At 41.3% G+C, this 72,089-nt stretch overlaps 2 protein-coding genes across 2 annotated transcripts; one reads left to right on the top strand and one right to left on the bottom strand.

The window, feature by feature from the left end:
* The first annotated feature begins 12,201 nt into the window (after positions 1–12,201).
* Positions 12,202–13,610, top strand: asip1 (agouti signaling protein 1). The gene is made up of 3 exons (XM_076096380.1): positions 12,202–12,364; positions 13,132–13,181; positions 13,446–13,610. Exons 1-3 carry the CDS (start codon positions 12,202–12,204, stop codon positions 13,608–13,610), a joined length of 378 nt encoding a protein of 125 aa, XP_075952495.1.
* A 16,835-nt stretch (positions 13,611–30,445) lies between these two features.
* Positions 30,446–54,475, bottom strand: raly (RALY heterogeneous nuclear ribonucleoprotein). The gene is made up of 7 exons (XM_076096168.1): positions 54,220–54,475; positions 47,114–47,186; positions 45,903–45,950; positions 43,348–43,511; positions 37,268–37,387; positions 33,676–33,857; positions 30,446–30,490 (listed from the first exon to the last, which is right to left on the bottom strand). Exons 1-7 carry the CDS (start codon positions 54,473–54,475, stop codon positions 30,446–30,448), a joined length of 888 nt encoding a protein of 295 aa, XP_075952283.1.
* Positions 54,476–72,089: the final 17,614 nt, after the last annotated feature.

Raw genomic sequence — 72,089 nt, 5'->3', positions numbered from 1 at the left:
TCTGACCAACGTGCAAGCAAACAGCACATCCAGCAGACCTCGAGCAACGTCAGCATTCATTTGGATTCATGGTTGAACCCCCTGATTAATAGCACTGGTTTGTTGTCTGCCATTTGGCACTGACACTAGATTTACCTCAGCTTTGTTGCTGGAAACAGCTTCCTGCTGTCACTGGAGATGGGATTGATGAGACTGGAGTTAGCGGACTGTAAAACCAAAACAATGAGGTAAAACACTCCATAAAGCTGAAGGGGAAACAGTAAAGATGGGTAGTAATTCTCTGTGCATTGCCGCGACCAACAACATACATCAAACCAAGTCATTTGATCCATCGTTGGTATAAAAATGATTGGTTAGTGCATCTTTAAAGAGATATTGCCCACTGTGTGAGCAGTTATGAAATGTAATTGTAATAGTAAACATGTTGTGGTCGGGTTTCTTTACTGTCCCATGTGAAGATCAGAAGTCAGCTGCACTACTGATCCTCACACTCAGTGGACTTCCCAACTACAGAGCAAAGGTCACCTTCCAGATCTCCTATTTTAAGATCCAAGAAGTCCTCTGTAGAAAGGTCAGAGGTCAAACCGGGATAGCGCTCCTGTGTGTCTCGACAATTTCTCTCTTGTTGAGACAGACCTGAAAACATCCAGCCGAGGAATCTGGGAGCTGCGGACGTCTTCTCCGTCGTGTATATCGCTCAGTCAATGAGGTAGCTTTAAAAGACGAGACACAGATTTGGGAGGGAAACGATTTCAGGAGGATAAATCAGCCCGACGGTAGCTTTTACGTCTGTGTGTCACGTCTACCGTCTGACATCCGGGGCTGCTTCACACTGCCTTTTATCTGTTTATGGTTCCACAAGTGGACATAAATTATTCTAATCGGCAAAGTATTTGGAAGGAGGACTTTGATTCCATGATTTAAAAAGAAAAACATAAGAAACAAGTCTTACATTTTGGAAAGAAGTAGAAATCTCTTACATCCTCCAAATGGTTGCTGTGTTACGAGGAGACCCGCTGGGATAATCTCCTGCGAATAATAACAAAGTGAGTTTTGCTCTCACGCAAGCAGGAAAATCAAAAATAGACGTCCCACTTTCTAAAATGTTTGTATTTCATTTCGAGATTTACATCAAACGCCATATGGTGGTTCTGAGTCGGGGGGGCAACAACCGAAGGCCACGTGGGATAATTCGCTGGAGAGGAAAAAGATTTTACGGCACTCTGCTTCATTATAGTATATAATATATATATATATAGTTTGTAGTCACAATGTTAACTCAACACAATGCGAGACCAACGTGAATGCACACGATGATTCACCATCCATCCATGACTGAGACACAGAGACACAGACATCATGAGATGCAGAGTTTGAGGGGGATGTTGTTGTTTTGTTAGAAAACATTTTTCTTCCGTTTTTTGGTTCTCAGAGATTCCAGCTATAAAACAATTAATTTTCATATGCTCCACATGTGTGATTGGTGTTGACAGTACTCTACAGTACCCTCCTCCCCAAGGCGGCAAATCATTACAAACATCTTGATTTTTCTTAGAAACACTCAAAGACGTTTAATCATCTCAGCTCTGAGATGCTTGGCGGAGACAGTAAATCATTTGGTCAGTAAGTGCACCAATAAGCCTCTGAGTTCCCCGAGGGAACCTGGAAAACTAACAGGAAACAGTAATCAGGTTTTCTGAGACTGATTCCGATTAGTGATCCGGTCGTGCGGTAATTGACCTTAGAACCTTTCACTTGTTGCTCAGCCAGACCTGATCTTAACAGTGTGTGTGTGTGTGTTCCTGATTTAGGCTACCTTCTGGCACACAGTTGAGACTAAAGACCAGTTGATTGTGGACGGCTTGTGCAATTGGTGTGTGTGTCTCGTTTTAGATATACAGCAAGATAGTAAACAATAAATGAACCCATTTTCACATCACTCTTTGCATTTTCAAGAGTCCTTCTATGCGACTATAGGGCTCACTCATTTTAATATTTTATTTAAAAAGTACATTTTATGTTTTTACGATTGGATAATGAATTAATTTAATTTTGATGGACTGACTGGCGGATCTGATAAAGTTTGGTGCCATTCTCACCAACTAAGTGTTTACTGATGAACAGCAGGTCATTTCCATGACGTCTGGAATGAATTAAAAGCATTTAAGCAGATAGACACCTCATCACTCACTGCCCGTCTCGCTGTCACTTTGAGGGAAGAATATTCTGTTGTTTAAGAAATAACAATTTGATTGCGATACATTTTTCATCAACCCGCAATAGAACAAGTGAGAGCTAAACACTAATTCAACTAATTTAACAGAAACTTGTAAAAATCATCTCCAAACATACGGCTTGATTCATTCTGTCAACGATGATCCCGTTGCTTTTCCTCCAGTGCCACCAGCAGGTTGACATTTTAAGCTGTTGGTGAAATGTCTTGATGTCTTGAAGTATTGGAAAAATAATAATTGATAATGACCTCAAACTTTTCATTTAGCGCCATCTTCGGGTCCAAATTCCAATTTGCCTAATACTTTGTTTTTCTGCTTAATATTGGCATTCCCATCTTCCTCAACTGTACTCTGTGTTGACTGCTGATTAGCAAATGTTAGCATGCTAACATGCTAAGCTAAGATTGTTTTATTGCTACTATGTTGCCATTTAGCTCAAACGTCTCTGTGTCTAAGCAGCTTCAGCCTCACAGAGCAGCTCGTGGGGCTGTTGTCTCTCCGTCCTGTTCAAGAACACCATTTCTTGTCATTTTTCTGTTGTGATCACACTGAAGTCGCATGAACACCTGCTTAGAGTTAAGACTTGTCCAGAATGGTGTCCTGGGAAATGTAGGAAATCCCAAACAGAACTGGAAGTACCCGCGGCAGGCTGAGGGAAAGTGGGTTTACAGAAAAGGACAGCAGTCACAAAATAACTGAACATCACCGACTGATCTAACAGGGCAAAGGGAGGATTCCCCTCAAAGCCTGATGTCGGCTTCCGATGTGGGCCACAGAGATAACACCTACCAGAAACAACACTTCACAGGAGGGTCTGGTTCACATTTATCTGTCCATCTTCTGCATCATTGTGACCTTTCCCCATCCCCAACCCACTGCACTGCAGGTCCCGCCTCCAGTACAAACCTCCCAGTATGTCTTCATCATTGACAGCAGGGCAAGGTACTGCTACTTAAGGATAAAAAAGAAGAAACGGAGGAGAGGGGGATAAACAGAGGATTGGAGAAAGAAAACCTCATAGAGAGAGAGAGAGAGAACCAGAGACAACGGAAACAGAGACGGGCGAGAGACGAGAAGTGAAACAGGGCGAGAGAGAAGACAAAACCTACACAGTTAGAGGTGAAGTGTGGAAAAAGGGAGAGAGGACAGAAAAAAGGAGAGTGGTGGACTTGTGGACCAAAGAGGCAGAGAAATAAAAGCGCGAAAGAAAGAGGGGGGTGGAGGGTCCAAGAGAGAGAGAGAGAGAGTGGCACACTATCGAAACGAGAGAAAGCGACAAACTGAGAGCGTGACAGACTGACGGACAGCTGACCCCGGGAACCACAGGTAAGGCCAACGCACATGTTGATCCTGTCTTGTCATGTTGTAAAAGTTCCAGGAAAGCGATTGGGCGACGGGAAATGCACGGCGAGGAATCAGAGGCGTCCAAGGCTTCAAAGCGTTTCTTAATCTTTTATTATTGTAGTCGTGCTTTAATCTCGGATGTCAGAGAAAGAAAAAGAAAAAGTGTAAATCATCTTCTGTGAGGTTGTTTAAAAAGAACTAAAAACTCAGCAATTTTTCCCAGTGTGTCGGCTGCTTGGAAAGGATTTGCCCAGCTGGGGCCTGTAGCGTGCACGTGGCACATCAAACACATCTATCAAAGGAACAAATCGTTCACTGATGAGCTGAAATGAAGTATTTTTGTTGCGTCTAATCTTTAGATCGCTCCCATGAAGAGACCTTTTTATGCCACTGAGAAAAAAGCCGGAACGAGGTCAATCAGAGCCGTAAACTGTTGCTGAGAGCCGTAACCGTTTACATCAACTTCTGCAGTAAATCCCAGTTGAGGTAAATTCATTTCTTCACGTTTACAACAACGTGTGCAGAAAATATGAGTTTCCGTTCCCGTCTGATTCCGTTTGGATCGAAGAAACCAGGCCGTCAGGGCTCCGTCTATCCACAACAGCATCTCTGTTATCAGCAATCTTAAGGGAGATTGCCGACAGCCTTCTCAAAACGAATGGATGAAAGGGGGAAAGGAAAGCGGTTGCACTTGTTAAAAGTCAATCTAAAGCAGGAAGCGTAGTTTTAACAGCAACAGCTAACGGATAATAACCTGCTTAACGTTGCGTACAGGAGTTCATATGAAACACATTACATTCATGGCCCAATTTTTTACATCTTATTCAGTCTTTAATATTGAATTAAAAGTGTACTTTTAATTCCACAAAGTGTGGTAATATTTTAATATTATACAGGTTTTTTTATACAGCCAAACGTTGTGCATAAAAGTCAATAAGTTATGTTTTATTTTAACAATACACTAAATACAGCTCCATCTCTTCTTACGTGTTTCATATCTAATAAAGGTTTTTGTCATGAAAGCTTTTGCAAAAATAATTTTAAAGTGCTAAAGTAAAAAGAAAATGTTTTGATGCATTGAAGGAAATTCTGCACACAAAAGATTCTCTGCCGTCTTGCTCACGACATTAAAAAGTGACAAAAAAAAAGATTTTTTTAAAAGTGGAAATCAATAGATAAATGTGCATTAACATAAACACGCCAGTGCTGTGATTTAGTAGAGCTCATGTCCTGAGTTCTGCGTCTTTATTTGGCTCTTGGATTAAAAAAGAAAAATGCTTTTCAGTTCAAAGGAAACAGCGCAGTGTCATATTTAAAAAGCAAGAGGAACACATCTGCACTTAAATATTCCCTTTCAGTAAGAGATCACTTCAGATGGTTCACAGATCTAATTCATTAGATAATAAATAATATTTAAACCGCACATTTTTATGTATAATTAATAATGTAATGGTCGCTGTGCATTGTTCTTATAACTTGTATCGTCTCTGACCGTAATTATAGAATCATATTTTAACTGTTAAGGATTTAGCTGTAAAATATCAGCAACTTGACGGTTGATTAAACTCGTCTCTTAGAAACCTGACCCGTGAATTTGACCCGCGCTTCTCCTGCTGACGCACTTCTGAGATACGAATAACACGATAGAAAATAAAAACCGCACACATCTGCTATCACACACTGTTATTAGCTGGTTCTGCTACTAAAGAAAGTGCAACTTAAAACGTTTTGATTTCAGAATCGGCCTCTAACGAAGAGGGTCGAGAGGATCAGAAGATGATCTTCCTCTGACCTCTCAACAACTACGTCCAGATGTGAAGCTCGTACTTCTCAGAAAGTACTGCTGGTGTGTACAGTAATACACACCGTGTACACACTTTACAATCCTTTTGCTGGGATAATAATTATCATCCGGGAAATGAACGTCCTGCAATTGGTAGTGCCTGAGATTTCCAGTGTTTTTTAACTTTGTCTCTGCTCTGTTTTCTGTCTGGACTCTCACAGTGATTGCTGGAACAAATACTAGAAAAATATATTTATGGTACCAAACGTAAAACAGTAGAGAATACTTATACTGGTGTGTGTGTGTGTGTGTGTGTGTGTGTGTGTGTGTGTGTTTGTGGGGGAAGTGAATTCTCCTCTCTTTTAGTTTTTTGTCTTGTTCTCTTGTTAAACGATATCATTTAAAGCGAATGCGTCCAAAAGTAAATAGAACACAGAGAATGAATTAATGCATTAATGTTTAGATTGAAACCTTCCGAATACTTTTCTTCTGTATCGGTATGTTTACGTGCGCTGAAGAAACCACATTAATCCGACTAATCAGGTTAAGCAGAAAAAATTGCGTGCATGTGTTTTCATGCGCTGCAGGTAACTGTGAAATCAGTGGATACGAGCAGCAGCTTTTGTAATCATTTGGGAATCAGAATTTTTTTAGTAATACAAGACCCTGCTCCCTGACTTCGTGTGTGTGTGTGTGTGTGTGTGTGAGTGTGAGTGCTTTGTACTGAAAGTGTGTCTGAATTGACTTTTCTTCTTCTTGTATGCAGACACTGTCTTGCTGCAACATGTACTGAAGCAGTAAATGTGGATTAATCCACCGTTGAAAATAGTCCCTTACAAATGCACTATTATTCCCTCCTGTTTGAGTGATTATACAAACTACAGTGCACAACTGTTTGACAATTATAGAGCACTTTATGAAAGTGCAACAGACAAAGGAGGGACGTTGGAAAATATCGAGAGGGTCTAACACATTTAAAAAAAAAATTTAAAGTAAAAAAGCAGCAACAAATGTGTCACTCCAGTTACACTCAGTTCTGTATAATCTTCCTCTTTTTGAGCTCCACTGTGGCTTTTATGCATTTATTCTCACACTCCAAACACGAAGCACATTTCTCAAGGAAACTCCCTTTTGTTACCCGTTGGCACCGACCGTATTATCTTGTCATGTCTGAAAGATAAAACTCATTCAGTTGTTGTCCTAACTTCCTAAATTGTGTCCGACTCAGACGCAGCCTGTGGAGTAGGTTTGAAATCCAGATGTGTGAAAAATAAGGGTAATAAGTATGTTGATATCGTCCAATGTCTAGTGACGATCATGTGACGAGACGATACAACACAGCCTGTGGCTAGTCGAGGCTCAAAATCTGTCAAGACAGACAAGAAAGACAACATCTGCATGACGGGCGAGCAGTCACGCCCGGACGCTTTTAGAGAATAAACTTTCATATATCTGGGGGGTCTGCCGAGGTAAATCATTTTTGGTGTTGGTGCTTCTTTTGTTCAAACTAGTTCAGTGCCCATTAAAGACGGGCCGGATGCTCGGCCTGTGGTGCTGCCGCCTGCAGCTTTCTCGAGGACGGCTCGTGCAAGCAGCTTCACACTCAACACTGCGCTTCCCTGGGTCCTCGTCGACACACCCGCCATGACTTAGTTGCTTCACACACCAAAAGTCTCAGGGAACTCACGGTCAGAGTCAGCAGTGAAACACACTCTGGTTCGTGGTGAAAAAAACCCATCACGGGCAGACTTTAGCATCTGGTAAGTCAACTGTTTAGAGATGAGAAATAATGAATTATTTATTACTATTCTAACTGATTGTACCTCAAAATAACTTACAGAAAGCCCCGAACGCACTTTGAAATATGCAACTACACAGTATTGTACTAACTGTGTACTTCTTCTACAGAGGAAAACATTGTAGTACGACATGTTACCAAATGTTACTGGTTATGTTGCCGATAAAGATTTTATTACTCACAAAATATAACAATTAAAATATGATGCATTATCATTCATTAAACTACATCATGGATGTTAATCAAAGCATATTGTGCTGACAATGCCTCTCTTTCCCTTTTCACTTAAGGTAAACATTTGAATGCAGGACTTGTATTAATAGTTTTGAGTAGGCTTCCCTCTTCTACCAACGTTCCCAGTTAGAGGAAGGATAAAAAGTGATGCAAGATGACGTTTGCCCGAGGCCTCTAAATCAATAGATCTGCTCCTGGAAACTCGCGGTCGGAAACATTGGTGAAATACACTTAGCGAAGGCAATTTCCAAACAGGCGTATTGGTCCCTTGCTTTGACATAATCAAATAAAGTAAAGCATGGATGTGTTTAGCCGGGGTGTTTTAGCGTTAACGGTAACGTCATTAGTGTCTTAAGTTACTATAAACTCTTACAGCGCGTAAATACAGTCTTACTCACAGCGGTGAAATACACTCTTCAATTCTGCTTCCAGCCGACGATCCGCTCGTGTTGAATCCAGGGAAGTGAAGAAGACTTCTGTTGTGAAGTGAACTGCGGTCAAAGAGCCGCAGTCTGCGGACGACATCCTGGAAGCCCCGCCGTCATCTGCAGCTAGTATATTCAAAGATTAACAACATTGAATGATTCTAAATTGCAACTAATTCAATAAAAGCACTCCCTTGTTCCCGTAGTCGCCCCTTCTAGATTTACACGACACAAGCAGAGTCCTTAATGTAAAGCAACTGGACTTAGTCAATCGGTTCCAAACTGATGAAGCCTCTTGTATGCGTGAGAAAATTCAGGACTACAAGATATCCAGTGACCTCGACGAAATAGAAGATGATACGAACACAAAGAACCGTGTCCACAGGTTCACGGATCACGGATTCATACAGAGAAGTGGGGTACTGCGTCGGAGGCAGGGCCCCACTCACTCCTGTGACAGTTGCTCAGTGGTGCATGAAGCCAACATGGTTGGACGGCAGGTTGTAGAATAGAGCACAGAACTAGATCTACAAATGGAAAAAAGCACGTTAGCCCTGCCTCCGAGTCGCTCTGCCCCTGGCTCATTTACGTGAACAATTATTTCACATGCTAGCAATCTATCGTATTAATCTCTGTAAAAAGGTTCTCACATGTCCAGGTCACTGGAAGTCCTGTAGTCCTGGATTTGGTCACACATTCAAGAGAGTACTCTTTTGTTGTGATTAAGCTATGTGCTGAATTTATTACATTATTCAACTTTGTTTTGCTTGGTTGATGTTGTCATAGTTTTCGCATACTGGTCATCATGGTTTTGAGCTTTTAGTACATTTAAATCACGACAGTAAGCGCAGTTATTTCATTATAAGTTACAGAAAGATGCATCGATAGATGTTAACATGTAGTTAGGGCCGACTTCATACTGAAAATGGCCGAACGAATGCTGTTGAAATCTAAAAATGATGTGGTTTAAGGTTTCTACTGAGAAAATACTGTAATGATCTGCGTTTTTTTCTGGTCCCTGAACTGTTTTACAGTCTGCATCTCATATCTGGAAAGCAGAGCAACGAGACCATACATACATATCTGCACATGTTTTTGTTGCTTGTTAACTTCCCCTGTCATTGTTGCACCTCTTTAAATCATCCCGCTTTGAAATGGATCAATGCACTAAAGTGTGGTTTCCAAACCCTCATGAAAAACAGCCACTCTGATCCCGTGTTGACGCTTTAAAGTCGAAACAGACGCTGGGCAGGAGATGTGTAAAGGTGGTTTGAGGTGCTAACACAACGTGTTTGATGTTCTTGCTTTATGCTTCCACTGCTTTCAAAGCAACTGCTTAATGCTTAGAAATCTGCTTCATAAATCTATTTTGTTGACTATCAAACATTTAAAGCCCAGGTGGCTGTAAAGCGCTCTGTTGCTTCCTGCTGCACGAAGAGCAGTGACTGTGGTCAGCTCAGAGTCGTGTCTGTTAACAATTGCTTCCAAAGCTGTCATGGATGAAAAATGAATCGACGTGTTCCCCTGAAGGCACAATGAGATTTGTCCATTGCGGTTTGCAAACACAACATTCAAAGGTGGCGCCTCCTCCCCCTGCTCAACGACACCGGCAGCACACGCCCCCACCCCCCCCCCCCCCCGGCAGTGGTTCCGGATGCTCGCCAGCATGTGAAGGCCAAACCCACGTTCACCCTTGTTTTGGATTCACAAGCTTTGGAAGCTTTGTGTTTCACCTCGCTATATTTTCTTTTGGCGAAGTCTCCGTCATTTTTGTAGCTTCCCGTTGGCGTGCGATCTGGCCCAGAAACAGCACGAAGAAAGTAAAATAAGGAAATACAGACACACTTCTAGTGGGTCATAAGTGATGATTGAGAGGGATTATCTGTTCTTTTGCTATTTGGATTCTATAAATTGATTCTATAAATTGATTTAAAGAAAATCCTCCTCAATCAGCCATTAATTGGATCAGGTCCAGGGGCGAAAGTAGGTTGACGTTCTTCCCGGTACTCCTACTCCAACACTTCATAATGTTCTCCTCCCACCCCCAACTGAAGCCTATCCAGTTTTAATATGTAAAATTGAACAGATACAACAAAAGAGAAACATACCGTAATGCATGTACAGGCAAACAGACAAACCGAGCCGAAAATAAAGCCTCCTTTGCTAACTAACTGTATGTCGACCTAACATTAGCAGATGTGTTTACTTGTTGGAAATGCGATTGTGACGGGTTGTTGTTCGTGGGTTTTCAGCAGGCAGCTGCTGTTCCCTCTTCCCGGTACTGCATGTGTACCGGCACTGAATCTTTTAGTGGTGCGGAGTACCGGACCATACCGGCTACTTTCACATTTGTCATGTCTTTTGTATTTTGCCAGATTAGCAATCTGAACTCCTCATGTTGCTGTCAGTTATTTACTGACTCTTGTTTTATCACAAGTTACAAATTGTGTTATTTTTCAGTGTTTTTGGAAGATATCCCACTGATACTGATACTAATTGTCGGACTAGTGCATTCCTGAGAGGGGCGTGTCATCATGAGTGACAAAGAAGCATAACAAAGAAGGCTGAGGACCTTCCTCAACCACGTTGACTTCAGGCAACGTAGGCACCGCGAGAATTATGATTCAGCACTTTCTATACACCATATTCACGTGAATGCAGTGGGAAAAAAACTGTGAGCGCCGGCTATCCTGAAGGAAACTTCATAGGGAACCAGCTACTGGTTCCATTAGTCTTTGGCCCCTATACCCAGGTCGGACGACCGATTCGCACGTCAGGACCGCTACGGGCCTCCACCAGAGTTTCCTCTGGCTTTGCCCTGCCCAGGCGTAGTTCACCATCTTTCGGGTCCTATCGCACAAACTCACGGTCCACCTCCCCGACGGTGCGGGCGAGACGGGGCCGGTGGTGTGCCGGACCCCGCGGGGCCGGGATCCCACCTCACCGGGGCTTCACCCTCGCCGCAGACCCCTGACGCCTTTTACTTGAGCCGATCCCCGCCCTGGTGACGCGGTTGGGGCGCACTGAAGGACAGTCCGACCCGGTCGACAGTCGCGCTGGGAGCAGGGGGCCCCGTCCCTCAACGCAGGGAGAGAGGGCGCTGCGAGGTCCGGGCGGGGAGTGCTGTAAAGCACATAGTCACATAGAATAAATGTTGAAATATGTTATTTGTATGTTGATGACTCCTGTTTACGTCTATGCAATAAGTGTACCGTTTATTACACAAAGCGGAAACCATTGTTCTACTAGCTGCCAATTTCCAGCAGCTTAGTATTCATTTGTAAAATGTCTGGGGGCCGCCAAGACCTGCTGTCCGCCAACCAGAGCTGCAGTGTTTAGCCTGCAGGCAGCAACGGTGATTTGTGGCCTGTAGCAGCCTCTGACAGCAATGTCATCAGATAGCAAATGAGGAGGAAAAGGACAACTTTATAGCAAACCTGACCACATTGTTAGACCAGAATTGACCACTATTGTGTCACATTTGCACGAGGGACTTGTTACTGCTTCAACACCACCTGGCTTTTATCAAGTGGGTTTTGCGGTGGGCAAAACACGTTGGAACAATTCAGAAAGCAGCAGAGGTCAGACTGTTGCCGTGAACCTGCTTCAAAAAGTCCAAGCAAGCAAATTATATATAATAGTTAATATAAGGCGTTTTCGGACCGGGGGAAACTTTTCAAATGTTCAAGGAAGCCCTATTTTTTTGGGGTCTGCACCACAAGAGCAAAGACCGATCGTAGTTCCTAGAACACCATTTTGAGGGTTTAGGTACTCCAAGCACAAGCGGAACCGTGAATGATGCAAGTGTAGGGTGATTGTACAAAAACATGAGCCAATGCAGCACTGGCATCCGGCATTTTTAAAAACCCACTAGCCGTGTAAACGACAGATAACATAAAACACAGACAACAGCTCGCAACAGATTAAATGGAAGAAAACACAGACAAATAGGCCGACAGTGAAGTCCAGACGTCACCTTGTTCATGAGCACACAGCCATTGAGCCAAAGGACGAGTGACAGCCGCTGCTCAGAGAGCTAACTAGCAGCACAAAAGCTAACACAGCAACATTAGCAGAAAGGCTAATCCAGTACCACAAAGCATACCCCGAAGAATGATAGCCGTTTGTAAATTAAATCAAGAAAGGTACTTTAGTGACATCTATTTTGCTTGTGCTTATATGAATGTGCCATGTAATTGTCTATTTATTCTTAAACTACTTTTAAAAAAGCTAAGAGAGCTTCTGGAGCGTAACGAACTAGCCGCTCGCCGATTTCCCAGCTGGAGATGTGTGCGTGTGTCATGTTTTTAAATCAAGCTTTTTACTTGCCAAAATAACATTAATTCTAAATATATACTGTTGTTACTTTTGTTACAGAGAAAGATGCATGCCTTCATGCTGCTTGGCTGCTTTGTCCTCGTTTGGACAGAGTACTTCCTCGCCTCAGCCCACATCCCTGAGGAGAGACTCTCCACCAATAGGGTCGCTGTATCTAACCCTCTGTCTCAGAGCCTTTACAAAGGCTCACCTCCTGTTGTTATTGTTGGTAAGTTTGAAAGTTTAAACTCAAGTGATTTCACTTAGTTTGTTAAGTCACGGTCCAGATTGAAAGGAACTGTTAAAATGTCTCAAACTTTTGATCATTTATGTCATTTATGGTGTTTGCTGATGAGGCACAAATGTACAAGCCTGCAAGTCAGACAAGCTGACAGTTGTGAAATTAAATAAGTGGAAGCTTTTTTGAAAGACTATTGGTACGAAACTAACTTTCTCCAAAGGTAAATAATGTACAGAACATGCAAGATGGCCGGTGAGCTAACAAGAGAAACTAAACTGTTTGCAATGTAAATTCTGGCACGTTCACAGCCGCCACAAATGTGTCTGGCGTTGATTTGAACAGCCACTGAGGCCACATAGCTAACTAGCTACACTTGAGAAGTGTAAAAAAAAAAAAATTCTGTTAATTATGAAATTGTGGGAAACATTCCCTCAGACAAAGTCAGACGGAATTGCCTTGTCACTGTTTACCTCCAGCTCTGCTGTGAGCAAGACTTTACTCAGAAAAGGAGGCAGGGTGGAGCAATGAGGTTTTGCCAAAAACACACAAACTTTTAAGTGTTTGCATATTTGTAAAACTCAGAGACAGATGTAAAGGTTGACCAAAATAATTGATTTATGAAAAAATCAAATAAAGTGCCATGTGGATGATCTCTATCAATTCAGTACCATTCATTGTCTTATCTGCTGATAATGCATTTCTTTCTGCTGTGAAACATTCTAGAAGCATCATGTTATTCTAATGTTCTCCTACAGAGTTGCCAAAATCAGGGCGGAAGAACAAGAAAGCAAAGAAACAAAAAACGGTAATACAAAATAGAAGAGAAATTATTTTGGAATTGGAAGATTAAAAAAAAGCTTTTAAGTGGACTGTTTGAACAAATATCATCTTGTTACACACGTACTGCTGCCAAAGTCAAGAATGAGTCTCCTATTCTCTCACAATCTGGCCAGACCAGCATTTTCTCTCAAAACACATTCATGCCTCCTTCTTTTCTGTACTCATATATTCTATATTGTCACACAGCGTAGTTATTTATTTGTCGTTACTGCCTCTCTCTCTCTCTCAGAACAAATATGCTGTGAAGAAGCGCCCTCCTCCTCCTGCTAACTGCATTCCCTTGTGGGGAAGCTGTAAATCTTCAGGCAATGTGTGCTGTGATTTCTGCGCTTTCTGCAAGTGTCGGATCTTCAGAACTGTCTGTTTCTGTCGAATGGGCAACCGTCGCTGTTGAGCAGCCAGCTGCAGCCGGACCCAGCTTCGAGCTAACAGAACAAAAATACATTCTATAGCAAACCACTTGAAGTGAACACTGGTAGAGGTGAATCACGTCTGGTCCTTGGTTTGTAACTTTGCCGAAAATTCTATGCATGAAAGCACTTTATCACCGAGGACTGTCCCACAGTGAGCCTCCCTGAAGTCTTCCAGGGTGTAGGTCTGCTGCTTATACGACTGCGATGACACTCACAGATACGTTTTTATCTTACTTTGAGCTTTGAGCACACATTTATTGAATTTTTGTCAAACTATTTTATATATGGCTTTTTTTCCCCACAAAAATACATGAATGTGCAATAACACGTATTATATTGAAGCTTTAGCGTAATTTCGGGAGCAGGACCACACCTCTAACACGCCTCTTCCGGTATTCCTATAAATACCTCCCTAACCCACTCTTCCCGTCCCGTTTACGCATTCCAAACCCCACCCTCCCAACTGCTTTTTTCCTCTTCCTCTCTCCCTCCTCTCTCTCTATGTTTTTCGTAGGGTCCTAAAGGGGTCCGTCACCACGGCGGACCCTCCGACGTAGCTCCCCACAACCCATCCGACCGACTAGATGGAATCAACGAACAATCCTCTATCATTCATGTCTCACAAATAAAATCGTTAAACGCATTGAGTTGATGGTGTGCTCCTTGCTAGTGAATGAAGCCTTAAAGACTAAAGACCATATACTTTGTTTTAGATAACAGTGTTTTTGTTTTATTTAAGACAAAGGAGATATGAACTCACACATATTTCATGGATAAGGTGTCAACAAATCCCAGGAAAAGACAGGAGCCAATCACATATTAGTCCGTCTCACAGTATTATACGACTTCCTCAACTTGTCTGTGGGTCTCAGGTCTAAGCCCATCTAAAGCAACGCTCAAAATATATAGGAGGACATATTTCATTTCTTTGGAACTATACTTTCAATGGCTGATTAATACACAGTTGGTGTGCAAGTGAGGAGCTGCAGGCCGGTGTGTGTGTGATTGAGTAAAAATAAACACGTGTGTGTGATCATGGTAATGAAGGAGCATATCACCCACTGCAGCAGTGCTCTATTTCATAGAGGAAGAAGATGTACAAATAATACTATCTTGTCTGAAAGAGAAGATCCGACTTCAGTAGCTTGTCAGTTGTCAGTCCTATGAAAGAACAGGAAGGATCAGCTGGATGATAATGCTGAGAAATGCATTTATATCCATGAAAACTGAATTTAGACAAAGCAAGGGGCTGTAGAGGGTCTGAAGTTTCTCTGGAAGCATTTTCTTCCCATCATCCCGTCATGGATTACCCTTCGCTTTGATTCTCATCTCACCTCATCATCTGTGTTTTGTTACTGAGGAAAATTCAGCCCAGGAGTCGGCTCCTTGTGTTGTTGAGACTGATTTACAGTAAGCAATTGCTACGTTATGATAAACACATGCATTGTCACATTCCCTTTGGTGCTAAATAATGAGGGATAACGAAACGTTGGTGAAAACGGCGGCCTTTTGATTATTGCTGACGGTTGAGTGTCTGTTGGATTGGAAGGAAACTCTGACCTGAAAAAGGAAAAAGTCAACAACCACCAACTAAGCAACCTTGACCAGCCGAATCTAACATTTCTAACATACATGTTCTTTTCACTGAACACAAGCCCACTTTCACTCAGCCTTAAATATGGCCGTAAGAGTTTATAAATTGTTTAACGTAAGCCTATCACTTATACCTTGTGGCCATAACATACAAATTACACAAATGTAATGTGTTCATCTATGTCTTTTTACCAAATATATGTATATACAATCTGAATTAAAGAAGCTATATATACGACAATCAGAGCATTAATATAGCAGCAAACAACTATTTGAGATGTAAAAATATAGTGGAGTGATGTCTACCTGAAGTCACGCTCCCTCTGCTCGGTAGATAACCTTACTGGCGGAGATATAACTGTAGTGAAATGCTCGGTATGTAATGTTTGATTCACTAGATGCATGTAGGCTCTTGAATAAATCTATGCATTGAAAGAAGAATGTGTCACTTCTATCTTTTTTGTTTTGATTGTTGTTATTTATTGCCAACAATTAGAATATCTTCCTTCCTAGTTTTTATTTTAAATGGTTACTTTTTACTTACTTTTTGACTTTGTTATGGAAAAAACAAACAGAAGCTATTTAACACAACATTCCTTAACAGACCTGGTTCATGACCTTTCTTATAGAGTGACAGGATCACTCTCTAAAGGAATGAATCCTATCTCCGGGTTCTTGACGTCAACCAGCTCGGTAGTAAATTCTTAAGAGTATCCTACTGGTTTAAAAGAAAACAAAAATGAAAGCCTGCTTTGATCCCGCGCAGGGTAATCATGAAGCTGGGAAGGAAACGGGCGCCTCGACCTGACGGATTGGGGAAGCTCCCAGCAGCAGAACACATGGGTTAACAGCAGTAGTGCTGTCTGGGCAGAGATTTGATAATTGTGTTTATTTTTTATTTGTGAGTGAAGAAAGGACAGCTACTGTGAATCTCTGCAGCAGTTAGGATTGCTTTGCTTGGATGTTTTCCTCTCTCTCTCTTTTATTAACCCCCCCACACACACGCCTGCACACTTCCACATGCATCCACACAATGATGTACTTCAATGTGGGGTTTTTTCTACCATTATGTGTGTGCAAAGTTTTATCCTCTAGTGGCTAAATTGTAAAAAATTATAACCAAGGAGGGTTTGCCCGATAATTACATGACTCAGTTTGACTTTATTGCTTTAAGGCAATATTGCCGCATTGCTTCAGTCCTTCATCGAGTATTACGTTTAAAGGCATCTAGTTTGGAAAGAAGTGGGGCAGAAGGAAGAGGAAGACGGATTATTGCAGACAACGGGAAGATGCTGGAATACTGACATCACACCGAACACATCTGGGTCTGCCATTTTTATTTAAAACTGTCAATAATAATAACAATGATAATAAAGATTATTAAGACTATTCTACTTTCAATATGGGATTAAAAAAAGAGCAGTTTCTGAGTATGGAATGGGCGCTTTGTTGCCTCTTTTCAGGGTAAAATACCCACAACAACTGTGGCTCTCACTAATGGCATGCGCATGTAGGCCTCAAGGGATCAGTAATGAGCCCATTACGGCATGGTGCACCACAATGAGGTGAAGGAGACGCTAGAAAACTATATGTGACAAGCAACGCACATTTGAGATTCATGCTTTGTAGAAAGTATATTTCAGAGTGTATCTTTCAGTTTTATAAGAGAAAATACTTCTAGATGAAGGCTGTCTGAAAGTCACCCGGGGACTCTGAGATGGAGAGGCCTTTAAGGATTTGTAGGTTAGTCATTTTAACACTATTACAGTTTTTAGGGTATAAAGAGTATCTGATGACGCAGAAGACATTCAAGACACTTTAGCACATATAAGCACATCACCACTGCACTGAATCAAAACAAGAGAGCAAAACAGGAAGGACTTCAGTCTTTATCTTTTCTTAATGTTTAGGAAGTATCCCTACTCACTGAACATTTGCTGAAATCTGCTGAATATGTGATACTTGAAGATGGAGGTTATTCTGACCACGAGGATGACCACGACGGCTTGGTTGCACACCTACAATAATTACTGTATATTTGCAGTACTCAAGACTAATAAGACTAAACTACAGATGCTCATTGGAAGGTTGCAGAAGTCTACACTACCGTGAAGGAACAGAATAGATTTCTGCCTTTAGATTGCAGCACATTACATCATCATTCTCAGTAATTTGTACAGAGGAAGACACTAATGCAGAGTTTAGGTTTTAAATTTCCAACCTGTTTATTACCACCCATGGAGTCATGTTAAACTACCTTCACTTGCTTGAATTCTGAACATCTGCTCCCCCAAAGCAGTAATAAAAGCAGCCTGTTTCTCTAGGAAGACGACCCTGTGACAGGCAGAGTCAAAGAGGAGGTCTAGGAGGTCTAATCATGAGGTAGTTCAGCGGTGACGATGTGTTCAAGTGCTGTGAGACACAAACGGTGTAGTCGTGTTCTTACTGGAGCAGAGGGCTAGTTAGCCGGCGCCCCATGACCTTTGACCTGAAAGGCAAAGCTCTACATCCCATCTGGGGTTTTAATCAAACTTCGCAGCAGTAAAACTGCACATGATAGTTATGACACATGATAAACCGAACTGATATGTGAAAAAATCTGTTATATCTTCCGCAATCACATGAAATTGTGGTTATGATCAATATTTTCTGTGTTTTATGTATTGGCTAAAGAGTATGACCGAAAACCAAATAAGTTGTGAAGAATAAAATAACTGTGAAATCATATAAATGTTGTAAATGTATTCATGAAATGTGTGCTATTATTATTCTTCACACGCTTTCTCTTCATCAGGACCTTGCTTTGACAGTTTTTGGAGAAACGTTTCTAGCTGTAACACATCTGTTTCTTTCCCTCACCAGTTACATTAGTTTAACCAGGAACTATGTGTTCACGGATCAAAACGTCGCTGAATATGTGGATGAAGAGTAACATACGTATGATAGTCTGTCATTCTTTTGGTTTAACATGTGGTACTTGAAGATAGAGGCTCATCTGTCCATGGGGACAACCAGGAAGTCTTGGATTCACACCTACAATAATGACTGTACATGTTTGGGGATAATGTATTTACAGTAGATTTAATTGACCACATTAACTAGGATTGCAGCACATTACATGATCACTGCAACGGGCCCTGACTTCCACCATCATTCTGCGAGTGAAGGACAGCTCTGTAGCTGTTTGCGTTTTAAAAAAACGCAACAGGTTTGGGCAAGAAAAGCACTTGGTTATATTTAGAGGATAAAAGTACTTGCTTCACAAACAGCCGTCTCCTGGGTGAATGTTGTGTTGTTTTTTCACCCATCCAGAGCCTCAACCTCCTCCCTACACACACCTGAGCGTGATCCACCACAAAATATGTTTACCTCTACATTTTATTCACCATGCAGTTTCATCGTATGGGGATGTGTTTTGTTTTAAGGGATCAGGGCTGGTCTGTCAGATGTTTCTTGACAACCGTGCATCCAATCGCACTTGACTGGTGTTTTGCCGACACTGACATAAAAGGGGCTGAAACCCAGCCTGCGATGGAGAGGCCTTCACGATACGATACCGCTGGCAAGTGACAACGGCCCGGGAAATGTGAGCATAATAGCTGCCAATGGTATAAACTGTGTGGTTATAACGTAAGCATGCAGCATGGTCAGAACATTTTCTATTTCTTTCTCCTGGCTTTGTGTTGCTGTGGAATTGTAAACGACACCAACCACTGCTTGCGAAGTGCCTCTGTACAGAAGCTGTCCTGATGCTGGCCTAGAGGGCTGAATGTAGCTGACATTTGCTACAAACGCCTGTTGTGAAATCACCGTTAGCCTTGGCCTCTCGTGGCTTGCTTGATTTACTGGGCTGCAAACAACCGATATCCCTCCCAGCTCGTCAAATAAAGATTGGTTCGTAGGAGCCCATCTGCGCGTGATATACCCTTGCATCACACTTTCAATTAACTCAAATGCAAACCCACTCGGGTCACTATTAGACAGTAAGAGCAACTGACGTAGTATAAAGAGCCAGAAGGACGAGTAAGAGTTGAGGTGGAGCGGTCAATCAAACACCAAAGCTTCGTGCCGGAGACGGGAGCTGTTCGTTTACCCAACAAAACTCAACGTAAACGTTGACAATTTGCCACGAGACTCGATTGTGCAGTTAATCACGTGAGTCGTTAGCGTCATTAGTCACGTGAGTGGCTTGAGTTGTTAGGTCAGGTTAACGTCATACGCACTCTTTCCTTAAACCTAACTAAGTGGTTTTGTTGCCGAAACATAACTTCCTGTAGATTTTGAAAGACACAATGCATGTGACGAGCAGTAACTGACACGTCCAGGAGTACTTTTGTTGGAAAAGTAACATTTGAAACATGGTTTCGATAATAACGTGTATCTACTGCGCAGTGCTGTCAAGAAAAAATGCATTCCTGTTGCGGTGAGTGAGACGAGATGTGGAGAAGACATTTTCAAAAGCTCAAAAGTAAAAAAAGAAAGAAAGAAAAAGAAACTTGAGATTGAAAACTTCACCAGATATTTCAGTTCACGGTCAGTAATCACGAAAGTTCCAGCCTTTTATTTGGATTATTTACATGTGTTGTAAAGGCCTCTGGCACCCTCTCAGTGCAGACAGAGAAGAGTCAGCATAATCACTTTTATCACACAGTATACACAAGTCATTAAAAATAACAGCAAAGCCTATTTAACATCAGCATGTAGAAATCAGACAAGAACAACAGGCGAAAGACAGGGACACGGTGGAGATAAGAAACAGGAAGAAGAGAGGAGAGAGAAAGTCGACATCTTCCTCTGAAGGTAAACAACAGCTCACATCGATTGTGTTCTTTTAAGCAAATTCCACTGAACTTCGTATTTTGGAGCGAGAAGTAAAGTCAAAGATACATTGTGAACCAAATGTAATGGTCTGCCATATCGCGGTCGATCTGTTAAACACACCATCGTATTTCATTTCTTATTGTAGGACGGAGCTCACCTTTACATGAACCGATGTCTACAAAAATGCATTGATGGGTGATGATTATTCATGGCATTATAACAAGTATATACAAGGATGTACAGTGTTTAGGCTGTGCAAAGGTGAACTTCATTCAGATCTCATTTTGGGTTCGACTAACTTCTTCGTTAGAAGGAACATTCATAGAAGTGAGCACAATGAGCCTCCCATTCCAACACGTCCTCCAACCCGTACGACCACATACGTTGTTCCTACCCTCTTATACATTTCCAAAATAAGCAGCCGCACCTGTGTCAAGGATTCCTCCTCTTATCGAAACGTAACGGTCGTAGTTTTGAACACGTGGTTAATATCGTGAAACAACCACTTGGTTAGGTTTAGCAAAAGATCACGGTTTGGGTTCAATAAGTATGTTGATGAAGTCACCTGTATGCTACGTGAGTTGATCGGCGTTATGTGATGCAAGTTTACACATACTTTGTAGCTCTTTAAACTACGTCAACTGCCTTCCTCCTTTGCTCGATCATAGTTACTAGAGCCAGTAGAGCTGCTGGTAAAGACGATATATGGTGTCGTTTTTTGGGGGGAGGACATTCTCTCGTTCTGTCACTGACGAAAGGGTGGAAAAGGAACAATAGTGGTGAGAGCAGAAGAGAGAAGAAGAAGAAGAAGAAGAAGAAGAAGGGACCTGTGTGAATCCCTTCTGATGTTACTTCTTTCTTTCATCTTGAACAGGAGAGGTTCACGTAGAGGAAGAACAAGAAAGAAAACAAAAGGAAGGAAGACAGGAAACAAAACAAAGACAAAATAAAAGATCACATGAAATAAAAGTGAAAGACAAAGTGGAGCAAGGAAGAGGCGGGGCTGAAAGGGAAACGAGATATATGAAAGAAGGGGACAAACAGCAAGTAAAGAAAGTAAAAAGGTAAAACCAGATAAACACAAGAACAAAGTAAATATGTCAGAAATGTAAGGAAGCCGGTAAATACGTCTGAAGAAGAGAAACAGAAGAACTGGGGAGAGGGAGTGAAGACCGAAGGAAGGAAGATGAGATCAAAAGGGAACAAGGAAATGCAGTGAGAGGGATTCACATTTTCAACAGCATTAAAGCTCCGTCCATCTGTTCCTTTATTAGGACTGAACTTACAACACGGTGGCAACAGACTGACAACTTCCAATACTGCCTTTACCTCCAACTAATAGTAATGAGCTTTCGCAGTCATGCACTGTCACCCAGTACCTTTTGGGTCAAAACGTTGTCATGTTTTGGTTTGTTCACTCAAAGGCCTTGAAAAAAAACACCTTCTGTTGTTTTTTCAGGGCCTTTAGCAGAGTCGAGTAATGCGTAACTGAAAAAGGAATTGTCTTGAAAAAAACATCATAATTTAAAGAAATTTCTTAGAATTATGACAAACAAATATGAACCAATGAGTGGAAACTCTCCATATATGGTGCGCTGGATTATATGATTGCCTGAAGACAAACTTCACAGTTTAACTTGAGTTGCTGCTTTGACTATTACTTTTATTGGAAGTTCCAAAACCCAGGAAATTTCTCGGAAACTATCCCATGTAACCAAAAAGCAAAGGGTTTCCCATCAAAGACTTGTTTGATTACTTTATGTGATTCAGCCTAAATTTGCAATATTGCGTATCAACGAATATCATGAAGCCCAGCCCGTCACTTTTTTGTTCAGGATTTGTTTTTTCCTTTTGTATTTCAAAAGGATTCGCACCAACAAGGTCTCCAGTCGACAGCCGGCTCTGCCTCCGCACGTCAGCCGCTCAGTCGCGTTGTCCTGCAGGATGTTCTGATGAGCTCCAGCTTTCCCAATCGGCTGTCAACTGTAGAGCTCTTCTGTGTGTGTGTGTGTGTGTGTGTGTGTGTGTGTGTGTAAAACTTGTTGCTTTAAGATGTTTCGCGAACGGCCTGCTGTTTTAATATCTCCCTGTGGCTCTGACAAAGCGTTGAGTCTGTCTCTGTCACTGTGTTTTCTCTCCTATTTGTATGCTACTGTGTGTAACTCATCAGTTTATGGTGTGCTCTGGCAGTACCCTGCTGTTTTAGTATTTTCCTGTGGCTCTGACAAAGTGTCAAGTCTGTCTCACTACTGTGTGTTTCTACAGTGTGTGTGTGTGTGTGTGTGTGTCTGGCTCCCTGCTGTTTGATGGCCTCCTGTGCTGTTATCCAGTTCCCTGTCTGTCCATGGCGCTCTCTCTCTGTCTCTCCCCCTCTCTTTGTCCCTTCCTCCTCAGTCCACACTACCTGAAACACAAGAGGACAAATCATGAACAACAGAAGTAGAGAAACAAGTGCGAATAAACGTTTGCAGCCACAATCGCAAATCAAGATTACAGACACAGATGTGTAAAGCACAAGACTGTCTTTAGTGAATCTGTGAGGCCGCACTAACACACGGTGGTGCTTTGACCTGGATGTCAGAATGCTAACACGCTCACAAGGACGATGTAAACATGCCGGTGTTTAGAAGGCATGAAGTCATATTCACCACCTGAATCCGATGGGAATGCTATTGGCTTTGCAAGTATTTGGTCATAAACAAAAGTATTGGACAAAATGGATATTTTACAACTAATATCATTACAATTCCTCATTTAAAGTAACTTGAATGCGTGCACCAGATTTCATGGCAATCCATCCAATAGGCCTAGTCGTGGAGACATTTCACTCTGTGCACAAATGTAAACCTCATGTTGGCGCTGGAGGAAAATCATCAGAACCTTGCGTGACTGTACCACATGTCATGGCAGTAGTTGTTGAGATATTTCAACCTGGACAGAAGTGTTGGAATGACCAACTGACAGACCACCTTTGCCTTGCATGGCTCAAAAAAACCATTGAAAAAAGAAACACGATGGAGTGAAATATTAAGATTCATATGTGTGCATAAAATACAAAGAAGTGCTTATTGGCTTCAATGAATAAAGACATCATCAAACTCATGCTATTTGTTTGGACACAAATTCTCTAATTATTAGCTATTTAGTTTTGTGCCAAAACTGTAAAACCAAAAACCACAATACAGCACGAGGCCGTGTTTCATTTCCAAGTGGGTAAAGAGCGGCATCGGCACCATGACAGCTCCAGGCTTACCGTGGGTCGACATGTTTCAGCTAATTTAATTGAAACAAAGTGTCTGCAAATATGTATCACTACAGCACAACATTAACTTTAGATCTAGGGGCCCTGTCCTGACGGAGAGGGACAGGGGCCCGGCATCTCAGTTTTGTCATCACAACCAGCTGGAGAAAAATCTGGGTGGACTTCTTGAAACTTTGTTAGAACAAAAATAATAAATGATAAACGTGTTGCGTGTTTACCTGTCTGTTGTCAGATCTGTATTTGTAGATATATTCCAGCTTGAAATGTTTCTGTCTGTATTTATGTTAGACTTTATAGGTGCTGGTAGGTGTATTTCTTTGACTTTGGCGGCTGCTTCCAGTCTTTGCGATGCAAATCTAGACTAACCATGTCCTCATTCAGCACCGTACTTCAGTCAGATACATGAGATCTCTTCTACTCGCTCTCTGAAGGAAAGAAAATAAGTGTATTTACTAAAATGTTGAACTGTCCCTTTAACATGTCACACTTTAGGGGAGGGGAAAAAAGAGACGTTGTGGAGGATCCTGGAAAGCTTGAAAAAGCAGAGCTGAACCATTTTCAAATATTTGAAGTTTAGGATTTACATATTTACTGTTGTAACTTCTGGAGATGATAAATCGTGGAAACGTGATTGTAAATGAAGCCTGCTGGGATTCAAATATTTTAATCACTTTCTGATGGATTCACTCACTTCCACTTATTTCTCCAGAGACTGTAAAATGAAAAAAGATTGTTCATGCTTGGATCCACAGCTTCAAATCAAACCAAAGCACTCTTTAAAGAGTCCGTTTACCGAGACACAAACGGAGCTGTGTGTGTCTCTCTGAGAGGGGGACGGGGGACGGGGGACAGGGGACGGGGGACCGGGGACGGGGGACCTTTAGGGGGAGATATCAGGTCAGCAGTAGATGCCAAAGAGAAGTGGCACACGTCGCTGATGATTCACGTCGCTGATGATTCATTTCAGACGCAGCACTTTGTGTCAAGTTGTTTTGGTCATAAATAAAAAAAATTAAATAAACAAATGAATGAATGAATTAAAATAACATTTTGAGAGTGTAAAAGGAACAATTACATCTCATGTGTTGTCAATTTTTGGGTTGATAACGTTTAGTTTCACAGATTTGATTTTTTACTATTTTTTTTACTGAGAAAAGATAATAAAATAAATCTTTCTAAAATGGCAAATTAAGAAACAAAGACCTCGAGGAACACCATGGACAATGTAGTGGACATCCGCAGAAAGATGACAACACAAAGACAAAATCGAGAAGCATTCAATAAACAACCTTTACTTGATGTTCTATCCCTAGTCGTAGTAAGTCCCTGCATTTAAAATATTCAAATACACCATTTTAGAACAGGCGAAAATAACAAATACTACAAACTTATACTGCATGCAAAAAAAGCACATTGTTTTTGCACAAAACTGCAAGAGATTAGCATGAAGTGGGCCTGGAACCAATTCATATTCACATACCTTGAGGTTAGATAGAGGTCAAGGGACCTTCAAAAACCGCATGCCAGTTTTTAGAGCGTTATTCAGTTCCATTCCCCAAAACCTTGTATGACATAGTTGGTACCAATGGTACTATGTATGAACAATATCAACAATGAAAGAACAATACATTTGTCCTTTTAATGAGTAATTGCCCTGTGACCAGTGGTGGAAGGTACCCGAGTATTACTCAAGTACTATACGTACATAAAGAACCTTCACATTGTACTTCAGTATTATGCTATTTCATACATTTTGCTCCACTTCATCTCAGAAAGTAAAAAGTTGAATATTTCCCTTTTTAGATTTAACTAACAGCTAAAGTTGCTTTGATTTGACATAAAAAGCTTAAGCTGATTAAATATGATGCACTGTTATGGATTAAAGAACCTCCACATGCTCTCAGTTAAGCAGCTGATTAGACCTCAGTTTGGAGCTGTGCGAGCTACTGCTTGCTGGGATTTATGTGAGGTCAACATGGACTGGTGAAGTTGTAAATTGGCCGACCACAAAACTAACAGGAGTGTATATAACTCACTCATAATAACTTGTGTGTACAAATTATTTTCTTGTGGGCAGACAAAAACAAATCCCCCTAAAAAGGGTACCGTGAAGAGATCGAATACCTAAAGTACATTTTCCTTATGAAGGATTTTGAATGCAGGACTTTTAGAACGGAGTAATGTTACACTGTGGAGCACTTCTTACTACACTGACTGTGACACAGCACTGTACTGCAAACATAGATACTCAGCATGCACAGTGAATGTCTGTTACAATCAAAACATTGCAGTGCATCATCCAAGATCAAAAGGCTGCCGCCATCCATCAGTTTAATTGCTGTACCAACAACATTGCTGCATTAACAAAAAAGATCTGAGCTCCTTTCAGCTTTTGTCCTCTGGGAGGCGCTGCAGGTCTCGTCCCAGCAACGAGTTTATGTCACACTTTACTGCTGAGTCTGAACTTCATCACAGACCCACGCACTTGTACAGAAGGACAAACATCAGGGCTGTGTTAAAGATTCCTCTTTAGGTCTGTCACCTGAACACAGCTCACTACATTGTGTCTGCTATAAAGGCGATTTATAGACCGTTCCATGAACAACTCTTTTAATTCTGTATTGTATAATACCCCCCCCCCCCCCCCCCTGCAGTTTAGAGAATATTAAAGATCCAAGATAAAACTGAAACAGAAGGACACGGCAGTCTTCTACTTCAGCACCACGGACAGCCGACATGTTCTCATTCCAACTTGTCACTCGTTGCTTGATCAGGACCCGTGGGGTCAATAAACACGTGGTTTAAGTTGTAAGTTTAAACAAAAACGCCTTGCTTAGGTTTAGGCAACAAAACCACTTAGATAGGTTTAGAAAAAAAACATCATGATTGGGCTTAAAACGTAACATAAGTACGGAAAACACGTTTCTAAGTAACTCACAACTTTGGAACACGAACATCGGTCTCCTCGTTGAAGGTCCTGCGTTGGTGTGACTCATCCACCTTCACTCCCAACCTTTGTGGTTTTGTTTTCGGTCTTTATACTACGTCATCAAACTCCCGAGAGCATTTGAGCATAATGACGCTCAGTGTGGTTTCAATCAGCAAGACCGTCTTTAGGCTTCATTTACTCACAATTCTCTCTCACTCGTCACATTTCTTCTTAATCGGCTGATTACGGGCTTCAATCTTTTAGTTGAGCCAACCAGATCCACGATTGCCACGAGTCCATCAGCCAATCGCGTCGCTGCTGTTAAGCTTTAAATCTGTTTGTTTTCTCTGTTGCTCTCAGCTGTACAGCTTCACCACCGCCTTAACATATTTAATGTTACGATGGGGTCTAATCTCCAAAGACTATTTACATTTCTAATCCAAATGTCAATGTAAGTATCGATTGAAATAAAGATACGGATGGCTTTGAATTGTAGTTACTTGCTGGAGATGCTAAAGGACGCCTTGTGTGTCAGTATCAGACGTGACAAACAATCGATAGTTGACGCCCTGGGGATGAGGACATGCTGGGACAGCGGCAAGGATTTATCAATACACAACACAGTTAAGCTCCTGGTATTTCAGAGCCATGGTCGGGGCCATAGATCCTAACTTGCACACATTTTAAAGGATTAATGAGTCAGGCAGACTAGACTGACACATTCAACTTAACAACTCCACTTCCCCTGCAGGGGCTGAAGAGGAGGGATGACAAGGGGGATGCATTTTGGTCATTTTGCTGACAAGGGGAATGGCATCCCCCCCACTAATGTTATGTAACTGTAACACTGACATATGCTTTACATGACCGCCATGCCCTGTTTCCTTCCCTTTGTTTAACCTACATGAAGCTCCAGTTTCTCTCACCCCATCAGCACAATTCTAAGGTGGTATACACACACAGGTGGGTATAGAAAACAAATTGTACTCAAGTAAAAGTACTGCTTGCAAAAACAAGTACTCAAGAAGAAGTCATCAGAATATACTTGAGTAAGAGGACAAAGTATTTACTGGGATAAACTCAGAGTTTTATCTCTCTGAAACTCTCCCTGCTCCCCGCTGGGAGCACTGGAGGCTGATGATGAGGGATAAGGAGCCCCGCGAGTGATGGCTTTTCTCCATCTGCACCTCGGCCGGGAGCCTCGCAGCGGCCGCTTTTTTTCTTCCCTAGATGATTTGCTCACAGAAAAGTCGTTTTTTATTTTTTTTATTTTCACTCTCTCAGGACCTGCCCGGCAACATAACAACCCTGCACCTGCACACGGCCTCTTAGACGTCTACCAGCAAGAGCTGCTGCTCAGACTTCCTCCGCTGTGGCCTTGCTTTGGATCCCTTCACGTAGGCGGCTTTTTTCAACTCTGGAAAACTACACCCCCGTCTCATCGGGACCAGGTTATTATTGCATCTCCGACTGCTTTGCACCAGTGTGCTGCTTAGGACGCTGCAGCACAAAACAACATCTCGCTGCTCTCTCTCTCTCTCTCTTTCTGGAGGTAGCCAGTAACCTCAGGGAGGCTGTGATGGCAGTCCTTACCCTCACCTTGCCTTCTACAGTGGTGCTGTTTAGAATTATGGCACAGCACAAAATGATGCAGCGAAACAGCCGGCTCCACATGTCGCAGCTTCACCCTCTGGAGCCACGTGAGAAAAATAAAGTTTGCTTCAAGAATTCAAGGTAATACGGGGTGAGTTACTGATACACAAAAGGTCATTTTGTGGATAAAGTATTCCTTTAAGTCATATGGCATGCCTCGCCAAAACATGCAGGGGTTGTGCAGAAGGCCGGTGAATAAAGAGTGAAAACTGTGGACCTCAGAACAAACAGAACACAAATCTAAGCTGTGGGCCAGAAAGTGATGATTCCACAGCTGTAACCACAGTTCGATCTGTGTTTAGTTTTCACATGAAACTACTTTTTCCAATTCTTAGCTTTACCTAAAAAAAACTTCTCATGGCAGAAACGTGTATCCTGAACATAATATTTGTTCGTGATACTCTCTCCGAGGGAGTGAGTGCTCACTTCATAAACTGCTGTGGGCCTCTTTTCCTGGTAAGACCTTGAATTAAAAGCAGACAGTCTGCTCAGTGAAGATCGGGTGGAATACGTTTTTTCATCCACAAAAGAGGGAAATTCAGAGAAGAAAGGGAAGATTGAGGGAGTGTGTACAAGGTTTGCGAAAGAGCACAGAATAACATGTTATACCTGTTTTTCAAATGCAATCTCTAAAGATAAAACCAGTTCCTTGAAAGCTTAAGACCACTAGTCAAGGACGGTTTACATCTTCCAATGGCAAATGCTTCTTTAAAAGTAGTGTTAATATTTGCTTTGTTTACATTTTTGATCTTTGTTTTTGTAAATTGTCCAAAAAGATTGTCTTGTATACACAGAAACAGAAATAAACATTAGGACACCTCTACTTCTTTGAGCTGATGTTTTGCCTCCGGGTAAGCCTCTGCTCCACTCTCTAACTCAATGCAATTAATTCAACATTTCTTTCCTTGGCCTCTGTTGAACCTGAGGTTTACGTGAGCATCCACTACAGCGCTCGTCATAACAAAGTTAAAAAACGATTAATTTGTCAGCATGCAAAAAACTACAGCTGCCATGACAATTTACTAGCGCAGCTAAGCAGGCACTTACATCATGGCACCTCAGTTTCCTTCACGAAATCCACTCTCTTGTAATGTCATTTTCACTTTTTAGCTGTAATCTCTGCTGTGCAACAACTTCAACAGCGTTTATGGGAAATGCTGTTATGGGGTGAACAACATATTATGTTCCGAGTCCACATTAATAGCAATTTGCTTTATTACAAATGTCAATGGGATGCCAATGACAATGTAATGGAGTCGTTGGCAAAAATGCTGCTTCAGATTCTTGACTTGTGTCTTGCTCTTGAGAGATTTAATCACTTCAAATATTACCTGACACAAGCTCATTACTGAATCAATACAAATCATAACATCACTTTTAGTGCCAGAAAAAACACTCAATAAAACAATTAATTTTTAACAACAAACTAGTCATCATACACACATGTAAAGCTCATGAAAGGAATCATAATTAGGAGCAGAGTTTTTAATGTAATGTAATGCTGTAATATGACGCCCTGTTCAATAAAAGCAGCAGGACTGCTCAGAACAGTCTCCACCTTGGAGAAGAAAAGACATATTTCACTCTAGGGAGCAAAATGAAAACATTTGTTTTAATTTAATGTGGTGTGATCAAAGTTCATGAGCTGGACTTAAATCAACATTTATGGAAACACTTGGTATATTGTGCGGCAATGTTTTTGTTCAGTTCCAAAGCAATGCCTCTTTGTTTAGCTTAAATTAAATTAAATTAAATTAAAACCACACTGGCTCTTTCAATGTGTGTCGAAATGTTTGACGTGTTGAGATTGTATCTACACGTTCTGGAAAATGGTTGTTTGTCAAGGATTTGTACCAAAATGAGGTGCAGGTGGCCGAAAAGCTAGAGAAACAGACTACTGTATGGTTGCCGGTTCGATCTCTGGACCGGCAGAATAAACGTGGATGGGGAAAGTGAAAGTGAAAGAGCAGCTAGCTACCACCACTGAGGTGCCCTCGAGCAAGAACCTTCATTCCCCAACTGCTAAATATAGGGTTAAAAAAAAAATCCCAGTTTGATCTGCTGCTCTATCAAAGTTTTGAAATATTGATCATAACTGATAGAAAGCGTTTGTTTTATATTTCTCCGTCTGTGTGAAAATTATAAGAGGTCTCAGTCTTCAAAGCATGACAGAGTTCCAGACGTCGTGAGTCAGCCCCGGATCATTCCAGATCTGTTTGAAATAAATGTGGCTCAAACGTCACTGCTTTGACTTCCACAAGACGGCTGCGCCAGAGAGCCTCTAACAGAATGCAAGACGAATCCAACAAGAGGCAGAAGTTTTTACTACAGCAATTCAAACAGATGATGGTGCTTCAGTCATACAGAGCTTTCTCTATAGGACAATCATCTGCGCTTTATTTTGCTGGCACATTTCTGAGAAGTGTCTTCTTTTACACTGGCAAAAAGACATTTTAAATGGCAGCTGCTTGAACGTGCACGTCAGAGAGAGAAAGACGGGTCTTGTGGTTTTGAGTGTGTTCGAAAGCAACCCAATTTCATAAAGAAACACTCACCTCTCATGGGTGAATGGAGTCCATCTCTGGTGATATGCGACTGTTCTCCTGAACAAAACAACAAAAGAAAAGACCAGAGTCTGAAAACACAAACATGTAATCTAAAATATGTAATTCTGTGAAATTGGCCTCAAACTACGATAGAACATTTTTGCTCACATGAAGGCAACATAAGAAGCCTGGGATTCTGCATATTTTCATACAGATCATACAGATTCATACATCACTTTAGGCAATAAAACTACTCGGTTAGGTTCAGCAAAAGATTAAAGATTGAAATAAGTATTTTTTCACGTCACTTAAGTTATGTACATAAGTTACATATGCTATTTTAGTAAGCTGCTATTTTATTACGTTGCTTAAGTATGTTAGTTTAGTGTGTCATGTATGCAATGTAAATGAACTATAAGGTCAAAGTAACATAGATATGTAACTTAAAATAAGTACCTTTGTTACGTAGCTCAAGTATGTAAGGGAGTTATGTACGTTAAGTATTTAACGTAAAGAAACGTACATATGTAACTTAAAATAAGTACCTTTGTTACGTAGCTCAAGTATGTAAGGGAGTTATGTACGTTAAGTATTTAACGTAAAGAAACGTACATATGTAACTTAAAATAAGTACATTTGTTACGTAACAGTACAAAAAGTTATGTGTTATGGACATGATGTAAGTTACGTATATTTAAGTTAAGTAACTTACGTATGTAACTTAAAATTTGTATGTTTGTTGCAAGGCTTAAGTTACATCCGTAAGTTAAGTACGTTTTGTAAGTTAACTTACGGAGGTAACTTAATGGATGAAAGTCCTGTGTTTGTTTGATCTTTCCTTCAACACCGACCTGCTCCTGATGCGGACCTTGATACAGACGCGTATGCGTATCAGTATCAGACCCAGAGGGACGTGACAGAGCGTTGGTATTTGGTGACCTGGGAACGACACCTGGCTGTAACAACGTGGTGCCTGTTATATACTCCTCCCCATTAAAGAAGATAATAAAGGTAAAGGAGAGTGTGTTTGTGTCTCGCTGTGCAGCTGCTGTGGGATTTAACTTCCATACCTTGTAAAGGAAATAAGATAATGCTGGGAAATTGGGCAATTTGATAACTATATCCGAGGATACACCCATGTGTTATTTTATAATTATTCTTTTCTCTGGTCATTTGACCAGACTAAATGTGCTTTCAGTCAGCAAGCAGGTGCTTGCTTTATTTTTGATGTAAACAGAGCGGCCGAGGTCAGCGGTAGCAGGAAGGAGAGGGAGAGCAGCTCTGTTTAGCTGCGGGATTAGATTACAGCAGGTGGGGAGCAGCAGCCTGTGGCGTACCGCTGATAGGTGTGGAGGTAGCCCACTGCGGTGTTTCTCCCTGCTGCTGCTTATTCAGGAGTCCACAGACATGCTAGCTGCCCTATGAGACTGACCGTGCAACACATGGACAAAAATAATACATAGTCAAGTCAACGTACACAAGAAGACAGCTCACATCTTGTAATAGAATCAAAAGACAACCTAATATGAGGAAAAATAAGGTAAAGGCAATTAATATGAAACGCTAGGAGGGATTTTGTGTTACCATCTACAGCCATGGTTAACATCTTCAGTGTGCTCATTTCAGTAACATACATAAATATAAGCTTTGTGATACATTGTGTTGTCGTCATAGGAACATATGCTTATATATATATATATATATATATATATATATATATATATATATATATATATACACATATGTGCTGCATACAGTACAAATGCATGCCTCCCTAAAATATTATGGATATTATTACATATACCATGCCAGTGAAAATGAAAGTAAGATCACTGGAATGTGCACATTTCTATATTAATTGATCATTAAAATGTAAGAAGGTGACATCTTCAAATAGCTTGTTTTTAATGTCCAACTCTCCGAAAGCCGATTACATTAAATTAATCATCACAAAAGACGAGGGAATGCGGTGAATTCTCACAATTGAGACGCTGGAACTAAGTAATGTTGAAAAATGACTTATTGAGCTGATTATTTGTCTTTCGAGTGACCAATCATAACACGATTTATGATTTCAGGCTATACAGCCTTTAAGCTTTTATGAATGCCAGGAATATTAATTAATTTTCCTTAAGGGACGTTACTGGAGTGGCGGCGTACGGTTTGCCACAGTGGCAGATTGTGTTTGTGTTTGCAGTGAGTCACTCCAACTGCTCTGTGTGAGCCAGTGCCTACGTTGGATTAGGCCTCCCGGTGTTTTTCAGAGAAAACAGCTGGAGGCTTTGATATTTCCTTTTTTTTTTAATATTTACTGGTGTTCATATGTTGTTGATTCTACTATTCCCCTGCAGCTGATAATGAGGCTAGTTCACTGTCAGAACAATGATTGAAACTTTGTCTGTAAAATGTTACATTTCAGGCAGAATTATGTGTATTTTGTTTATTATTGGCTGTATGGAATGTTGTGTTATTAGTCAGGTGAGTGATGTTTTTTGTATGAATACAGTACAAATTAGTTCAGCAAGAAAGAAACACATCTCGGGATCATGGTGCAGCAGGCGCAGCAGTCCCTCACACCATGCGAGTCAGCTAAAACGCATCAATTGATGCATGCTATGAATGCTTAAGCCTTAAATTAATATTCAAAATAAATACATAAATATGCTATCTTTCGGGAACAAAATATTGACTAAAATAAATTGCTTGATATTGCCTCTGATCTTGACAAGAACTGCTATATAGCTGCAACTATCAGTTATTGACACTATTTATTTATGTGTTGATCTTTTTGATTCACAATATCAGAAAATAGTAAAACAGGCCCCTCACAGTTTGCCAGAGCCTAAGGGTCTTTGCTGAAATATGCTTCTTTTGCCAGATTAACAGTCCAAAGCCCAATTTAACATAATATTTAAAAAAAAACAATTGGAGTTTTTGTTTAATTAACAACTTAAATGACTTATGGATTATCATCAGCTCATTTTATTTCATCTCTTCATTGTTCTACAAGAGGAGATTTAAGATATTAAAAGCTTGTAAGCAACACACTCATTATGTTGTATCAAACTATTAAAGCAATAAAGCAGAAGTTGAGGAGGAATATAAGGACTATCATTCTTCACACTGTTCATTGCTGTTTCTGAAATCTGTCTTTTACTGTGAGGACGTCCAAAGGTCCTCACAAAACTGTAAACTTACAGGAGTCCTCATTGTGTTTGTCACATACACACAGGTGTAAATACCAGCATGTGGTCATGGGTGTCGTCCTGCGTGTGCTCTCCCTCCTCTTCTTCCTCCTCGTCATCTTCTTCTTCCTCAGCTTCGCTGTTCTGTCTGTGCTCCTCCTCGTCCTCCAACTCTGAGCTCGACTCCTCCCCTTCCTGCCACGCCTCCTCGCTCTTACGCTCCCCCGCCTTCCTCAGCTCTGCACCAACACACACACACACACACACACACACACACACACACACACACACACACAAATGTTAGAAAAAATGTGGAAAGTATAACATGTATAATACACGTATCGGCCATAAAAACAGCTGGTGGACTTCTCCAAGGTCCCATGAGAGGACCTTCATTGTTTCCTCTCCTATCTCTTTAAGCAGAGAAAACACAGAGCCGTCCTTTATGATTGAAAAGAAGAGACTGATTTCAAGCATTGATTGAGAGTTGATTCTTGTGATACAATGATAAAGAAACAATGGAAAAATAAAACGTCACACAATAGTCTGCTCTGAAATATCCCAGGTAAGTGTCCTGTGTGTGTGTGTGTGTGTGTGTGTGTGTGTGTCTGTCCACATACGTGTGAGAGACCAAGGTAGAACAGTTTAGATGACACATGATTCAAAACGTGCCTAAATTTAAAAATGTATTTTTCCTCCTGACTCAAATTAAGTTATTAAGAGCAAATACAAAATATGATATAATCCACAGGATGAAAGGATTCCTCTTTAAAAAGCATACTTCACCATTCCACATAGGTCACAATAACTGACCAGCATTAACACAGACATGAATATTATTACACTGTTGTATTCAATCTCTAAAATGTAACTAACAAGAAAATATGTATACATTTATATTAAATACTATACATTACATTGTAGTGCCAATATTGCAGTCCTTGACATTAGTGCATGCAGCCAAGTTACTTCTGAGCTGCAGGTAAAACATTATTTATTCTCAATTGAAGTGGCCATGATTATTTTTATTATATGTTAAAATATTGACAACATTTAGGTTAAATTATCAATTTTAGAAAGAAACAAAGAAAGTCTTTACAGTAAACAAGCACACATTAGGTGAAGGAATGCTGTAAATGAAAGTCCCCTCCTGTCTTAAAAACTAACAATGACAAAGCACATTTGCAAAAATATTCCAGGAACCTAAAGAAATGTTCTATTCTTGTTTTTTATCTTCTCAAAATGACCAGAAAAAGAGGTCCACACTTGGTTGGAGTAGCATGATCGTCCACTGTTGGTGAGGTAGGAATGTATGTGTGTTTGTGCTGAATATGAACGTGAACATGAGCACTTTCTTTAAATGCTCTGATTGGCTGTATTGGAATGTGTTTTTGGTTGGTGAAGAGACATTTAAAGGACAGTTTAACTACATCCATGCTCTTTGAGCTTTCTCAAAAACGTAGATGCCCTGGAAATAATTAATGATGGGGTTAATATCTATGAGCAGGTCTTCTCGTAAACATACTTACAGACAGTAGAAGCTGCATGTGGTCAGCAGAGGAAGGCATTTGGAAACTGGAAAGTCCTCATTCCCATGCACAATACCATTTTCCTTACTCACTTTGATTACTGTTGGACGACCGGGCTCCCAACACTACTGCTGTTTACCGTGGTCTCACAGAAATACATGAAATGACCAAGACCCCTAACAGTGAATCAGGCTACACACACATTTTGTTCACACTGTGTGTTGTTTCTGAAGCTGCATCCCAGGCTCCTGGTGCAGATATAAGCTCAGTATTGAACACTGTCCAGCTCCACATGCTCTCAGAGAATGGCTGGTTCTGCTTTCTTTTCATCTCGGAGTCTGTTTCCATCCACTGGCTCTTATATGTGGTTTTATATTTGTCTTGGTGACCTACTGTCTTTGTGGGCAATTCTGTAATTTTTAAGTAATGATTTCATGAGGCTGTATTAAAATTCATTTTATTAGGATATGTATTGGTCGTATGGAAGAAGTGTTGCTGGCCAGTGAAGACACAATGTGCTTTGATTGTCATGCTTTGATGTCGGCCTATGCTTCCAGGAGGATCTTATATGTAAGTTATTTTCCATGAATTAAGATTTGCTTCCATTTTAACCCTGTGGTGGTCACCACATCTGTCCTCAACCTTCATAATGTTTAAATACAGATTAAAACACTGAGGTCTGTGTAAAACCTTTTGGATATGAATTATTCACTTTCTCCAGCTCTAGTTTCTACAACTGTGAGAAGCAAAAGCAAGTTCAGAGGTCATTATATATACATACATACAAACAACACTGATGACTAAATATCCCAGAGAGCATTAGAGTAACGTGATTGTCAGAGGCCCCTCAGGTTGACCACATCCTCCTCAAACTGTGCAGGTCCACAAATCTGTTGCCTTTTGTTCATCACAGCAGTCTGAATTGCAGCCTGACAGCAGATGGGAGAAACATGACTTGACCTCCCTCTGGGCCCTTCTGTGTGATGTTATCCTGTATTTTTTTCCCATAATTATACTTAACATTACATCTACTATATGACATGAACAGATGTCAAATGATGATGCCCCCAAAGTCCAAATACTAAACGGCCCAACAAGATTTATGTAGCGCTTTATTTAATTAACTGAGTGTGCACCATGCATATTGTACCATATTATCTGTTTGTATGTCAGTCACATCTTCAGTCATATATTCAGATTTAAGCAGATGACGGTAAATAAAGAAATATTTTCCCGGTCTGTCTTGCTAAAAACAGAAGAGCTTGACCTTACTCCCATGAAAGTACTTTTTTCTGTTCGGTTCTCTCTTCTTCTTTTATTTATACTGTGGCATACTTTTCCTTGCACATGATTTTATGTTTTTCCATTGGCAGATTTACTTTATTTTAGCAGGTATTTCATCACGGGCTGGGTTTGGTTTATAATGAAAAAAAAGAGAAGTGCATGGCCTCGGTGACTTTTTCATTGAAACATCAAATGAGCCACGTATGTCTTCAGAAGACAGCGCAGAGAGTAACATCAATGAGGAAAGTCATATTTCATGTTCTTTCCTGCTCATTTCTCTTGATGTGACACTTCCATTTTTGTCTCCAGGAAGCTGAAAAGCACACGTGGCTCCCAGAGACTTTCTAAGAAGGAAGTGAACTGTCGAAGCCCCCGACAAACCCGGCTCTAAATCTGAAGTACAACATCAAATATGCAAGAACATGTGTTACATAAAACGTCTAGAGCAGTTATGGCAGGGCAGTATTTTGTGCACTACATATCAATACCACAAAAAAGAATATATATCTTGGTTCAGGCTAACTGAAACTCTAAATTGATGTTGAATTTACGTTGTTCTAAAATGAAAAACAATATTAAAACCACTACAATATTTAGTTTGACTAAGTCCAACATGGCTACTGATGTCCCTTCACAAACCCCATGATCTTCTGGGCTGATAGAGTTCCCCACATATACCCGACTGTGATCATGTTTCTGTCAACAGCCGGCTATGAGCAGAGTCACATCAACATAATCCCAGCACATTGTTTACATAATCTCCATCTTGTTCTCATCATTCCTAATATGATTGTTTGATTTGCGTGCATGTGTGTGTGTGTGTGTGTGTGTGTCACCTGAGGAGGTGATGTGTGTGTCTTCTGTGATCTGCTCCAGTCTGCCCAGCAAAGCTTCGATGTTGGCTTTAATCTGAGTCAACTCTGACTTGATCGCCTGAAGCTCTGCACCTTTCACTGCTGGTCGAGAGATATAGACAGAGAGAGAGAGAGAGCGAGAGAGAGAGAGAGACATATAGGGGTGGGGAGAGTGTGAGAGTGAGACAGAGAGGGAGACGTTAGCGCCCATTGTCTGATTAACAAGTCTGCAGAGGGCAAAGCAGACCTTTGCCTTGTAAAGAATCTTTCAAACATTATTATGTTTCTCGAGGTGATGATCGATTATTAAGTCCATTCTTATTAGACAAGGGCTTGACCCTCAGACATTTACTGGATTTAGAAACAATGTTCATAAGATACTCCAGTGTGACTAATGGATCAGAAGCGAGCCATGGACTCATTTTGAATGATGAACTTTAACAACGGGCAGGAGGTATTCGCTGCGGTTTGAATAATCATCAGAAAGATGTCTTGTCCTAACCGCTCTTCCTTGAACTCTATGGAAAATGTCATGGGTTCAAGGAAGGATGTTGGGAGAACTGAAAACCAGACTGCACTTATGTTTTTATATTTGCTGTTGTGAATATTAGTACAATAACAAACTCAATGCAATGCAGGTCATGGGAGGATTCCTGTCCAAAACTAAATTTCCCCTCCTGAGAACGATGTTTTTAATTACCGCACAGTGTACATCTAAACAGCAACGGCGGATGTTGACAGCCTAACGGTCCTCAGCTTTAAATGTTGCAGCTGCAAGAAATTGTGGGACGGCATGAACTCCTTTCCTGTCTGGTAAAGTATGGTCCAGTGTTCCCTACGCTAAAGGAGATAGGAGAGGAAGCACCGAAGCACCTTTCTGTAGCGTTTAGAGAATGTGACGAGCTCTTCTCATGGCAGACACGTTCATACTTTGGAACTTTCCTAAGCAACAAAGATTGTTCTGCCGCAGCCATGGACTCAGGCGGTGTGTTTGAAATCGCATAGCGTACCGCATACTTCCTCAATCAGTATGTACTGAATACTGCCTAGTGAATGGACGATAACGTATGATCTCACAAGTCTGGAAGCCGGTATCAAGGCACCCAGACGCAATGCATTGTGGGGCAGTTGAAAAAGTGCTCACGTCTTAAACTCTTAGTCATGTACGTATTATAAACTCAGGCATTTTGTCCCGTACACAAAGTGCACATTCTACGCAGGGCGAACACACTACATACCAGATTTGACATCAACAGTGTAAACAGTACGTTAGCATGCGTTACTGAACACAGCCTGGATCTCCCAAGATGGAAAAGGTTCATCGTTCTGTCCCGCCCTGCTCCTCAGATACCTCACGTCTTGCCCTTGGGTGTTTCCCGCCTTTGCCTCCACCTGTCCCACACCGATTGGTTCCACCTGTCCCTCATTACCCTCCCCCTCTGCTGAATATTTAGCGCGTGATTCTAGCCTTCCAGCCTTGGTTTTCTTGCGTCTAATATTCCCTGTTTGTTTATTTGGACTTGGCCTTCGCTCATCTTGGTCATCTTCCTGCTGGAGTTCTTTGCCTGGTCTCTGATAGAACAACGTACCAGTTGCTGTTGTTCAAGTGATGTTTTGTACTGTAACTGTTTGACAACTTATTCATCTTTTTTATAACGTAGCTCTGTTGAATTCCTTTGGAATTTATACTTTCTTTTGATCAAAATGATGGTAACCTATTTGTATTTTCAACATGTGATATGCCGGGGGACCATACAAATGCAAAGAAATCAGAATTATTGGTAAATTGTTTTTACATAGTTTGCAACTATATAATTCTTAAGAAAAACGTCCAAAACAGAAATATATTTGTTGTATTTTACAGACTATGGAAGTTGTGAAATGTGTTCTGCTCATAGCACCTTGCAACATTATATAATTTAATAAATATATACAAAGTCTGTATTGGCATGTTGTTAACGAACCTGAGACTGAAATTGGGCTCTCTTTCTCAAAATAAATCTTTCTTTCCATTATTTACGAGGAAAGGATTGTTGAAGCAGTTTTACTCTCTGTATTGGATACGGAGATGATATTCATGGGGGAGCGACCGGCTCCAGTCTCAAACCTTTTAGACGCAGTATATCAGCCAGCCTTGAGATTCACCGCTGAAGAGTTATGGGGCAATGCTGACTTCGCCAAAACACTGGCTTGTCTACGTGAGGAGGGTTTGAAGAGCTAACATTTCTGACACAATCTATGTGATACCCTGGAAACACACTAAACAGGGTGTGGATAATAGTTTTAAAATGTTTTTAATTTACTATTTTCTAATTGCTTTATTATCCATATGTTGGACATCTGATTTACCTGTATAATGCATCCATATTATGTTTTTGACGTATTGTGTTTGTTCTGCAATTTAAAAAGAAAAGAAAGAGATATTGAGATGTCTCTGGTAAACCACTGAAACAAGCCGAGAGAGAAGAAGGTGATTAAGGAAAGACAGACCAAGTGATGAGTACATTAGTGGCAATAGCGGACAACTGAAGCCATGAAACACATCTGGTGGTTGTTTCTGTTTCACCACTCAAATTACTACCATATTTCCCAACTGTGTGTGTGTGTGTGTGTGTGGTTGTTGCTCAATACACATTCACATCTCTGTCCTCCTTTCTTTCTTTCCCTTCCCCCTCTTCTCCATCTTTGCTTCTACCACACACACACACACACACACACACACACACACACACACACACGCACACACACACACACACACACACACACACACACACGGGTTTCTGCGTTTCTGGATACAACATTGAGTACCCAAGGTGAAATAACATCCGAGCACATACACAATAAAACCCAAAATATTTTTGATCCACAGAGGAGCAAGTGGTCCCAGTTCAAACACAAGGAGGCACTCTTGCCTTCTTCAGGATACATTAATCGGCGTCATATACTGCGTCTAGCAGCTATATCATCCAAAGAGTTGATCTACCTTCATATATGCACTGTTGAAAGACTTTGGTAAATACTAACATTTGTAAGATCGAGATGTAAAACTTTAAGAAAATGATTGGTGTCAAAGGCTAATGTGGAAAAGAGCTTAAAGAGAAAGCCAGGGGCCCTCAGTCCACAGCCAAGGTGGCCACTTGATATTAAAGTTCCCAGTGACTCCGGATTTCCACTCACAAAATTTGTTTCCCTGAAATAAAACAAACCGAATCCAACAAAAACTCACTCCCAACTTGTCAAACACAGATGCTTGTCCAGTGTTGCCCTAAGCTTCACAATATGACACACTAGGGGCCCCTCTAGCATCAGCTTTGGACTTGTCCTGCACGGAGTATCGGTTTTCACTCGTTACATGCATTCGTTTAGAATGTTGGCAAGCACTTTAAATACTACCTGTCTATCAAAATTGTGGGTCTAAAGTTGAGTTTGTCTTCTCCTCAGTTTTAATAAAAGTCAGATGTTGTAAAGCACATGGGGTAAAATTTAATTTGACCTGAAATGTGAAACATTTTGGAAGACAAGAGGAGCTAAAGGCCTATGGGAATGATTTAAATGACAACTTAAACTCCACTCAAAGTGTGGCCACTTGGATCTCTCCAAGTTTTGGTAGCAGGGAGTTAATGAAAACAGCCTGAGAGGCCTTAGATCTGAAAGAGATACATTAGTTTAGAGGTTAACGTACAACTCTGTAACTGGTTCTTTATGAATCTAATGAGCTAATCTTGAGAGCTAAGCGGCAGTGGTACATGGCAGGTTTGACTAGATAAAAAGGATTATACAGTGTGAATACAAAGTTTGCTGCTGTCAAGCCTCACAACCAATCACAATGGTTTAATTAATATTAACACCGTTAAGGTTTATATTAAAAGTGATGCAAATTTTATTTGCAGTGCTATTGCAAACAAAGACAATGTAAATCCACCAATGGACACATATTCACTCTATGATGCATGCGTTGAGACAATTCTGCATGAGGCCAAACAGTTTCAGCTTAATCATAAAATCTGCTCTTACAAACCCATTGGTTAAGGTTTAAGGTTAGTCATGGTTTAAAAACAATGTTTTGACAATGTTGACTGTTGGTAGAAACAGAACGCAATCTCTCATGATCTGACATGTCAAAGAGGAACTCCTCTTTTGAGTGTTTTGTGTTGCTGTATCAAAGTAGCATTACTGCTGTCTTAGATTCTGATCGAAGAAATGATTCCTTTAGACAAACAATCAATTCTGCCGTTGTTTTCTGGTGAAGACAGGCTTGGTTAAAACATGAAAGGAAAAACAATATCTAAAGTAACCCTAGTTCTATGAGCAAAGGCCTCTGTGAAGGGGGACCTGCCACTCTTACCCCGCTCGCTGAAGTCAATGTGAGCTGCTTTATAAACTGTAGGGTTCACACATACTTTGGTAGGCATGCCTGATTGGCCAGCTAAACAAATACAAATGCCTAGTGTGCAAATGAGATACTGTGATACTGTCCTCCTGATTGCAGTAGAAGGTAGACTTTGGCCATGTTCAGAGACCGTGGCGATTATTAAAGCTCACGGACCTCACAGGCCTGACACAGACAGCCACAGAGTGAGAGCGACAGCAGGATGGAGCTGCATTCATTACAAATCCGGCACCTTCCCACAGGTGTGTGAGGAGGTGTGGAAGTGTTCATTTGTGCTTTAGAACGTAAGTGCTATCAAACAAACTGAACGTTTGGATTTTTTTTTCTGATTCTTGTTCTGACCAACACCAGTCCCTCTCTTCATTCACTGTCTAGCTCGCTCAACCACCGTCTCTCTCTCTCTCTCTCTCTCTCTCTCTCTCTCTCTCTCTCTCTCTCTCGCTCCCTCTCCCCCCTTCCCTCCCTCTCTCTCCCTCCCTCCCTCTCTCTCACTTGAAGGTTTGTTGAACCAGAGAGGAGGTGCACATTTTGAATGTTGTGTTTACATAAAACAACAAACAATGTGACTACATATGACTTTAAATACCAACAAATTGTGATGTGGGAATAATAAGAAATGATGAGAACATAGATTCTGCATCCAAAATTCACGGCCAATTACCACCACGACGCTGATACAGCACCTGTCAAAGCCCAAGTCCAAAAGCTCACACTGCTTTACTCTCGTCTGCATCCCATGTTCTTATTGGATTGACACTGCCACGGTGGTTCTGTCTGTTTTGATTTTCATTAACAATCCTAATTCTGGTGTGAATCTCTCCAAAATACATTATGTAACTGCAGAGTCATGCAGGGGCAAACATTAACAGTCTGCCAAGGGACGTTACTTCAGTTTTCAATCAACAAGTTGAAACTCTGCAGGAATCAAAAACTGCTGTTTGGAAAGAAATAATTAAAAAGGGGATAACGGGAGTCAGATTTTCTTTTCAGATCCACGTTATGAACATGATGTGAAATGAACGTTTGATGAGCAGAATCCTAAAATAATGTGACAACAGTCGCAGTGATGCTTGAACCCTCTGCTGTAAAACATAGACTTTAAAGATGGTTGACGGGAAGGTTTGGATCACAAGGGTGGAGTTTGTCAGGTGGACGAGAAAATATAAGAGAAGAAGAATTAAACAAGTGAGAAAAGGAAGAGGGACATACAGGCAGAGAGGAAGAGAGAGTCTGATGTCATGTGGTGGTTTAAGAACACGGGATACCGACGCGATGATTACACATGTTTACATTCAGAATCCTACAATTTGACTATTTCGCTGTTGACTGAAGCTGCTAACACAACAACTGCATTTACTGCATTTACTGCAATTTCTAGTTTTACCAAAACAATTAGCCTACTGTTGCTACTTTAGCTAATGCTATTGTTTAACAACTAACCGATTCAACCTTTACCAATATCATTGCATTTATTATTGCATGCCCAAACTGAGCCTTACATACAGTGTGTACAGGTGACCAACATTTAGAATATTTGTTTAATTTGAATGTGTTGAAGTTGGACTTCTCTAGTATCATATCATCTTCATCTGTTTCACAACATGAGGAGGGAAATCACGTTATCTACGGCTACTATCGATGTCAGAACTAGTAAAGAGAGTAGCAGACTTACATCTCTGTTTGTTGCCATTGCTGGTGGGGAGGACGGAGGCGTTACGCGCCAGCAGTTTGACAGGCAAGGATTTGACCCGTCGTACCAGAGGCACTGCTACCCGCGGGCGTTTGACGGGCACCACCCGAGGGACCGGAGACACCCTGCCGTGGTACTCAAACAACCTGAAGAGAGCGAGAACAAGGGAGATGGAAAGGAGGGAGGCAAAGAGAGGCAACAAGGAAAGAAAAAAGAAAGAAAGGAGGAGAGAGTTAAAAAGGAGGAAAGCAAGGGGGAAAGTTGAAAGAGGAGAGGTGAGATGATGAGGAGAGGGTGTTTGGTAAGTTGTAAATGGATTTGTGAAGCACTTTTCTAGTCTTCTGGCTGACGATATTTCCCACTGAAGCTAAATAAAACGATCTGCACACCTGCTTGTATACTGCACGTTCAAAGAGGGAAACTTTGGGGTGGAGAAACTGGTTTGATGATTTTGCATGGAAGTGCATTACAAAGAACCTGAATAAACTGTCGACGTTAAAACAATAACTTTCCGTCTTGACAATGTAATCCAAATCAGACAACACTGTCTTACTCAATGTGCCGGCCTCAGTTTGGTTGGTGGGCACACGGGGAACTGCTCTGAACCCCTGGTTAGATTACAAGTTTTGTCATAGTATATAATAATAATAACAATAAAAAGCAGTAAAATATGTAATAACATGTGAATTCAACTTGGGTCATGAAAGTTGAGGATGGTCTGGGAGATGTGTGTGGAATATGGTTATTTAACGATTTTGACAAGACTGACCTCCCGTTGGCTTGACTACTTCAAACCCTATGAGATATGTTCCATTGCAGGCTGTGTTTTAACCATTTGGGACAAGAAGCAACTTTTTTTCCAGATGGTTATGGGCTTCACTCCCACAGCTTAACATGCGTCTCCACAGGAATACAGGGGAAAGAGAGCTAAAGAAGTACGTGGCAATTTAATTTTACCATTTGGACAAAGCTGTTCTGCGGCACTTAGCAAATAATCAGAGCAGACAAGGTTTTTAATTCCAAGTTTGACCATACAGATCATACTTCAGGAGATAAATAAACTTTGAATCAAAGTTTCTTGTCTGCCGTGCCCCCTCAGTCTGGCCTTACACCCCTGTGCTGCCCTGCAGCCATCAGCACGTCTCTGGCTGATTTCACCGTTTCCTCCTCCTCTTTCCTGCCAGTACATTTTTCCCCCAGTGTCTTTTGTTTGTATTTTTAAAAACAGCCACAAATCTCTGATTCACGTCGTTCACACTTGGACTTTTAAGTGTACTAACTTTGTCTGTTGGCAAGCGGCAAACAAAGTAGGAAAGAACTATAAACACAATTAAAACAGACAAAAAATAAGCAAATTAACTATCTAGCCAACTTACAAAATCTGCAAGTCAACAAAATTGGACAGGCAAAACGCTCCGCCTCTAAAACGTTAATAAATTGTTCTATCAAAATAAACAAATATATTTATCTATTTATTTCACTGATAGTTATATTAAAGTATGGTATTAAAAATAAAATCATCCTTAAATCATAATGTAAATTCCTTCTTTTGTGGACTTGAGATCATTGTTTTATTTGATGGCCTTGCTGCCCTGGCATTTGGCCTTTGTACTCTTGAACAAATGACCAAAAACCAAGTGGCCTTGTCCCTAAAATGATAGAATTCCAGGACTGGCTAAGGCTGCTTTTGATGTTGAGAATAAAAAATAAAGGAAATATACTTAAAGAAACACACAGAAGGGTTGACAGAAATGAAAGGATAAGTGGGGAAGAAAGAAAAATGCAACTTCTTGTATAGATACCATATATATATATCATACCATTACATTCATGGGCTAAAAATGGGAGGGAGTGAGACTGCCAGATCACAGTTATGGGTGTAAATCAGTCCTGAGGTCTGCAACCCAGCTGTTCAGCATGTTTCAACATATGTTAAGACAGATGTTTATCCAGTAAAGCTCAGCATGATTTCTCAAATTCTGGGAAAGGGGTTGATTTGGTGGGATGGATGTAAAGAGGTTAATTAAGCCAGCTTGTGGGCAGCAGATCAGCGGGTGGAATCCTGTAGGGTTGCTGGGCTGACCCTGAGCGATGGGATGAGGCGCTTACACATCTGGGAGGAGGGCTGAGTAGCAAATCCTTTCCTTTAGATTTTAAGTGGTAGAACAAGACAACGGTCATTTCCTGCATTTTTTAACAGTGGATTAGTTTAAAATATTGCTGTGAGCAAAGGAACAGTCATGAGCAGCAACAGTGAGCTGTTGGATGAAGATCTGCAGGTGACCGGCTGCACAGCAGAGTAAAGATATATTGATGCTCTGAATGACACACAAGGCTCATCTTCCACAGTTCATCAGATTCTGGATTTACTTGTTGTGTGTGGTCAGTTTGCGTCGCTGTTTCCTAACTTTTATTCCTTTCTCTAACCTGAATTCTAAGATTTGCTCGCATCAGATCAATCATGTGTGGATATTGCCTGCTGGCACTAAAACGCAGAAGAATGCTGGAAGAACCCCGAGAACCATCCGTTCTCTTACCTGTCATAGAAGTCTTCTCTGTAGAAGTCGTAGTCAAACTCGTAGCCACTGGGGAAGAAGCACAATAGCACACAGTGATAGTGCAAAAACAAATGTCACACAGTACGCTCAGTAACACCAGCATGAAACCACATTTAAAACAACACATGGGAACAGAAAGCATTCTGGGGTTTATGGTTGCACGTACGAATTAAAAAGGCAGTAATTACAAACTGTGTGTGAGACCAAAAAGAAACCACTTCATGTTACCCCAAGAGACAGAAAGAGAGACAGAAATATGAACAAAAACAAAACCTGGCAAGAGAAATTGAATTCTCGTGAATTATGTATATTACGTGTAATGTTTATGGACAGATTTTACAATCGTCCTGGATAAAGGATTTTGGCGGAAACAACAAAGTCAGAGGTTCCTCAAAACAAGAATAAAACTATAAAACAACAATACATAAGATACACCTTATAAGAAATAAGACATAAATACTGCCTTTTGTTGAAACTGTATTCATCACTTATATGATGAACAGTATTTATCATTTAATGTCTCTGTCCGTCCCATTCTCAAGAACGCAATATTTAAGGAACACCTTGTCCCATTCATGTGACCGTTATACCTCAGGAATGGAACAATAATATTACCTTTGTTAAATCTTCTGAAAGAGTACGCAAACCATCAAAGGAGACAAACTGTAAGTCTAAGATTGAATCATTTTTGTTCAGGTTTAGCAGCTGTTTTAAGCAGCGCGACTCATCACACGTCTTTAATACATGGGAAACAATAACCAAATAAAAGGATTAAAGAGTCTACGTAAAAAGAAATCCGCAAAAATCTGACATACTGTCCCTCCACAATAAAACCCTTCAAGTCTAAACACTCATGACAGCCGTTGTTCTTGGAGGGCTGAGGTGTTAAAAATAGAAGCCTGGGACTTCTTCAGGGTGTCGTTTCACACCTCCAGGTCTCGGCCTCCTCCTTCTTCAGGGTGTTGTTATCCAGTGTAGGCGGTTTTAAAACCTTGGCCCTCTTCAACTAAAGTGGTTTGTATCTCAGTCCCACAAGATCAGCTGCGTTTGTTTTTTTGCGGTCTACACATCTGTGGGTAAAATAGTCTCTTGTTGGCCTTCTAATACAAGCTTTGAAAAAGCACCTGAGCTTTTTTAGAACACTGAACTATCAAACAATCCTCCAAATGAAAGGGCACCTGTGTGTGTACCTGTAGAGAGAAGCGGCTGATCGCTTCAGGATTTTGGGTCTGTTGGGCCTTGGCTCTCCTGCCATGTTGACATCTGGAAAATAAATAGCAGAGGGAAACAGAAGAGCAGCGTTTCATTTTTGACGTACCCAACACGTTGTTAACAACTCCATAAAAGAGATCAAATGTTCCTTCAAGCTCAAAAACATTTAGTGAAATATATGTTTGAGCACTGAAAAAAAGAAAGCGGTGGTAAAGAATCAGTGGAGAGAGGATAACTTTTTAAAGGATAATCTGGTGGATGGTGTGTCGCCTTGTGATCTCCAGTAGAGGACGCTGTTGAGCCATTTTACAACATCGTCTCTACAGTCAGTCAGTGCAGCTCCCAACAGGCCCATATTGGCCTGACAACTTTCCATTCATAAGTAATCAGGCGGAAAGTAAGAAATCTGATTTCCAGCTCTTCTGTTTGAGACTTTAATCTGTTAATTGTGGTCAAAAAAACATTTAAAAAATCCTGCACTCAAGTAAATAAGAGATTCCACATGAACTGTTAATGCCCTGCATTACTGACACAGATGTGGTGGTAACAAAACAAATGTGGATGAATTCATTGATCATGTTGCTGCAGGTTAAATAAGAGACTTGAAAAAAAAAAACGTAGTTGTGATGGTTAAGGTTAGGATATGGTGCTGGGACATGCTTTATGTTAATAAGTGTCCTCACAAAGATGGATGTACAGAGAAGTGCACACACACACACACACACATACACACACACACACACACACACGTTTTCTATGTGGCACAAATCTGTGTTCAATTAGGATTTCAATCAGTCGTGTTTCCATCCCACTTAACAACTCCAGTCATAAACGCTTCTGGCCTAAAACTAACCCTGACCCTGACCTCAACATACAACTAAACCTCACCTTTACCTGAGCCTTCACCTAACCTTCAAGTGTTCACCCTAAAATATAATGATTCATGTGCACTGCGAGTCCCCACAATGTTACTGTGTGAGCAGTGTCCCCACAACATGAGGAATACATGCACACACATACACACGGACACACACAGAGTAATACAGGGGACATTTCCCACAAGGCACAGTGTGTGTGTGTGTGTGTGTGTGTGTGTGTGTGTGTGTGTGTGTGTGTGTGTGTGTGAGTGTAGTGTAGGATAAAGCTATGACAGCTAAGGGGCTGCTAAGTGATGCTCTCTGCCCCACTGCAGTTTGTGTGGGTTTTGCTTTGGGGATCATATTAAATCGGTCTTTTTTCTCTGTGCCACTTAACTACCCGACTCTTTACATGCCTCACTGCCATACTCCCTCTCGTCTTAGCTCTCCGGGTAATATCAAACCCATGTGTGTTTCTTTTTACTGGAATGACTTCCAGTTGATATTATGAGACACGTTTAACCATTTTAATCACATAATCACTACCTTTGTGTTTTTGGTTGGCAAGCAAAACATGACAAACAATAAAAGTAAAATGATAATGATGATTGTTTGGCACTTCACAAAACCAGAAGTTCCAACAAAGTGCTTCACATAAAAGAGGTGATAAAAAGGTAAATACTGAAGTGCAACACAGTAAATGTGTTATCCCCGGGACCGTCATAACAATCCAAGACGTACAGAAGAACAAAACGATGGATGAATTGGATCTTTGGAACAGCAAGTAGCTTCCTGTCCGAGGACATCGGGCTGACTCAGATTGGTAAAATAAGACCAATTTTGAGTAGGGTCTCAAGTCAGACACAAAATGCCTTAAACGTCATCAAAAACATCTCTAAATCAGTCTGTAGGCATGGAGTTATCTTTACATTCACATCGACTTCATTTACTTTCATGTGAAACATTTACAAATGTTTTGAATATTTTAAAGTCCTTTGTACGATTGTAGCTGCATCACAGCCACCAATTATCGATCAACTTCAAATGCCGATGTCTTGTCACTGCCCTTTGCATCTGACGCACAAGGCATCATCTAGCGCTTGTATGAGACGCATCTGGCTTTCAAGTAACTACAGCGGCAACCCAGACGCTCAGAGTATACAAGTTACAAAGGACTTGACTTACGTCATGTACGTAACCTCGGCTACGCTAATGATGTTACACAGCAATCATACTTATTTTAACCCAAATCACAATATTTTACTAAACCTAATTATTTTCATCAGCAAAAGAACGTGATTTGTTTTTGGAAATACTGAAATTACTTTTTGCTCAGAGAAGCATTGGGTCGATAAAGTATGTTTGTGTTGCGTTCAGGGACTTCCACTTTGAACAACAAGAACAAGAATAAAAAGCACTGAAGCATATGGATTGGCAGGTGGTCTGTGTGTGTGTGTGTGTGTGTGTGTGTGTCTATGTGTGCGCTTGCATTGTTTGCCTAGGTCATAAAGGGGAGGTCAATAACAGTTTGTGTTGGATGAAGATGTGTTTGTGTGTACGTGTGTGTGTGTGTCCTTGCAAACAACTGGATTTCTGCCATTTCCACACCTGGCTGCGGTCAGGGTTCTGGATCACTGCCTTAAACGCACACACACACACACACACACACACACACACACACACACACACACACACACACACACACACACACACACACACACACACACACACACACACACACACACACACACACATTCCCCTTCACGGTGAAGTTAACAGGCTTGAATCTTCAGCCTCTGGCTGCTGAAAACTCACTTTTCCCTGCTCATCTGTCCATCCATCCATCCTTTTATCATCTCCACTCGTTCCTTCCCTTGGTCTTCCGACACATTTCAAACACATGAAGTTCCATCATCCTGCTTTATGTTTTAAGGAATTTCAGGAGGTACAGACATGTTAAAGATTGTATTCTCCCCATGTCTGCATGGGTTCCTTGCAGGTGCTCCAGTTTCCTCCCAAAATGCAAAAGCATGCAGTTTAGGTGAACTGGAAACACTAGATTTCCCTATGATGGACTGTTGAGCTGTCATGGTGTTCCCCTCCTCTCACCCAATGCATGCTGGGATAGGCTCCAGCCCCCAGAGATCCTAACAGGATGATGGGGTTAAAGAATGGGTGGGTATGGATGGTTGTTTCTTTGTGTGGGCACAGAGCGGTTTGAACTTCCCACCCACATGTGCTGGGTGGAAGCAACACAATTGAACCCTAATAGTGTGTTGAACAAAAACAACCCACAGGGCAGCAATCAGCTGAAGAGAAGAGGCCAGAGAACCGACCCTTGGGACATTCCACATGTTACTTGTTTCACAAACGGATAATATACTACCGATCAACTCAGTGTGGTCCCTGTCCTTCAAAAATGGTTCAAACCAGTTTTGCACTTTGCCAGAAAGTCCAACTGCGCAGTCTGTCTAGTATTATTTTGTGGTTGACCGTGTTGAAAGCAGCATTAAAAATGTACTGAAGCGTTTCCGCTCTCCGTGTTGGAGAAGTCACGGTGCTGTGGTGTGGACGAAAACCCCTGCCTGGAAAACATCCAAGGAATTGTTTAACAGAGACACAAAGAGTTTTATAAATTATCCTAAACCTGTTTTTTTTCCTTCCTTTACTTCAGTGGCTTCGTCCACAAAGAGCATCTGAACAAACAAAATACATTTTTATCATTTCTGTTCGAATTCTGGGTGTTTTATGAAACTTTTCTACAACTGTGGCGTTCCCGGTGAAAAATGAGAATTGCATTAGAAATCAATGGGTGCATTTACAACTAGTGTATAAAATGGAGTTGAGGCCAACACATTGTCACACCAATGTGCCGAATACTCCAGCTTGAACAGCGCGCCTTAGCTTCAAACTTCAAACTTAGCTTCAGCGCACCTTAGCTTCAAACTATGAGGCTCTACGTACTCCTCTACTCCTCAGATTCCACTTGTAACTAGTAGAACATTTTACTAGTAGAACATTCAGCACAATGATAAACATCAACCATATACAGGAATCATTGCTGTATTTATTCCCTTTATTGCACAAAATTATTAGGGTTATTGCGTGAAAGAATGTCTAACGCTCACTCCTTGCCTAAATCAGCAGGAGAAAAGCTAGTTAATGTTGGGTGTCAGCTGTTAGCAGCCAGTTGGCAGCACAGTCTGACAGCATAGCAACATTTGGAGCAACTAGGCCTATGATATTGTAATTCATTCCCATGCACGCTGCTCAGAGTAATAACAGTAACTGGCTCTTCTGCCGACAGCTCCGGGTCTCTCCCTAGCACAGTCCTGCTGATAACAGCGCTAACGGCTAACAAACATTCAGTTACATTATGGTGCTTTCAAGCTCCACACAGTAAACATGAGTATGTGGGATGAAGGTAAATTACAACGTTATCATGCATGATGTGTTCAAATGTAATCTTGTAAAATGTAGTTTCTGGCAAGAAACTGGAACGAATACATTTATTTGAAGGTGTTTTCACATAAAATAGATATTAGAGAGAAAATGATGACCTGTTTAACTTCCTAACACTTAACACTTAACACTAACTCTAAGCAGCATAATTTTAACTACTAAGGCCCCTCAGAAAAAGTTTAATTAAAACACACATTGAAATAGAAATGCAATCATTTATTGCCGTATCACTTGAATTGTGTATTTTTATGCAAATAACCACTAAAGATGACGATAAGAAAGTTAAAGAATAACATTTAGAATGTTCGACATCCTCGTTGATTTTTCTTTTTCCATTTCAGACGAGTCTGTTGAGCGAGTGACACATATCTCACTGAGCAAGCTGCAGTATTTGATGCACTGGTAGTGAGAACGCGTTATTTTGGCACATTCTGATTCATTCAATACACTTAGACCCCCACATGCACGTGTGTTAGAGCGCACACACTGCACTGAGAGAGATTATGAGAGAAACGTGCTCGCAGCTCTGCTGTGATTGAACATAAAGCAGTTGAGGTCTTCACACCTGCTCGCCGACAACTCGTCTCTTCCCTGTCCGCCGGGGGAAACAGACAGATGGCGGAAAACACTCCAACAGCGTAAAGGCACACGGCGCTCAACTCTGATTTCCCCTCTGATATCTTATTGCGCAGTAACACAGAGGAAAGGTGGGGGAGAGATCGCATAAGTAAACACTCGAGAGGGAAACGGATGTAATGGCGCTCAGGGGTCGTCAAAGTTTCTGCGGTTGCAGCAAGTTCACTGAACTTCATTCTGGTTATTGCAAGACTGTATGCTCTGAAGACTCACAGGAGGCTGATCGCTCCACACCGCTGTGGTTCAGACACAAATTTGCTTGAATCCTGACAAGATTGAAATGTCCGCCAGGAGAGGCATGCCATGGTTTACGCGTGTGTGCACCTCCCTGTCTGTCCACGGCTAATCTTGCATTCTGTGCTGCAAACTGCATACAGGCTCCGTCATTCATCCCGGATCAAGCTGAACTTGACGGGCGGACCGCAGGACAGAGCGCGGGACTCCGGTGGGTCGAGAGGAGGTGGACTCTGTGTTTGCGTCGTGGTGCTTGGTGCTCAGGCACAGTCAATGTTGATGGGACAGTGGTTTTCCTCACGTTGAGTTTTTGGTGTAAAGATGTCGGATGCAAATTCAAAAAATGCACTACAGGAACGTACTACTGTTTTTGTTTGTTGTGTTGCAAATGGGCAACAACTGAACTTTGTTGTGCATCCCTGTGTTGCATGATGACAATAAATGATCCTTCAATCCTTGTTTTTGAGTTTGACAGATGTGTATTTTATGACTCCTTACAGCCTATTAGTATCACACAATAAAGCAGTTGTCATTGCAGTAACACCTGGAGGAGATCTGCACTCTACTGAGTGCACCCTTTTTCAAGGAATCCAGCTGCCGTGCAAGTTAAACAGATTAAACAGATCATGCATGAACCAAAAATAAAAACAGAAATGTTCTGCATCCTTTCATGTGCTGATCTCAGGTCTCATCAACTGCGCCTACTTATTTAGCGTCAAAGTTGAAAATGTTTTCTGATGAAACACCAGAGACATTCTGAGGCTTTTGTTCTCATGCTTTCAAAAGATGACATCTCAACCTGCTAAACCCCGAGGGGACAGTCCTGAAAACTTCAAGTGTGAAGAGAAAGGTTCAGCTATATCTCTGGGATTTCTGTAGCCTGCAGTGTTCAAACAAGCAAGTGTGAACAGTGTAACTCAAACACAGCAACCAAGGGTAATGTTGAAATTAGAAGTCAATTGATTAGCAATTCACCATGGAATATTTTAACGGCAATTTTGATTAATTGTTTAAGTCTTTTATAAAACCAAAATGACGAACATTCGCTCAAATGTCTTTGGGTTTGGACTACAGTCAAATAAAACATGCGATTCAAAGAGGTCAGGATATTTTCCACTATCTTCTGACATTCTATAGACTTACTTGATTTAGTAATTAACTAATTAATTAGATTACTGATGAATCAATTAATTGAAACTAGTGCAAAGGCTATTTCACCATTTCACCACCAGTCACACACTCATTTAGAAATTGGCATCTTCGTAAGAAGACATTTTCTGAGTTAGTGAGTTTTGCCATTTTTAAAACCTTTGGAGCCCAGGAAATATACTTCTTTTTAATTAAATACGATTTTTTTGTTGTCTACAGATTTGTTTTTCCGAAACAGGACATACATAGTTTTGAAAAATGGAGCAAACCACCACTTAAACCATTTCAATGTCATAATGTGCACTTTATTATTTCCATCTGCAGGTAGAATAACCTCATCTTAAATAATTTGAGGGTAAATCAGTCAAACTTGAAAAAAGCCCACCTATTTTGGCAATCACACTTTTCTTTTCATGCTTTGTACGTAGAGCTGTAATTACAATGTTTCCTCGTACAACAGTTCCTTATGCAGGTGGAGTTACATTAGTTACAGAACAAAAGAAAGGTAAAATAAATCAATGTCAACCTGGTCTCACAAAGGACCCAATCAACAGTCTCCTGGGTGAAAGTCCTGTGTTTGTTTGACTCATCCATCAAAGCCAGCCTGCTCATTGTGTCAACTTTGTTGCACTTTATACTTTGATCACCTGACTTCCTTGGCGATAGGCCTGTGCTTCCTGGCTTTTCATAGCTTTAACAGTGGATGAGAACAGTCTGATAATTCACAGAGTGTCACGTGGACTCACCCAGCGTCTGTCCGGCCAGCACCCTGCCGTTCTCCCCGATCACGGCCCCCCTGGCGTGCCTCTCGCTGGCGTACTGGATGAAGGCGTAGCCTTTGTGCACGGAGCATCCCAAGACCCGGCCATACTTGGAGAAGATGCTCTCCACGTCCGACTTCTTCACCACCGCTGTGTTGAGATTGCCGATGAACACCCGGGAGTTGATCGACTTTGGATCTGTCTTGTTGGTCACATTACTGGTCTGGACCTTCAGCGACATGCTGGAGAGACGGGCGAAAGAGGCGACTGACGAATGGATGGATCGGGAGGGAGAGATTCGGAGAGGTGGGGATCTGAAGAGAATACAAGAGAACAGACACTTGGGGTTAGCACAGCTGCAAACACTGAGACATTTGAGACTCAGAACTGAACACAAATCACCAAACCAGCTGGGAAAGCACGAGTCAGCAAATTACTGTCAACACAACAATGACAGTAGATGACTTTCTTTACAGACCAAACTCATTGTTCATTCATGTTTCACACAGACGGAGAGACCTTGGTGCATACATACACGCCATGCTTTTGCAAGAATATGATAAGAAATAAGAAGTTGCAGTGTGGGTGTGTGGCCTCCTTGTGAGGCAGCCTTGGAGAGTTTATTTTACAATTTTATGACCACGTAAAGTTCACTCAAGAGGTTGTGTTATGTTAAACTGTCTTCCCAATCTACTGCAACAGAATCCTGCAAATCTTTAGCTTTCAATATGGGCACATGAAGGCACCACAACACACGTCTGAGCTGTACTCAAGAACTACTCAATCAAGCAGCAGATTGTTTTTGTACACATACAAATATAATCGCTGGTACAACCCTGGAACATGTTTTAAACATTCATAAATGAAGAGCAGACGATTAATTCTATGACGTTTAAAGCAGGTAAGTCTAATAAGTGAGGTAGAATCTTTACTTTTACTCCAACCTCATTGAAACAGTATTCCCCTTAAATAGGGACTATTCACAATGTCTTCATTACACACAACCGGTGCGACTCTGATCACTAAACTCGGTATAAATAAGTACTTCAATTGAAAGGAAAGCACCAGTTAAATCCAAATATCTCTTTCCGTTAAAGCAAGAGGGGAAGGAAAAACAACAACCGACAAGTTTGCTCTGATCAAAAAACTCTGCTGCTTCATCGCATGAGACGAGCTCAATCGATCACAGCGCAGGATTTGAAAACCAAATGTAGTTTTCATCTCCATCCTCGCTGTGTGCCAATTCAAATCCATCCACCTGCCTGATGAACACAAGCTGAGGAGACAGAGGGAGAGGGTAAGATGGGAGAGAGGAGAGGAGGAAAGGAAAGGTGAAACTAAGGAACGAGACAAGAGGTGATGAAGGATTGGACAGGAGCAAGAGTGATGAGAGAGGAGTAGGGATCAGGGGACAGGCGTCGGTTTTAAAAGATGTGGAGGGCTTTGAAAGAGGACAAAATAGAAAAATAAAAATGATGCAGTTAAAGAACATTTGAGCCTCTACAAGGGTTCAGTTGTTATACTTACATTTCTTAGTAAATGGCTTGTATACCCTCTAGTCAAATATTTGAGACTTATTAAAATCCACTGGGTGAATCCATGTTAATTGACATGAGCCCACATCATTGGGTTCCGAACCTTTTGTCTTGTGACCCCTTCAAGTGATGCAATATCTACTTGTGATCCCACAGTGACTTTTCCATCAAAGATTGACTGATTTGAGATTTTTTGAAGAGGCCCCGCTTCAAATGTTATCAGCCCATCGGAATTGGAGTCGTCAGCCTCATAGATGGACAAAAAAGACAAGAACACAGGACTTTGAAGCAGGAGGCTGGTGTTCACGTCCCAAAGTGTTACTGAGTTATTTTGATGTGATGTTTGTGACGGAATTTTCGTATTTTCTTGTTTATGTTTTACTAAGTTAACGTACTTATTTTAAGCCCAACCAGGATGTTATTCCGAAACAGTTCAAGTGTTTTGTTGCCTAAAATAAACTGCGGCCATTTTTATGGTAACGAGGCATAAGGTCACACTAAAATGCGTTATTATGACACATGGAATGTCCTTAAAATGTTGTGCCCACACCTTCCCATGAGAACAGGTTGGATAAGCACTCATAACTTCCATTCAATCACCTGCTAACAAAATGAGGTGAAAATGTCCTGTATTTTAAGAGAGAAAGAGCAAAAAATTTATGAAGGAAACACAATTTTAAAAGTTGTATATTTCTATGTTATCTCTTAACCCTTAAATAACGCCTTGGGTCTTTAGCGACCCAGGGAAGATGTTAAACACTGTGTTTGTAAGGAATAGAATTTTAATATACCCTAAAGATTTGAGGAATATAGAAATGTTTTGAAAAAACACCCGTCTATTTAAGGGTAAACTCTCTCGTGACTGCTTTCTCTTGGGACCCCTTGAGGGGAAGCGACCCCTAGGTTGGGAACCACTGGCCCAGGTGACAGTCAGAGAGAGTGTGAATACTGATAGAAGGCTTATTTAATCCCTCAGAGATGAGAAGCTTTTGTTCTCCTGCGTCGTTAAATGTGAATAAATCCGGTCTCAGATACAGGCTAAGCTAACAGTAATGCTAACAATGCTAGCCCTGGCTGCTACATGCTACAGGATGCACACCCAGTGGATAGAGCAGTGTTGCAGAACAGGCCACGGTGCCCTGGAGCAAAGCAGGAAGAGTGAGGTGAAGGAACCAACGTCCAGATGAAGACCTTACTATTTACCGACTGCTGTAAAGCTTCAGGGGATTATAGGTCACTCAAATCATATCTCATCACTGCTTCATTTCTATTTGACATACACTTCTGTGTAAGCTGGGTTTGCATCTGAATGCCAAATGCGTGCATGAGTCATCTAAACTACCGAGTGTACAGTAGGCCTACAGTGGTGGGAGTGAAGTCTGACAGATGACTCAGCAGAGAGGAGATGTTCCTAAGCAGAGCGACTTCGAGGGACAGAAAACAGCACTCGGTATTTGAGATGTAGCTGTTAGTTTGAGGAACCCAGGCGCACTTGAGGCTGCTTTGATTTGAACACATCTGACGTAATAAAAAATGAACAAGGGTGAAAGTAAGACTATGTCACTACTTCGCGGCATTGAAAGGAAAAAAGGGTCACATCACCATAAAACAACCCAAAAGACTTGACTTAACTTGACCTCAGGGACTTATATATATAATCTTTTGACAGACTGCAGACAGGACTTGGATGCGCTATGGAGAGCTAAAAAGGAGCTAAAAATATAACAAAGCTATGTTCACATCCAGTGTTGTGTGTATCTTTGAGGAGACACACACACACATTGTGTTGAATGCCTTTTAAATCCAGCAGTGTTTACGTCCACATCTATTTGTGAGCGGTCTTATTGCAGCATAACTTGGTGTGATACTGCCCCCTGTTGATCAGTGGAATCGGGTAAAAACCACTGGCAGGACGGCGTATCATCTCTGCCGCGTGACAGTGCGTACACGTGCGCGTGCACAGGACAAACTAAACAACTCGTGAAAAAAAAAAACAGCTCCATGGCGCCACAAGATGTCAGAAACTCCACAGGGAGCTTCCAGTTAATTGAAACTGATCACAACACTGGAAAATTTGCTTTTAAGCAAAACAAAAAAAACCTCCACTAGTATTAAAAGCAGCTTTAAGAGCAACAGTTTCATTATGTCACTAGAGAATCACAGTTCCTAACAGAATCTCTTTCCCGTCTCACTGAGCTACTCTGATACTCAGATGAAATTGAACTGAAACAAAAAGCAGTTACATAAACATCACAGTACATCTCCCCACTGCTGAAGGAGCAAAGAAAGAGCGACAACCAAAGCGTACACTCTAAAACAAAACAAAATCAAATATGCAGTTTGAAAAGCATCCAAAAAAAGCCCCAAAATACCAAGACACTGAAGTGATCCCTGTAGTTACAAAATACGTATTTTGTGTTTGTGTGTGTGGGGGAACCTTCAGCTCTCTCTCTCTCTCTCTCTCTCTTGCTACTCTCCAACAGTATGTGGACAGCCATTTTAGCCATATGATTGATTCGGGTCTCCACTTTTACTTTCCATCTTGGCCAGGACGCTCTTCAAAAGACATTATCCTGGTTAGATAAAATAAAATAAAACAAATAGAACAAATATGTGACCACATATGAGTCCTTCCAAAACATTGGGTATTAATCTGCTGTTATAACAGCCTCCACTCCTCTGGTTTCAGGTTTCCCACCAGATGTTGGAGCCTTGCTGCAGGGATTTGCTCCCATCCAGCCTCAGGAGCATCAGGGTGGTCCAACACTGATGATAGATGATCAGGTCTGGCTCACAGTCAGGGTTCCAGTTCACCCCAGAGGTGTTGGATGGGGTTCGGGGCTCGGTGAAGGCCAGTCACGTTCAGCAACATCATTGAAACGCTTAAAACAAGTTGAGAGATTCATAGCAAGTCAAGTGTCGGCCGTCATCTTGTAGCTTCATGTCACTGGCTTCTATCGGAAATGACTTGCAGACCTTCGCTGTGTCGACACAGCATTACTGCATTGCTGCTCTTCTCTCTCTCTCTGTCTCGCCCTCATTAGAAATATCCAAGTAAGAGTCTGGGTTGGAGAGAATAAATATCTCTGATTCAACACTGCTGTGTGTGTGTGTGTGTGTGTGTGTGTGTGTGTGTGTGTGTGTGTGTGTGTGTGTGTGTGTGCGTGCGTGCGTGCGTGCGTGCGTGCAAGAGAAGAGCGTTTTGCTTTCAGACCTGCCTCTCAGGAAAAGTTCAAAGGTTAAAAAGTCAGGCCTGTGTGTGTGATTTGATGATCTCTATCCTTCTGACCTTCCCAGTGACAGATCCAACCCTAAACCTGATTGGTCAAACACTAGTGAATCAAATCAAGCTTGGCCCCGAGGGACCCGTGCGTGTGCGTTTGTTTCAGAGGAACAGAATAGTGTCGATCCAGCAAATCCAAACGTGTGTGCGTGTGTGTGTGTGTTTTACAAGTTTCGGCATAAGGGAGTCGTTTAGTCATGGTTGCAAGTATTGCAGGGTGCTCACGCTGACTTACGCACACACACGCGATCGCATGATCCTGCTGACGGAGATCATAACCAGGTTTCTGCTACGATTCCAGCTGAAGCGGTGACTGATCACAAAACGATAATAACAAAATCTCACAATCCTGCTTCATGTGCAGGCCTGTGCATTAGCATAAGAGGCTACTCAAAGAGAATGAATAGGGAGCGCGGTAATAACCGAGCTTTACACAGAGCCTTTGATGGAAACAGTGAAAGACTTCCTGTGCCTCTGCACTAACGTTGGACCAAAATGTTAAAACCCAGTGATCTCATGCTCTATAAGCAAATTAGCTTTAAAAGCTTCCTCCTTCCGGGCTTCATGGTTTGATGATACATGCATACATTAGCATAAAGCAGGATAAAGCTTGTAAGCCCTATAAAGGAATCAGATCGCCTACTTTGTGGTGGCAATATACATTCCAGCTTTAAAGTGAAATGAGCTTCGTATAATAGTCATGTCTTTATCCATAATTACCACCAAGACTTCTATCTTCCTTGGAAATCTAGTTACTAAAATTATACTTAAAGATAATGTAAATGAATTAAGGGACATAATAGTAAACCAGAAATACAATTTAAAAGCTATATTTAAGATTTATTTTGTGATTCCTTTTATTAATCATTGAAAGAATAAGGAAATGGAATTGTTAACTGGCAAATTAAATGATCTGTTTTTACTTTGTATCGTTTAATGTTGAATTAAAATGCAAATGTAATTAATAGATTTATAATAGCCTTTTTAAATTGTATCAGTTTTTTCAGTGATCATCATTAAACTGTAATATTCTGCAAATATTCCGGCGGCACGCTCCAGGCTCCAGTGTTGCGGACTCTTGATTTCCGTCAGAAAGTGTACCTTTTTTCACTTTGTGTACGGTTCACACTGCCGGTCGGCCTGAACATTTGGACCTGACCTGATGCCCTAAGTCTGGGCAAAACCAATTACTCCTCCGTGTCCTTGCTGCTGAGTTGCCTTTGAGCAAATCACCAACATCCAGTTGAAGTTGACCTTGTGCCTTGTCTACCACAGATAAATTAAATCACACTACACATAGTTGTGGTCCCCACTTATTCCTGTGTGTGTGTGTGTGTGTGTGTGTGTGTGTGTGTGTGTGTGTGTGTGTGAGAGATGATCATTCAGATAAGCTCGCATCCAATAACATTTCTACCTTTTGAGTCCAGCTTCAAGAAGAGCTAGCAGCCTCATGCGCCAAACTTAGCCCTCAAATGAGCTTTATTTCCTGGGTTTTTAATTAAACTACAACTGCACCCCCCCCCCCCCCCCCCCCCCCCCCACTACAGAGCCTCATATGTCTGTGATTTTGTGTCTGTAGGATTAGCAATTAGAGCTAACGCCATAGGGGACTGTGATTATACAGATTATACAAAGGCTTCAGGCGCCGTTGGAACCATCACAATTTTGACTTCCCCCCCACTTGAACACATTGACAAAGTTAGCATTGCATATCGTGATTAAAACAAGAATTAATTTGTACCGTCAGACTTAATTTCAAAAGTTACAGTTTAACATTTGGTCAAGAAATTCAGAAAATATTTTGTGGCTAGTGAGCCTTCCGGCAAGTGCAGACTACATTTTGCTGGGCATGTGTTGTACCCCAATGATATGAGAAGCGACGTCTCCTTTTTTAACCTTCCATGCCTTGTACATCGTTATCAGACATCGCGGGCCGTGACAAAACGTCGGTATTTGACGACCTGAGAACGAGACTGGGCTGATATTTAATGATCATTGTTGGAGGGAGCTCGAGATCCGAGACAGTCATTGCCAACGACTGCTTCGCTGTCATACTTGTGCATCCGATTATAAAGAACTTGAAACTTGAAAGAGAACGTGTGTTGCTTGCGTTCCGAGTAAAACATCTGCTGAACCAAAAACAAATTGTGCCCGGCAAGTCACCTTTCTGGGTGAATGTCACACAGATTATGAAGAACACTGAAATGCAGCAACACAGAAGAAGAGACTAGAAAACTTCACTTAAATCCGTCTGTTCTGGAGGTAAAACACAACATAAAAATGGGCTGTTGTCTGTGAATTATATTATCGATTGTAAATCTACAAAAATGTTGCCTTTGTAAGATTGTGTCCAAGAGGCAAAATGTCACCAAGGCTCATATCTGAACATATACTGGTGTTACATATTCATCCAGAGGAGATATTTGGCTGTAAACACAGCTTCCTGTTTTCTGCTTGCTCCCCGTTCTATGGTTGCATCTCTCTGTCATCATTTTTTTAGGATGCCCATGTTTAATTTATCCAACTATGTACTTCTTTGCTTCTTTATTTCCTGCTTACTACATACGGCACACTGCTGAAGCCGGGGTTTAATATTTCAAAGGCCTGCAGATTGAAGTGGGCTCCCTGGATTCAACATCACAAGATCAACAATTCTGATTTGTGCCGGTTTTGCATTGAATTGCACATTGCGTTTGGAGATATTTCAAGCGGTTAGTTTGGATTCCTGTCAGCTACCAAGTACTCTGCTACAATATCACACTGCAGAATAATCTTCATTTGTGGGCTCCAGAGAAATGCAGCTTTGACTCACTTTGTCAAAAAACCTTTGAGCTTGTTGCCGTTTCTAAAAAGTGTTAACTGATATTTAATATCACTCTCATATATAATCCTTAGATGCATGCAGCAAGTGAATGCCTACTTCATTAATAATGTGAAATGGCATTCGGGGAAATGTTGAAAACCACTGACAGAGGTGAAGTAAGCAGGTTGAAGGAAAACATGTTCACCATGATAGTAATACATATCACAACATTACATATTGACGAGTGCTATAAACAACAACATTTCGTAAGAAAATATTTGGGATATGTAATCAGATTCCTGAGTGGGATAGCATGTCTCGCACATTAATGAACCTGATGTGTTTGTTTATCTTCTCCGGTGCAGTATGGAATAACGGATTATTGTTGGTTGAGACTGCAACTGGACCTTATACGTCGTGACTAATGTCAAACGGACAAACTGCTACGGTCAGGACAAAAGCACATCAAACTAAATAATTCAGTTTCCATACAACTAACTGCACTCTCAGTTATGTTTTAAAGGAAACATATTTCCTCCCAGATTACAGTCGCAGTTTGAAATGGTTTGAAACATTTGGTTTGCAAATTGAAACAAAACAAAACACAATAAAAGTAATTGGTTAGGTTTAGTAAAAAACATCATGATAGGTCTTAAAATAACTACGAAAGTACTTGGTTATTTTGAGGCAACAAAAATACTTGGTTCACATGGGACACAAACATCAGTCTCTTGGCTGAAAGCCCTGCATTTTTTGACTCATCCACAACCCCAACCTCCCAACCTCCTCCCTATTCTGACTTCATTTGAAACGCATTTGTGATACAACAAAAACAAGTGTAATCCATGACAAAATTTTCCCTAAAAAACATTTTTCCCAATACATTTTTGGTTTATGGGAATAAATGTGTAGAAGACAGCATTGTTCGACTGACAGCTTTCACACCAGTGAACAGTGAACAATGAACTGATCCAAATGTGGCAAATTCACCAAAATCCATTTGAAACAAACCAAACCAAACAGGTATAAAAACACCCTAAATGGTCAACAATTAAAGTAGCATATGTTTTGTTTTCAATTAATTATCATACCAAATACTGATCATGTACCTCAGAGAAGTGCTGGAAAAAGAGAAGACGGGTGCAGTTTGTGGGGTATTGGGGAGCAGTGAGGATGAACTGATAGCGGCTCAGGCCTGGCAGGGAAACGATAATGTGAAGTACATCATAAAAAGTTGAGTTTTCAGCCTGGAAGACAAGAAGTGACTCCACCCTCAGCAACGGAAGGTCATTCCACCAGAGAGGAGCCAGCAGGCAGAAACACTTCATAATAATAAATAGAACAGACGAGACAGCAGCAGCTTTGGGATTCGAGTCACTTCCATGTGCTTACAACACAAGATGGTAATACTGTGATAGACTGAATCATTGTGGGCACACAGTCAGTATTCCCAAAGCTAATAACGCTGATGCTATAGCGCCGAGGCAGTGATATATTCACATACTGCGCTGACGGCTGACCTTTCAAACTATAAGATAGCTTCTACTCCACATCCCCAGAAGTTTGCATGAAAAATAGAAGAAGTTTTTCTTTCTCTGTCAGGGGGGACCTGGCCTTACCTGATGGCGAAAACACTAAAAAACAATAGCAGACATACAGAAACTATTTTTCATGTTTTTATAAAATGAAAAAGACCTAGAGAGTGACAATAGAGGGGCAAACCGAAGTGATCTAGAGTGATTAAAAAGATGAAATGACAAAAAGCTTTTGATCGCAAAACCATTTCCCTTTCACTGATGCTAGAACACCTACGTTGACCTGCAGCTGGAAACAACTCTTCTTCTGAACAAAAGTTTGAAATACAGACACTTATTTGATCTGTTCTTTGTTTGTATCAACGGTCAAACTAACGCTCACTGTCATGCAGCCAAGGATCACCTCAAAGACACAAAACAGCATTCTTCATGCAAACAACCAGCCAAATAAAAGTATAAAACAACCGAACAAACCAATCAAAGCCAGTACTATTAGAGCAGATAACTTGTTTTAGTGCGCAGTTTATTCAATTCACAGACGTTTAGTCCCACTGAAGACAGTCATGAACTAGACAGCTCTTTGCAACTAATGTGCATTTAAGCGCATCTCACAGTTTCGTCGCCAGACTGCAAGGGTCTGCCATGAACGTCTGCATGGAGCCCTAAATGTAGGATTGCTTGGGCAAATATGTGAACATGTTACTTAAGATGTTACTGACACTGCAGGCTTTCGGATCCTCAGGCAGAATTCCTCTGAGTGCTACCAAATCCTGGTTCGAGGTAAAGGATGAGGGTTTTACAGTCAAGGCCTCAAAGCTCTGAAACTCACTGCCTGAGTATCCAAGGCATGCAGACTCAGTGACATAATTTAATGTTGGAATAGTCTTTTATTAATATACATCTACATTTTTATTAGAGGCAGTAGTCACTGTTCAATATTTACCGTGCAGTGGGTGAGAGAAAAGACGAGAGTCTACTGCAATCCAAAGCAATGAATCCTGCTTTTCAGGAGCTTTTAACATGTTTCTGGTGCTGCTTGAGACAGCTGTTGATTCAACTCTGCGCTAATGTGTGAGGCTGTTGTTGAAGTTACACTGTATTGCATTCGATTTTGCAGGTGTTCATATTGTGTTAAACCCTTGTGTCTGGGAGGAGGAACGTGGGACAGTTTTTGGACATAGTTAATGATCATCAACCAGTAGGAGGACGAGGCCAGCCACACAGCAGCATGTTGAGCTGGAGCAGCTCTCACTTGGATTCACCTCATCAGTGTTGTGCAGTAAAGGAAGACGTGTAACATGTTGCCTATTCAGAACAGAAGTACAGGGGAGGACTGATCTGAACCGCCAAGAACATGGCATTCACCCTGTTCAACATTGTGTGAGAGTGTGTGTGTGAGAGAGACAGGGGGGGAGGGGGGGTTGAGAGAGGGAGTCAATGTGTTTGGCAGAGATAACAAGACAGACCTGAACAAATGTAGTACAAGAAAGAAACTATTTTCTTTCAAAATCAGAAAAAACAGAGAAAGACAGAGGGACAGATGAGAGAGAGGGGGGGGGGGGGAGAGAGAGAGAAACTAAATCAGAGTCACATGGTCATTTGTTTACAGTTGATGTCATTGTGTTTGTGTGTAATGTTGAATATTTGACCTTCAAGTATTAACTGGAAATTACTAATTCCTCTCCCTTCTCCCTCAAACATACATGTTTGTACTTGTATACTTGACAGGGTCCTCATTGACAAAACACTCAATATATGGTGGGGGGTGCAACGGATCACAAAACTGACAATTCGGATTGTATCTCGGTTTTGAGTCACGGATCGGATCAGCAGAAATAAATGGAGCAAATAGAACTTTCAGAGACAGCCGATGGGCCAAAACAGAATTTGTAGTTGTTGTTTTGTGTCTAAAGTATGCATGTGAAAGAAAGCGTATATTCACGCCAAACATTAAGCTTCCACCCAGTGACACACAGCTCCCCATCGTTGCTGCTTGGAATTCTTTTTAAACCCTCATTTCCACTGTGTTCCGTTTGTATTGGCCAAGACCCTCTGACACAAACAAACACATACGGACACAGAGTTATTGCTCGAGGTAACAGAGGTGTCAAAAGGATGAAGTCAGATCCATGAAACGTACACAGACATAGACACTCACACACTCGGGTTCTTGGTATGACGCATAACTGGAAAATTGAGCTGGAAGCCCTCGAGCTACACTGCAGGCTGGGCTGGCACACACACACACACACACACACACACACACACACACACACTTGAACATACACACAGGACAGCCGTGAAAGCACAAATAAATCCACATGAAAATTCACACACAAACACATTAGAACACCACACACACATCAAGACTCTGACTCAAGGAACTCAGACTGGAAATGATAAGAGGACAGAAACACTCCCCCTCATACACACCCACACACCTCGGTCAATAATGGTTTGGCTTAGATGATGATGATCAACAGACCCTCTTACCTGTCATAACCGAACTGATGGTGATGGTGTGTGTGTGTGTGTGTGTGTGTGTATATACTGTATATGGTGCCAATACGTCACTAGAAACAGCACAGCAGCTGTAATATTTTTGTCTGGTTTAAGATGAATGACTCACTAGTACATGGATGATTATATTCATTTGTCATTTCTAGAGACATTCTTCTACAATAACATTAAAATATTGGCATTGATCTTTAATCAATTACAACAGGTTACAATAGATACTCTACTGGTGTGGCCATTTTTTAAACTTTTGGATTCAAGTCTCTGATTTCTCAACAAATTATCAAATAAAAGTTGTCAATAAACTCTTGCAATACTTTTGTACATAAAATGTAGGAGAAAGAAACATTGTCATTGCATTCAGGCTGGTACATTACATCTGTAGCCCCTTATCTCATCTCTCTCTCTCTTATCTACGTCCATATCTTAGTCTGTTGGTTTCTCTCTGTTGCCCTGTGTTTGATCTGCTCCCTCCTCGCTGTCGCCTCGTTCTCCCCTCTCTCTGACAGATCAGTGCAGAGCCAACTGAGTGTTGCTACTTCAAGTCCCTGCAGCCTACGAGTCGTATTCATGTATTATCACTGCGATTTGGTGAACTGAGCAGAGAAACGTGGCTTTAGAGTTCAGAGAGAGAGAGAGAGAGAGAGAGAGAGAGAGAGAGAGAGAGAGAGAGAGATCTATCAATCCATCTGTTATGAATACAAAAAAATTGTAATACCTCGATGATCCATTTGCACACTTTTGCTGGTTAAACTTTTTTTTAAACGCCAAAAAATATGGATTGAAGCAGAATATTTTGTTGGATAAAAACATGTTCTGAAATTATTACGACTTTATTTTTCTATTCATTTTGTTTTAGTAAAATACTAATATTAGTGCAGCCTGATTTTTATCTCCAACTCTGCAGAAATATTGTGTTTAAAGTGAATAAATAGACCCCCCCTCCCCAAAGAAAATAGTATTCAAATGTCGATTTAGAATTTTTATTTGAGCTATTTGGTACAGCCCTAAAACTGCCTTACATTGATGAGTTTCATATTCTGATGACTAATTAGGAGGGCACTCTGTTTACTGTTTGTCACTGTCCATTGACCGAGAGTGCTGAATTATTGCTGCCTTTGCATATTTGGAAGGGAAGGAAGGGACAGGTGTGTGATGCTTGGCTGGCGGACCCTCTGCCGTCTCCCAATCCCCAACAACTCCATGTCACTGCTCTTTCACAAATGCACCGTTGCTGCTCGTCCCCGTGTGTGTAACAAGCAGAGTGTACTCGCCGGGTGTAGGTCTCACTGTCTGTTCTCCACAGACTGACAGTCTACGCAGCCCTTCTTTGGCTTTTACATCTGACATTGGTCGAATTATACCTTTCATTTCTGGGTCCACTTTGTTGTTTGGTGGTTTGTTTTCCTTGAGACAAAGTGAGCTCCATAGAAAGTGCATTACAGTCTTTCATCACAAAATAAATCCCGAATGCTTTGAAAATTACAGACGATGTATATTTAATTTAAAAGCAGCTTTAAAAAGGAGAAAAAAAGAATGATACTATTTTGATCATTTCTTAACTTCAGGCCATTCTTTTGATTAATGTTACAGTGTCACCCAAAATAAAACCTCTCTAAAACAAGCACAATTAACTGATCGGCTTACAATACAATCTTTGCACTTTTTGTTTTAATTATTTTTCTGACACTCTGCCAAAGTGATTTTCAACAACTTGATGGTAAAATTGCCTTCAATTTCACAACCTGCAAAGAAAGCTGAAAATTGGGATGTGGCGGCTTTGAGGTTAGACAAGCAAACTAATGACCAAAAGGTCGCCAGTTTGACCCCAAGACTGCCTTCTAAACGGTGAAGTGAACAGCCAGCGACCTGCTGTAATGTACCACAGCTGAGACCCCGTTGAGTTGGGCACTTAACCCGCCACTGCTCAGTGGCCCATGCATCAGACTGTCCTCATATGTAAATGTGTAACTGTGTCAGTGTGCTGAGACAGATTTTCATCTTTGCATTGAATTAAAGTCCATCCGGTCATATAAGATGAACCAACATGCTCAAACAGCTTTTCCTTCCTGCTGTGGATTAACACATGAAATCAAACTCAAACTATTTCTGTTCCTTCATCACACAATGTAGATAAAAGTCGGTTTGGTTTGGTCATAGCACTAATTTATCCACAGTCTGCTTAGAAATGTGGTTATAGGAACGATTTTTCAAGTGCAGACCAAGAAGCCGTTTTTGAGACCGCTTGAACGACGATTTTCTGAGGGTGGATCCAGTCGAACTGGAAGAAGAGCCACACAAACGAGAAAGTTAAGAAAGAAAGAGCAGAGAACTTTCAAGCCTCAGAACGATACTGCGTAGTTCCTCCCATCTATAGATGAATCTCCATTTATCTTGCAAATGTCAAAACAAATGTCACTCTTGCTTCCTGGCGATCATGATAAACAGCCACCTTTGATGGATGAAGGACTACCAGAGTGGTAAGCACATTGGAACAACAGAAGCCTGGAAAGAGACGAGCGGGGTAAGAGGAAGAGGGGACAATCCAACTCTGGTTTGGACTCCAACAAAGAAACCCAGTGTGAAAGCAGTGCTCAGTGACACCAGCATTTATAGAATAAAACAGTGTGCTGTGCTTTCGCATAGAGTTCAAGTTTGATCAAGTTTGATAAGATTTGCGTCATTGACCTTTTGCAAAGCGTCTCGACCACGCTGACCTTCGAGGGAATACAGAACAGGTGAGTCTGAAGTGGTTGTTGTGTAAGCTGTGTCCCACCATCACATCTTATATAACGAGGTTCTTCTGAAGGAGAAGTAATGCCAGATAGAGTTTCCTCTTCATATCAATTTTGCTACAAATGGAACAAAACACAACCAAGCAGCCACTGCACAACTAGATGTCACTACTAGCGTCCAGAATCTTTTGCCAGGACATGCAAATGAAATTTTCTCCAAAGTGGAGGATGATTAGGGACCAACCTGGTAACGATAAAGAGGAATCACATAATTAATGAGATGAATGGGATGAATTCACTCATAGAGCTCATTTTCAGCACAGGATTCAGGATTCTTACAACATCAGGGCTTTTATTGGTGACTCCAACAGACCTGATGACACACACTGTTGGCTTCATCCCAATTGATTCCTCCATTCCCACACAGGGCAACATTAGCCGTCTCCATTGCTTCCACAGGTTGCCTATAAATCATTGCCATGCAGGCCAACGGGCAGTAATAGAGACAGATAGTCTCTCGTAGACTGCATTAATGAACTGTTGTTCCTGGAACCAGGACAGCCGATGGACGGATCGATACGGCATTGTTTTCTGCCCCGCAATCACTGCAGACCCGTAATCAGTTCAGTGTTGGCTCAGGTAGGCAATTAATAAGAGGGCACTTCAGGCAATTAACGAGTAATTAAACAGCGATTTCAGAGATCTTCAAGAATGAATTTTTCCGCCTTCATTCAGTTGACTGGAGATTTAATTCACTGAATCTGAAGATGGTGCAGAATATGTAACGTCCCGCTACAAATGAGATTATGGATTATAAATGTTGTAAGCCATCTGGTTTCATGAAAAGTTGACTGAATGATCTCAGAACTTGCGGCGAGTCATGTAACATTAACACAAATGTACAAAGACTCGATGTTCTAATGGATTACACAACATAACCTATCTGAGTCAAAAAGAGTATCTCTGATTGTTTTGCAATGCATTTCATATTGAAAAAATAATTATGCCCCAACTCTTCCTCCCCCTGACTTTCTCCCCCCTCTCTTACCTTTCCACCCCCCCCCCCCCCCCCTCCCCTTCTCCCTCTTTTAAAACCCCTCCTCTCCTCCTCCTCCTCCCCTCCATCTCAGTGTTTCCTTCCTTCCTTGTTCTACAGATGATGAACGACTGGTTGTTCCACTCATCCATCTACTGGGCAGCCTCATCTATCTATCCACAGCCTGCCCACACACACACGCACACACATACACAACAAAGAAACACACAAACATGTACAGTGAAACACACAACAGCATGAACCCCCATACACACACGCACACACACACACACATACACAACAAAGAAACACACAAACATGTACAGTGAAACACACAACAGCATGAACCCCCATACACACACGCACACACACACACTCAAGGTGTCTGCGAGAGAGAAAGATGAAGTGTAATTTGAATGGGTTCAGCCCTGTGCACAAGCAAATACACACACGCCACACACACACACCCTCCCTTAGGGTGTGTCAGTACAGCTTCTGATTAAAGAGCCTCTATAGAAAATCAATACCTCCTTCATTGCAGCCTTACCTCTCTCCATCTCGCTCTCTCTCCACCTCCGTTCCTTTCTCTCCATCCAGGCCTCATCCCTCCAACTCTCCGCCTCCCTCCCCCTCCCTCCGCCTCACCCATGTGCTTTATTGTAAACGCAACAAGGGGCCTCACATGACCTGAATAGTTGACCGATCATAATGTATAAAACCTGACACCACAGAACACAGTGGAATCGATGGGGGGGGGGGGGGGGGGATCAGTTCAGTTGTGCAGTTCAATTGATTCAATACTGAGCGTGAAGCGTGAAGAGAGGCAAGTTGTCCAGAAAATACCGACACAGGTAGAAAAGAAGTGTAGGTGTGGGTTGGACGGGTCGAACAAACACAGGACCTCCACCCTGGAGACCACTGTTGGTGGTAGTGTGAAACCAGTGAACGTTACATAACTTCCAGAAGGCACATCGTCGTCGTTTTAACTCAAACCACGCTTGTTTCCTAAACCTAGCCTCGTAGTTTTGTTGTGTTTAGTAAACCTTCAAAAGTAAACCTACGCTGGAGGTTTATTTTGAAAGGAGACTGCTTGCATGTAACGAGCAGAAACGTTTCCTGTGTACACAAAGTTTATTTTTAAAAGACACTATGCATGTAATGATAGAAAACTGACGACACGTCCCAGAAACAAAGATAAGAACCTGTTTTAAGCTTAGGGTCAGTGACCGAGCGTAAGTATTTGACAGGTAGAGAGTTTGTTGGGATACAGTTAGATTCTAAGCCATTCAGCTTTAAAAAAACACATTTGAAATATATTTAACCAAATAGAGGCCGGGGCTCAAGCGAACACACACGCACACACACACACACACACACACGCACACGCACCCACACAATGACATCATACACATTGGAGGTAGGTTTGGATCTGGGGGCGTGTTTAATTTATCCACCCACAGCAGATTAAGGTCTGAGCTGTTAAAATCTGTCCTCCCCAAGCTTGCCTGCTAAAATAACAAGCACTCCTACACACCCTGCATCAACAGTGATAATGGGCACACAGCAATGTGTTGTTGCATGTTTTTCACCATACAGTATTAAGAGAATACAATGTGGTTTTAACTGGTGGAAATGTGGCTGGAAACTGACATTCAGCAGCGTTATAGCTAGACAGTAAAACTATCATTTAAGGCTGAAGACACGTTTTGTTTTCCTGCAGCTGAAGCTAAGGGTCAGATTGTTTTATGTCCTTGTCTTAAATCAGACACGGGCCTATGAGCTTTGCAGCTGTCTTACATATCTCACGTCAACCAGCTGTTTCTGTGTTGGAGGCTGATTTGTGTCATTTCAAAGTAGAGTCGGTTCATTACGGGTTGTGTTGCTCTGACTTAATCAGCATGTTTCACTCAAAAGCTCAGCCGTCGTTCATCTGATGCACATAAAGCAAACATCATGAAAAGCTTCCTGAAGTTAGACACAAATAACCAACAGCGGTTCATCAATTATTTGTGGATGGTTACGAGCTTCAGATCACTGAACCTCGTTGGTCGTACATCAGGTTTAAACTAAAGGCATAACTGGGGATATACTGATCTGACTGTTTCTACCCTGACAGCTAAACTCTGCATCAGCTGATACACAGTCCTAATATGATACTGGTGCTTAATTTGAATGCTTAGCGTCTTATCAATTAGCCTTCAGTGTTCACAAGGAACATAGAGTTTCTCCTCTTACCATGCATACGGTCTCTTTTCAATATAAACTTTTAAGAGAGGTTTACTTGGTTTTTGGTTTTAGTATACGCAAGTATACGTTTTGGTCAAAACAACTACAATGTGCCATAACTGCAATTAGTAAAGTGCGGAAGTTACGTAACAAAACTATTCACTAGTCTCACACTGGACATGAAT

The sequence above is a fragment of the Anarhichas minor genome, unplaced genomic scaffold (genome assembly GCF_050575085.1).
Source record: "Anarhichas minor isolate MPS153535 unplaced genomic scaffold, ASM5057508v1 ptg000021l, whole genome shotgun sequence".
NCBI lineage: Eukaryota > Metazoa > Chordata > Actinopteri > Perciformes > Anarhichadidae > Anarhichas > Anarhichas minor.
Note: the sequence above shows the minus strand (reverse complement) of the source record. Positions and strands in the feature narration are given on the sequence as shown.

Coding starts and splice junctions, on each gene's coding strand:
- raly (XM_076096168.1), bottom strand. CDS start 54,475: ATGTCGCTGAAGGTCCAGACCAGTAATGTGACCAACAAGACAGATCCA. Junction 33,858..37,267: donor CACACACATCACCTCCTCAG/GTGACACACACA, acceptor GTGTTGGTGCAG/AGCTGAGGAAGGCGGGGGAG. Junction 30,491..33,675: donor ACACCCATGACCACATGCTG/GTATTTACACCT, acceptor TGTTTTGTTCAG/GAGAACAGTCGCATATCACC.
- asip1 (XM_076096380.1), top strand. CDS start 12,202: ATGCATGCCTTCATGCTGCTTGGCTGCTTTGTCCTCGTTTGGACAGAG. Junction 12,365..13,131: donor ACCTCCTGTTGTTATTGTTG/GTAAGTTTGAAA, acceptor GTTCTCCTACAG/AGTTGCCAAAATCAGGGCGG. Junction 13,182..13,445: donor AAGCAAAGAAACAAAAAACG/GTAATACAAAAT, acceptor TCTCTCTCTCAG/AACAAATATGCTGTGAAGAA.